The 60948-nt window shown below is 50.3% G+C and overlaps 2 protein-coding genes across 2 annotated transcripts; one reads left to right on the plus strand and one right to left on the minus strand.

Moving 5' to 3' along the window:
* Window positions 1-2884: 2884 nt before the first annotated feature.
* On the minus strand, window positions 2885-9992 carry PGAM1 (phosphoglycerate mutase 1). The gene is made up of 4 exons (XM_080823276.1): window positions 9695-9992; window positions 5861-6135; window positions 5133-5313; window positions 2885-3973 (listed from the first exon to the last, which is right to left on the minus strand). Exons 1-4 carry the CDS (start codon window positions 9831-9833, stop codon window positions 3804-3806), a joined length of 765 nt encoding a protein of 254 aa, XP_080679402.1. The 5' UTR covers window positions 9834-9992; the 3' UTR covers window positions 2885-3803.
* A 14884-nt stretch (window positions 9993-24876) lies between these two features.
* Window positions 24877-54932, plus strand: RRP12 (ribosomal RNA processing 12 homolog). Its single transcript, XM_080822417.1, has 34 exons — window positions 24877-25112; window positions 25648-25877; window positions 28884-28967; window positions 30457-30533; window positions 30966-31071; window positions 31278-31394; window positions 32499-32637; window positions 32750-32877; window positions 33763-33861; window positions 34491-34582; window positions 37102-37213; window positions 37442-37539; window positions 38743-38857; window positions 40079-40221; window positions 40439-40560; window positions 41502-41566; window positions 41662-41824; window positions 42246-42400; window positions 42640-42707; window positions 43267-43360; window positions 43919-44077; window positions 44190-44270; window positions 44495-44600; window positions 44811-44918; window positions 45454-45611; window positions 46994-47085; window positions 47288-47449; window positions 47574-47746; window positions 47964-48101; window positions 50514-50563; window positions 52031-52103; window positions 53627-53694; window positions 53959-54041; window positions 54407-54932. The coding sequence occupies exons 1-34, from the start codon at window positions 24974-24976 to the stop codon at window positions 54507-54509; spliced, it is 3900 nt and encodes a 1299-aa protein (XP_080678543.1). The 5' UTR covers window positions 24877-24973; the 3' UTR covers window positions 54510-54932.
* The last annotated feature ends 6016 nt before the right edge of the window (window positions 54933-60948 follow it).

Raw genomic sequence — 60948 nt, forward strand, 5'->3', positions numbered from 1 at the left:
CACGTTTGTTAAACCTGAACTGAAAAGAGGGACAGAGCACGGTCATGGGAGACCAGGGAAGGATGTGTGAAATAAAAGGAACTGAAGAACTTGGCTAAGTGGAATGAAAATACTCAAGGCAGACAAAGGAGCCTGAACAAAGCGCAGAAGGAATGGACATCCAAGTTTGGGGATGAGGAAGGGATAAGGGTTAAGCGTGGAGAAGCTGCCGAGGGAATGGAAGGAAAGAATTAGAGATGTCAGTTCTTGAGATGTTCTTCAAGGAGCCCGTATCTTTTAGGTGTACTGACAGTGGTTACCTGTGAACTCCGGAGTCAGCCCACCTGGGTTTATATCCTCTAGCTGCTAGCCTTGAATAGGTTAGGTTGGTTTTTTAATAGAAAACAGAATTGAGATCAGTAGCTCCCCATGCAGTTTTAAGAAATAGTAAGAGATCCAAAGATTTACACTTTGCCCATTTTTCCCCCAATGGTAACATTGTACAAATTATACTAAAATAATCAGGATGTTGAACATTGATAGTAGTGCAAGTTATTTTTGTTTAAGTCTCTTTCCTCGTCTGGCATAGTATGATCTCATGGGTTATTGTGAGGGAGAAATGCCTAAGTTCCAGTACATACCAGTATTATGTTACTGTTATTACAGATCTGGTTGCCTTCTATCAAAGATCTGTCAAATTCCAGGCCTTATGTTACAATGTAGTTTAAGTAGTCCCCTTACTGATAGAGGTTTTAAAACTTTACAGATTTTCCTTTTTTATAGGCAGTGCTACCAAGAAAACCCCTATCCTACATATCCTTGTGCATGCCTAAGTTCTGTGGCAAAACAGATTCCTAGAAGTGGAACGCTGGGTCAAAGAATGTATATTTTTTAAATTTTGGTTAGGTGTTCCCATATTGCCTTGCAGGAAGATGCTACCATTTGATTCTCTCTACAGCGTTAACCACTTTAGCCACTTTACTTACCTCTGAACTTCCCAATAGCCCTAGAATGTTCTGATCATTTCTACATTTTACAGAGAAGTAAACTAAGGCTTAGAAAAATTAGTTAACTTGCTCTAAGTCACACAGACATCAAGTGGCAGAGCATTAGAGCAATATTCAAACTTAGGTCTGTCTTATAAAGCCAAAATTCTTTCTTCTGTACCATGGTGCCTTTTTCTAAATATTGACTAGAACCTTGGGCATGAAATTAAAGGCTCTCCAAATTAGCAATGGTTCATTAATTGAGTGCTTGTTGGGACATCATTCAGTAAACATATACTGAGCAGCTAGGAGTTAAAACAGTGAACGATAGAATCCTTTCCTTGTAGAGCTTACATTCTAATAAGGAAAGACAGGTGATACGTAAACAAACATTCTAAGTAAGTGTCAGAAAGAACATTTGAAGCAGCTGGATAACAGCTCTCTGATCTGCGGAGCAGGATGGATTTTCTCCATTAACCATCCAGTATTGTATTACATGTTAAGTTTGTGCCTGTCTCCCCTAATAGCCTGAGCTTTTAGGGCAGGAATCTCTTTGAATCTTCAGTGCCTGATACTGTGACTAAACATAGCAAAAGCACAATAAAATTTTGAGTGTTCTCATAGCTGACTCAACAGCTATGCCCAAATAGTGATGTTTAGTGATGATATCTACTAATCTACAACTGGTTCTAGGGATGAGGAAGATACTGGTTTCTGTGCCTTGAAATAGTGATTCTCAGCCTGGGTGAGGTGGATTTCAAAACTGCCTACAAACTACCACCCCACCACACCCCCACACCCCCACCCACGCCATGATTATGCTTAGCTAGCTACCCTAGCTAAGCAGGGTCTTGAAAGGATGCTAGTTGTTGGCCTCCTGGTGGTGTTGGTAGATAATGCAGGCTTTCTGTTACTTTCCTGCCTGTAAGAGTTCTAGTCAATGAGTGAAGACTGCCATAAACTCAGATGATGTCAGGACACAGAGTAAGAGTAATCTAAACTGATCCAGTCTGACTTGGGTGAAGAGCCTTGATCAAAGGAAATTATCAACTTTCAGTCTAAGATTCAGTATAGGCTAAGTAAATTTAACATTCCACCAGACCGATGGGAGACTTAAATTACTAAAGCTCATCCTAGAGTTACTGTACAGATCAAGTGAAAAACTTGAGAAGATGATTAGAAGTATTTAAATTGAGAATAAGGACTTTAGTTGAACATCTTTTCTCTGGGTTCCAGTACTTAGTAGCATATATTTGGCCAGTTTCTGCATCTTTTTCAGCCTGTTTCTTCTGTAAACTGGGGATAGCAGCCCTTTCAGAGGTGGTGAAGATTAGAGACTGTATGTTCACATGCCTCAGCCAGCACAGAGGAGCTTCGTGAGAGCTTCCCAGATGGAGGGCCCTACTTCCTCCTGCTAGAAGAAAGGCATTAAGAGCTTTTGCTTGCCTTGGAGTCTCTCTTATGATCCCACAGTCTTTTCAAAGGCCTTAGAGAGAAGGTAAATGTTAGCCATGCCCCTTCCTAATTATTTATATAATGTAATCAACTTCTTTTCTCCTGCATCATTTTATAAAGTTGTGTGTAATTTCTGAGGATGAAAAGTGAATCAAGTTTACAGATTTCTAATAGAAAAATATTAGCTTTTTAAAGTAAACAAGCCTTTACCTTACTCAAAAGGCATAATGGGGTTTCAGAATTTGGTTTTCCACTCAAGTGGTACTCAGTAACCAGCACCACTGAACAAGAGCTGGAGAGGCAATAGGAATGGAGAGTTCAGCCAAGATGACCTGCCCCCCCCCCACCTCAGCTCCCCAACCTAAGATGGAAAACCTAATTAAGATATACCATATGTGAACCGGGCTGTGTAAACTGACTGGTTGTCCTAAAGCTCTAGAGGTATCACTATATCACACAGAAGATATTGCACATCACTCCTTTATTATACTGATCTGGAAAAAAGATTTAGTACAATTATGCTCAAAATGAGTACTGGGCCCATGGCGAGGCCAAGCAACTGGAACATGATCAGAAACGGATACAGTAAAAGACACACTTGGACATGATCAAGAGGCATCTCACTGCCATAAAACATTAAGGCAGGGGAGGGATTCTAAAACACACAGCAGGATGAACTCCTAGGCCTCAGAAGTCAAGGAGTTTATCCCACATTGGTGTGAGGAATGGCTTATTTTTGGATGATCACATGTGGGAATATTTCAACCGCCACTAGAAACCCCAGAAGGGTTTTCGTTTTGTATTTTATATATATATATACTTTTTTTTTTTCTTGTAAAAGTAAATGCAACATGTAAAACATTCAGATTGATCCCAATCTTCTGGAGCCAGCTCTTCTAGGGTCAGAGGGGAAATGACTATTTTCATCACCATGCAGGTTACATTTATCTTCCACTGGAATGACTAGAGCACCCCCCCTCCACCTGTACAGAATAGTACAGGACTTGCTCCTGGGAACACACATAGGCTCTCTTGCTTCTCATTGGTCACACCCAGCATGGTTCCTCCCTATCCCCATTGCAAGCAGGTCCTCAATAATACAACAGTAGCAAAAACCCCAGCATTGCTAATTCCCTACTCTTGGGTAAGAGTCTTCTCTCAGCTTGGACTAAGAACACATGCCCCAGAAGTGCCATTCTGACTAGAATATATGAAGAGAGTGGGTGCAAGAAACAAAATGGCTAAACGAAATTAGGAGCCACTGGTCCTCATCTGCAACTAAAACTTAAGATGCCTACAGATACGGTCAGTGTGACTTGTGCAGGGAAGTGCAGAGGAGTGGGATGGACAGGAGGGTAGGGAAAGTAGTCTGCCTGCTTCCCTTCACTTTTTGGCCTTGCCCTGGGCAGCCACAGCTTCCATGGCTTTGCGCACGGTTTCTTCATCCCCCAGGAACTGCATGGGCTTGATGGGCTTCAAGTTCTTGTCCAATTCATAGACCATGGGAATGCCTGTTGGAAGGTTCAGTTCCATGATAGCCTCTTCAGAAAGACCTGAAAATACACACCATGATTAGCCATGCAAGACACAAATCCATGTCACCCCCGCAGGTGACAAAGGACTTCAGTAGGAATTAAATAAAACAAGACACCCTTTCTGATATTTGTAATAACAGTAATGATCTGTATTACAGATCAGTCACCCAAAGAATGCACCCAATACTTATTTCTCAGCCACTGAAAAGCAGGAAGTATGAAAGGTGTGTACCACAGATCTCTTTCCCAAAGTAGGGTTTAAAAACCCATAGCGAGGGGCGCCTGGGTGGCTCAGTGGGTTAAAGCCTCTGCCTTCGGCTCAGGTCATGATCCCAGGGTCCTGGGATCGAGCCCCGCGTCGGGCTCTCTGCTCAGCCAGGAGTCTGCTTCTCCCTCTCTCTGCCTGCCTCTCCGCCTACTTGTGATCTCTCTCTCTCTCTGTCAAATAAATAAATAAAATCTTTAAAAAAAAAAAAAAAAAAAAAAAAAAACCCATAGCGAGGGGCACCTGGGTGGCTCAGGTTAAGCCTCTGCCTTCAGCTCAGGTCATGGTCCCAGGGTCCTGGGATCGAGCCCCACATCGGGCTCTCTGCTCAGCGGGGAGCCTGCTTCCCCCTCTCTCTCTGCCTGCCTCTCTGCCTACTTGTGATCTCTGCCTGTCAAATGAATAAATAATATCTTTAAAAAAAAAAACCCCATAGCGAAGCAGGACCATACACATCTCAAATGTCCTATGTGGTCCATCCAGCCTGCCAAAAATCAGCAAACTGCGCCTCTAGGCCTTCAGGTGAAGCAATTCAGAATGCAAATTGAGATTCATGTGTGAAGTTGTACCAGGTTGTGATTAAGGAGGATTTTATCAGTTTCAACTGGCAATCCTAGTCTAAAAGTGAGCATCTCAAATTATAAAGTGTATGTGAATAACAGATGGCAGCTTCTGCATAAGGTCTGAAGGGGGACCTGAAGTTCTGCATATACAGTAAGCACCCAATGAGTCTGTCTACGATGCTTTGAGGAAACAAGGGTAGAGGGTGACCAGGAGTCTATATAGACTATCTCCAAGGCTCTCAATATGTCTAACCTTTTCCCGAAGGTCTCCTTTGCATGAAATAAGTCCCTGATTAGTGGCAGTTTTGCTGTATGCCTCCTTGAGGGTTCCCCTGAAAAATACACATACCCTCCAGATGCTTGACAATGCCCCGAAGGCTGTTGCCGTGGGCTGCAATCAGTACTCGTTTCCCCTCCTTGATCTGGGGAACTATTTCTTCATTCCAAAAGGGCAGAGCTCTGGCAATTGTGTCCTTCAGACTCTCACAGGATGGTAGCTGATCTTCAGTGAGGTCTGCATACCTTCGATCCTAAACAACAACAAAAAAATCCAAATTCACCAATTAGTAGTAGCTGCATCTGTTCTGCCCACTCCTCATCCCCTAATTAAAGTGATGAATCAAAATCTCTCACCAGCACACAGAATGGAGCTGAGAGCTTGGCAAAGGGGCTAATTATTATCTTGCTGCTCTTCCTACCACCACTGCCCACTACTGGGAAGATTATTCAAAGAAACTTAGAAAAGAAGGGGGAAAAGGTAAGTACAAGGCTCTTCCCAATTCACTTAATCTTCCACTTGTCTTAGAAGGGCCCTACAACTATGGATAGGTTTTATGAAGTATGTCAATGAAGAAAGAAAAAAGGAGATATATTTTTAGATAAGTAACTATCAACTAAATCTTTTAACAAGTGAAGGTCATTCCTTAGAGAAGGATAATTAAAAGAATTAAGTATTTATTATAAATTATAAACTCAATGGAACTAGGCAGGCACTAATAAAAAGCTAAGAAAGAGTGAGGCCCAGAACCATAACCCATGGTCCTAAGTGGAGTTGAGCCAAACCCCGTTTTTCCATACCTTACTGATGTTGCTGTAGAAGGGATGGTCAGGTTCCATTGGAGGTGGTGGGACATCATAGGAACGCCTCCAGATCTTCACCTGGGCCTCGCCGTGCTTGGCAGCAGTTTCTGCTTTGTTCAGACCAGTCAGACCCCCATAGTGCCGCTCATTGAGGCGCCAAGTCCTCACTACTGGCAGCCACATTTGGTCAATGGCATCCAGCACTGTCCAGAGAGTCCGAATTGCTCTCTTCTGCACTGAGGTGAAGCAGATGTCAAACTCATAGCCAGCATCTGGGAATCAGAAATTCAAAGTGATAAGCTAATCAGATCCACTCTGGAACCAGAATTTTCTTACATATAAATTTAACTAGTTTGTATACTCTAGCAGGAAAGACAATCTTGCGCCTTCACAAAAGATAAAATTTATTATTTTATAGTTGACAACATGGTTCCCCAATAATTCTCTAACCCAAGACCTAAACATATTGTCAAGTAGCTACTGTGTGCCATCTGTGTGGCTTATCCTAAACCACACAGTGCTGTAATTAAGCCCATTTTAAGAACTTATTTCTCCAATTCTTTCAAGAAAAAGATGCTTAAAAACTTAGAATCTCTAAATATATAATAATAGCCAATACGTATAGAGGGCTTGCCATCTGTCAAGCACTGGACTATTCTGCATGTGTTTTGTCTTCATAACCATCCTTCTAACCCATGCTAGAGAAGTTAAGCAAATTATTCAAGGTCACAGTTTATACATGAGAGATTAAAATCCAGGCTGTGTGACTCCAAAATCCAACTCATAACCACCATCTCTAGCTCCCTCTATATTTTCCTAACTCCTAAGGATCTGGATGTTTGTATTTTAGTTAAAACAGTCACTTTTGACCAATGATTACTAATATATTTCAGTTCTAACTTCTTGTCTAGGGGAAGTGGATTTTAAACCCCCAACAATCAGGACACAGCAACAGCTCTTAGAGGATGCTCATTAAAACTTAAATTTGTTGCCTGAAATTGTATGTTCACTATGGAGTGGAAATCACATCACAATTTCTTTATCCAGTTTCTGTTACAGTCAAGTGCCAGCCTGTACCTACTTAGGTCGATGGCTAGTCCAAGGTTTAGAAGCCACTCCCTGGAGAAAGAGCAAAAAGAGCAAATGCTGTGCACTGATTCATTTATAAATGAATCTCTCCTCCACACTCGTTAGTTCTTAAGGGGTGTTAATCAAGAGTTATGCTGCCCCAACCAACAGGCTACAATTCATATTTCATGAAAGATTATTACCACTTTAATAAGGAGATGGCCCTTTCTTCATGTAGTGTTTTCCTCCATGAGGCTACAAGGCCCTCTTTGAAATTCAGCACAAACTTTCCTGGGTATTGCCTCATACGGAGGTTGCCAACAGTAATTAATGCAATGTGAAGTGAATTCTCCTGCCAGTCATTCAGCTGAGAATGAGGCCAGGAAGAACTACACTGATGGGGGAAGGGAGGATTAATCACCAGGAAACCCACCATTACACTACCCACAAGGGAAAAGATGATGAATCTCATCAGTGAGCCTCAGGACAAGTCCTAGTAGACTCCATTACCATCTCCTCCCTAACTCGCAGGGAAGGGATGGCTCCCCAATAAAAGGCTGAGTCACCAGGAAGCAACCATCCATAGTGCAAACGTAATCTCCCATGCTGCAAAGCTACTGGCTGTTTCACTGCAATTATTTCCATTCGCAATGGAGTGCCTACCGTTGGATATCCAAATAGGTCCCCAAGGAGAAAAGTAGTTCCCTTGAGGGCTCTTTAACAGAGAACTCTAGGGCCTCTTCCTTTAAAATTTCCCATTAAATAAAAGCATAGCCCAGGGGCGGGGTAAATGGCGTGGTGTGGACCTCGTCCTCCCCCAGAGGTAAGACTGCATGGGGGAACTCAGTTCTCACTGGCTTTCTCCTGAAACAATTCAAGAGTTTATAAACCTTAACAGACCCTATTTCAGTTTTTAAGCATCTTCCTTTGGCTCAGGTCATGATCCCAGGGTGCTGGGATCAAGCCCCACATCTGGCTCTGCTCAGCAGGAAGCCTGCTTCTCCCTCTCCCACTCTCCCTGCTTGTGTTCCCTCTCTCGCTGTGTCTCTGTCAAATAAATAAATAAAATCTTAAAAAGGAAGAAAGAGTTTATTAACCCTACTATGATTGAAAGCTCTGAAGAATTTAAGATTTACTCATGTATTTACTTTAGGTTTCTTACATTATTCATAATGGTCTTCACCATTCAGATTTCTGCTTTCAGTCTTTTTTAATATAATCATGAGTGATGCCCATAACAGATATTAAGATCTTAAATGAAATTTTTCTAGCTAATGCTACCAACATTTACTTACAAACTGAAATAGGGGGGTGCCTGGCTGGCTTAGTCACAAGAGCATGTGACTCTTGATCTCGGGGTCATGAGTTTCAGCCCCACATTGAGTGTAGAGATTACTAAAAATAAGTAAATTTTTTAAAAACTGAAATAGGGTCTGTTAAAGAGAAATTACAAGTTTGACCTTGGATCAGTCTTTTAGGGTACAGCTGCAATTATCTTTGTCCTGGGTTAGTCTCAGCAAACCACCACAGACCCATACAGGTCTGCATGCCAGACAGGAGAGAAAATGGCATCCTTTACCAGCACTTTCCCTTTCCCAGCCTCTCCTAATGTAAGTCACACCAGACCATCCCAAAGCATTCACACACACAGCCAGCAGGATTACATTTCCCACTTTCCAAACCTGTGCTTCATTTCAAAGAATCTACAGTGAAGGCAAGATGCTAGAGTAACCTGAGGCCAAATACCTCTTCCACATCAGGCATCAATGACCCTTTTAAATGGCTGCTTCTATGTCCAAAGGTTAGAAAGGAGCAAGGCAGGATCTGCCCTAATCATCAAAGGAAGCACCTTCTCAGAGGAGAGAGATTCTCTGAGTTGCTGACAGCTGGGAATGGTTCCTTATAAAAAGCATTCCAAAACCACGGAGAGCTATTCCCCCTCAGCGGGGCAAGCCCGGGTAGGTGAGTTTATCTCACTGCCACTTCCACCTTTGCCCACCTGTTACTCAACCCAAACTGGAGCAAGCGGGATGGACCAGGAATAGAAAGATACGACCTTGAACAAGTCGTCTATCCAATCTTCACTTTTCCCAACTATGAAAGAGGGCCAGGAAAGTATGGAAAAGAGGGGGTTAAAATCTGTCTATGGAATCTGCACAGGGTCAACTCAAATCCTTCATTCATTCATTCGCTCAATTACATTTGAAGATGGATTTTGGACACAGAATTTGTGGGATGCTGCTGAACAGCAAAGGCCTACATAAGCACGTGGGTTTCTGAGGCCCGCTGCCTACCCGCACCCCCTCCCCCGCGCCGCGTTACTCCCCCATAGCCAGGGACCCGCGTGTAGCCTGACGCTTCATTAGAATCGCAGCGACCTCCTGAAAAGGCGTGGTTACGGCTGCTGGAAGGCACCGGGCATCCCATGTAATAACCCGTTCCCGACTTACTAAATGCTCAGATTAGAAAATGGGAGAATTTCGCAAGGTGGTGTCGTGGAAAACGCAATGGGTTACGGGGCGACCGCCCTCGGCCCTTTTCCTGGCGCGGCCCCTCACTCCACTGGATGACCTTGAGCAAGTCAACCCCCCCCCAACCTGGGCCCATTTTGTCAATTGCAAAATAAAACGTTGGAAAGCTGAAGCTCAAGGTCAGCCCTCTCTGGGAGGGCACGGGGGCGAGCCAGGCGGCGGCCCTCACCGTGAGGCGCCCGCCCGGGCCTCTGCAGCCCCCACCCACAGCCCAGCCCGGCCCGCTCCGCACCTCGCAGCGCCTGCCCGCCGCGCTTCGCCTCCTCGTGCCCGGCCGGGCTCAGGTCGGCGTCGTACCAGCCGCTGAAGCGGTTCTCCAGGTTCCAAGCGCTCTCGCCGTGCCGGATCAGCACCAGCTTGTACGCAGCCATGGCGGCGGCTCCGGGTGCGACACACACTGGGACTAGCAGAGATTCCGGAGTTGCTGCCCGGCCCCAGCCGCGCCTGCGCGCTCACACCCCACCGCCGGGCTCCCGCGCACTGGGTCGCCCAAATCTTTCCACTTGCTTCGGGGCCGCCCTCCGCCCGCCGGGTGTGCGCATGCGCCCCGTGCCCGCGCAGCGGCCGTCGTGGGGGGAGGGGCTCGCTCGAGGGCGCCAGAGCGCATGCGGTCTCGGCCACCGGCCCCTTGTCTGCCGCGGCGGTCACGGAGCGCACGTAAGCGCCGAAAGGCGGCGGGACTTTCGGGCTCTGCCGGGGTGTGGGTGCCCGTGGGGGCGTTCGAGAGCCGCCTTGCTGTCCTAGCATTGCTGTTATTCATAAGCCGTTTGTTCTAATAAAGTGGCCGTTATCATTTGAACGGGGCTTAGCTGCGCCAGGTCACTTTTCCATCCGTACGCAGTTTGAGTTCACACACCTGCGTTCGAATCTTCACTCTTCTTTTTTATTGCTTTGTATCTTTGGGCCGGTTGCTTAACCTCGCCCAGCCTCGTTCGTGCATGGTCATAATAAATACTTAGCTGGTGCCAATCTATCTGGAAGGTGTTCAGTCAATAGCCCTTACGAGTGCTTTCTCATTTTAGTGGATATTCATATCCTATTTTACACGTAAGAGAACTGGCCCTGATTGCTGGTTCCAAAGCCCTGCGCTTCCCAGAAACACTGGGCCGTTTATCCCACCTCTTCGGGCGTCTCCCACTTTCTCTAGTCGGTGCCTCCTGGTCCTCCAACAGTGACGCAAACTCTGGACCCCTTCGAACATTCCAGAAAAAGGAGAGTTACTGCCTGTTCTTCCCCCTATACCCAATCAACAGTTTAATATCTGCTTGTCTGGACAGCTCTCTGCTACCCTTGCCACCGACTCCCGGTTTATTTCAAACTAGCCACTTTATTGAGCACCAAACCAGAAGTCAGTGGGCTAGGGCCAAAGATGGGTTGAATGTGTTTTCTGCCCTTCACAGCAAGTGGAGTGCAAATAAGACCCACATGTAAACAGCTAACAATGAAATTGTGCTGTTTGCTATATTTAACAGATTCTAGAGAAGTTTTTAACATGCTCTCAAAAAAAAAAGGCAAAAAAACCCCCTAGGTACCAAACAGTGTTATAAGTGCTTTACAAACATTAACTCATTTAATCCTCATATACTCATAATGGTCCTATGAGGCAGGTATTCTATTTCCTTATTTACTGAAGAGGAAAATGAGGGATGAAGTAAACTGCCTAAGGTTACAGGGCTCGGGATTCAAGCTGAGGCTGGTTCCCGAGTCCCTGTATGCCCAGACTCAGAGAACTAAGTTGTCGGAATTCACAGCTCTGCCCTGAGTGTCAGGGCTGGGAGAGGTCTTGAAAATTCTCCACTGCAACTCCTCACCTCCTGCTACCCCCGGTTCACATGTAACAGAAGAGGAAAGTGACCTGAACCATTCAAAAAGAGCAGACGAGCTGAGGACTCAGGTGATCCCACGGGGAAGGGCCCCAAAGTTGGGACTTGCAGTGTCAGAAAGGGAGGCAGCAGCCTGGAGAGATCCGGAAAGTGGGAGAGCTTGGGGGATAAAGACCTTGAAGCCTTGCTTTTGCAGCCGGAAACCAGAATTCCTAGGCAGAGATGGGGATTCACTCAGCTTCAATCACAAATCTGGGAAGAAGCTTAGAGCCTATCAAACCAAGGCGATTTCTCAAATTTCAGTCAAAAGTAAGGATAAATCAGTGGGGTTTGTCTTCAACTACTTTTTTTTTTTTTAACCTTAATTGTTATCTCTACTGAACACACAGCACAGAGACGCTTGTCAGGGTTGATTCCTGGGCCATTCTAAAGCACCGCGTAGATACGGAAGAGAATTCACACATCCTGAGACCAAAGGATGAGTGAAGGGTTGATTGCAGCTGGATTCCAGCTCTAGGAGCAACCTGAGGGACCTAATTCACAGCTCCTAACCAGGTCACTGCCCTCACTTCTTGCCCTGCAGGGGGCAACTGTGGCCCATTAAGTCCCTCTTCCTGCCTGGAGTGTGGGGTGGCGATCTAAGCTCCAGACTCTTCTCAGCTGTCAGGTCCTGGGCCAGGAGCAGTCATTAATAACAAGCCCTTATCTCCACCTGAGGCCTCCAGCCAGCCTCAAAACCCCAAACTCTTAGGGCAGATAGCTTCTCTTCCAGCAGAGTGCTTTAATTCATTCCAGACCCAGGGAAAATCTCAGGACTCTAACAGCTTTCAATCAACCAGCTTATTGGTTAAACTGTTACAAAAACTCAGATAAGGATAATCAGGAGGCGCAGCCCTATTACCCTCCACTGTTCATTAAAACAATAAAGCCCTCTCTCAGCCTTCTGTGTTTTCCACAGAAGCACAACTCCAAGCACCAAACATTCAGTGCAGCACCCGGTTTAGAATCGAAGTGAGGCAAGCCAAGTTCTCTGCAGGGTTGAAGGAGGGGCAGTTGCCGTTTGGCCCACAGGGATCCCCAGCAGGACACTCCGGGTCCGTCCTTGTGGAACATCTTGTGAATCCATAGCCTGCTGTTCGGACGTGCCAGCTGTCGGTGCTGCTGTCTGAGGAAGAAAGGATTTCTGTCTGGAAGAGAGAGTGAGCCCAAGTGATTGTAGCTAATGCCTCAGGACTCTGGGTTTGTAGAGGAAGAGTGCTTTAAGGAGGCCTGAAAGTCCCGCTCCAGACCTCTGCGGTCGCCATCTGAGGATAAACAACGGGAATGAGTGTCACTGGAAAAGAGAGAGGACAGCGCTACTGTGTACTGGTGGCTTCCTACAACTCGCCTGACAACACCCTTCCTTCTCTGTCCTCAGAACCCAGCCTCGGACTTGAGTGCCTGGCCCAGCGATAGTACAAGCCCTTCTCTCAGGATCCTGGAACTTTTCCGGTCTCTAAAAAGAAACCACCCTCTGCCTCTAGGCCGTGCATGTCATAACTACGATGATAAAACTGCTCGAAGTGGGGCAATAAGCAAACCTTTTTGACTCCTCTACTTTCCTTCACATAAAACTGTTTTCCGGGGCACCTGGGTGGCTCAGTGGGTTAAAGCCTCTGCCTTCAGCTTGGGTCATAATCCCAGGGTCCTGGGATTGAGCCCCATATCAGGCTCTCTGCTCAGCAGGGAGCCTGCTTCCCCCACCTCTCTGCCTGCCTCTCTGCCTACTTGTGATTTCTGTCTGTCAAGTAAGTAAATACAATCTTTTTTTTTTTTTTTTTTTTTTTATTTATTTATTTGACAGAGAGAGAGAGATCACAGGTAGGCAGAGAGGCAGGCAGAGAGAGTGAGAGAGGGAAGCAGGCTCCCTGCCAAGCAGAGAGCCCGATGCGGGACTCGATCCCAGGACCCTGAGATCATGACCCGAGCCGAAGGCAGCGGCTTAAACCACTGAGCCACCCAGGCGCCCCAGTAAATACAATCTTAACAAAACTGTTTTCCTATGCTATTTCTTTAGATGAAATTCTAAGTACAAAAACAGGCAGACACTTTGTTATTTGGGAACGGTTCAGGTTAAGTGTAGTGAGGGACTGAGAGATCAGTGGTATGAATTAGTACAGGATCTGAGAAGCAGTTGCCCAGCAGGATTTGCATTAAAGGTATTAGGGGAAATGCCTGAGACAGGAAATGGGAGGGTGACGGGCTGACAGAGTAGGTGTGACCCAAGTGAAAGAAGGATTAAAGGAAGGTTCAGCGGGTGGAACGTTTCTGAGGAAATTCAGGAAGGAGGTTGAGGAATCCTCAAACCAAGATCACTCTTCAGAGCAGGCCTTGCCTTCGCATCTTTGGCACAGGGATACTAAGTCAGCAGTGGGAAGCCTGTGGGCAGCACGGCCGCTGACTGAATGCTGTGAGGGATTTCAGAGTGACACAGTGGGAACCCCGGGTCAACCAGCTGTGTGAGATTTGGGGGATGGATTCTCATGGCTGTGCACATACATTTGAGAAATTTGTCAGAAATGTTTTTATGTCTGCGCTCAGTGACTACTTACTGACTGACGGAGGGAGGCTATCCAAGGTGCCTGTCAGCCAAAGGCAAGGTGGTCAACCAGGTTTCCAACAGGCCTGCTAAGGATTTTGCTGAGGGCAGAGCAGTGGAGCTGTTGGCTGTCCTATATCTGAACGCAGTGGAGGAAATGCCTGTCTCCCAGAGGTGACAACAGGAGCCCGCTCAGGGTTGTCCAGCCTAAGACATGTGGACAAGAAAGAACAACAATCAGAAACCCACATGAGTTTCTCAAATGGCTAAACGTGGAGTTACCCTGTGATGCAGTGATTTCGTTCCTGGGTGTATACGCAAGAGAAATAAAAGCAAATATCCACACCAAAACTCATACACAAATGTTTAAAAAAAAAAGCATTATTCACCAAAGCCAAGATGTGGAAACTACCGGAGTGTCAGTCGGCTGATGAATGGATAAATAATATGCAGTACAGACATACAGTGGAATATTCAACCATAAAAAGGAATGGAACACTGATACGCGCTGCCTGGATGAACCTTGAAAACAGTAGGCTGAGGAGAGACGTCAGACGCAAAAGGCCTCGTGCTGGAGGGTTTGGGGGCTTCTAAAGAAGGGACATAGAGTTTCTCTGTGAGGTGATGAAATGTTCTAAAATGGGCTGTGGTCTGGTTACACATAACGGTGAAGTGAACTAAAAACATTAAATTGTGCAATTGAAATGGGTGAAGTCGACGGTATGAGAATTATATCTCAGTAAAGCTGTTGAAAAAAATCTGTGAGAGACTCGCCACTAAGAGCCATCGCTCGAGGGCAGGGAGGGGGTGTGTGGGGAGAGCTTGGGAACGCAGACTCAGCTGCTGAGCTGCAGGAAGCAACAGTCTTCTTTTCCTGCCAGTCCTGACCCGCCTCCCGATCTCCTCAGGCAGCTCCAGGGGGTGCTCCTCAGGGTGTGGCTGGGCCAGCACCAGTGGTTCTTGCTGAACCAACTGAGAGAGTAAAGGAGGGACGAAGGCGAGGTCTTGGTGGCAATGGGGACAAAATCTTGGCGGTCTAGCCTCAGGCCCCAAACTCTGCCTCCAGGCACCGCACATCTCCTTCCAGACAGGTGACTGGAAGTCAGGTGCCTAGGTCCCATTTCTGACTTCATATGCCACCCCAGGCCAGGCCCTTCCTGGCTATGCAACCAATTTTTCTCCCAGATCCCCATCTGGGGGAACACCCAGCTCTAGGACTTTGGAGGGAGGTGACAGACACCAGACCTTCCTACCACAGCCTTGACCTCACCCCAAACAGCCTCTAAATCCTCTGGAGATCTATCCCCTTGAGCAGCCGTGGTCCACTGTTTAAGTGAAATGCCCTTGGGAGGATGAATGGTCTGACTTAGCTGTCACATGAGGAAGAGAAAGAAGTTCTCATTTTCCTGGACAAGTTTCTCATTGTCCTGTAGCCATGCCAACGAGGAACCACCACAAAGGGCTTTAAACCATTTAATCAATGACAGCTCATCTCCCTTTTACTGAACAATGACGGTTTGCCTCAGTGACCACACTTCTGTAACCCAGCCAGTCAGCACCAGCCACACTCTGCATCATCAACCAATCCCCAAACTCTGCCTCCTCTCAGTGTGTCCATCACTGAACTTCACACCTCCCAGCACCTTATAGAAGACCCTTGCTCCCCTCAAAGGGATCACACCCTGTAGGCATTGCTCTGCTCTCAAGTAATAGATCCAGCTTTTTGTTTCAGATATTGAGACGGGGTATCTTCCATAGACACACTCATATTCTGGAATATCCCCTTCCTGGGAGTAATTTATCCTCACTTCTAAAGCCATTGCTCCAGTATTGTTGGTGAATTAGAAAAAGGCCAACTCCAGGGTGTCCGGGGGGCTCAGTGGGTTAAAGCCTCTGCCTTCGGCTCAGGTCATGATCCCAGAGTCGTGGGATCGAGCCCCACATCGGACTCTCTGCTCAGCAGGGAGCCTGCTTCCCTTCCTCTCTCTCTGCCTGCCTCTCTACCTACTTGTGGTCTCTGTCTGTCAAACATATAAATAAAATCTTTAAAAAAAAAGGAAAAAGAAAAAGGCCAACTCTTCTAATTTTTTTAAGGTAAGTATAGATATTTAGTTTCTCTTGTTTTGCAAACTTCAGATGCCCTACTTAAAATAAGAGATGTATTTTATTTTTTATTTATTTTATTTTTTTTTAAAGATTTTATTTATTTATTTGACAGACGGAGATCGCAGAGAAGCAGGCAGAGAGAGGAGGAAGCAGGCTCCCTGCTGAGCAGAGAGCCCAATGCGGGGCTCGATCTCAGGACCCTGGGATCAAATGACCCGAGCCGAAGGCAGAGGCTTTAACCCACTGAGCCACCCAGGCACCCCAAGAGATGTATTTTAAGGCCAACTCTTCTAGACAAGCCCCAGTGAAGACTGGATTTCAACTCCCTCAGCTGGGAAATGAAGCAGTCCACAGTTTGCACAACTGTATACAGCAACCCTGCTCACCCCTCATACTTGGTCAGCCAGTGAGTGTTGCCCATTATACCTTCTAAACACAGTTTCCAATCACAGTCTCAGTATCAGACCTCATCGTTTCTCATCTGAACTGGTACAGTAGTAGTCTGTAACTGGCATCCACAACTCCAGTCTGGGAATCAGGAAGTGACCCTCACCGGACCCTGAATCTGCCTGCACCTTGATCCTGGGCATCTCAGCCTCCAGAACTGTGAAGAGCAAATTTCTGTTGTTTATAAACAGCCCAAACAGACCAAGACAGTCCCCTTACCCAAAGCTCTCCCTGATTCTCCTACTAGGTGTGACCACTCCCTGCCAGGCTGGGTCCTCCCACAGCACCTCCCAATCCCCCGCAGGGGCATACCTGGATGATTGCACAGCTCATCTCTCCTCTCCCCTACCTTTGCTTCCTCTCCAGCCAGCCAGTGAGCCCTGCATGGGAGAGCAAGAGCGAGGCGACTTTCATCTCTTTGTAACCAGTCGTTGTGAAGGATGGGACCTCGGGACAAAGAGTGATAATTCCGACTCCACCACTTAATGCTGTTGAAAACTAAAGCAAGTTACGTGACTTTTCCCAGCTTTGGTTTCCCGGTCTGTAAAGCCTGTAAAGCATGGAGAACAATAGCACCTGCTTGGCACCTTCCAGGAACAGGAGGGCAGGGATGGAGGCCTCACGGGTTTGGGTTCTCAGCTGAAGTAGAGGGAGAAGACAGGGGGCTGTATCCACAAAGGCCAGAATGGGGTGTAATTACCTCCAGGACTCGTTGCCCTTAATCCAGTCTGGGCTTCACGACACTCACAGAAATGGATTCCTTAATAAAAAGTAATAATATAACTTTAAAAAAAATCGCCCTGACTTTGCACGGCGTGGTTGTGAGGCCATGGCGGGATGGCTCCAGTGAAGCCCGGCTCTGGGATCACTCATCCATGGTGGGTCTCCTTGCTATGACCATGAAGAGTCCCTGGCACAGAGACGACCACTAAACGTCACCTTCCTCTCCTCCTCTCTGCCACAATGCCCGATATACTCAGCAGTAGTGTGTATCGGTTGACTAAATGGAGGACCAATACTCCTAAAGTACAAGCTCCTTCAGTTATTTTCCCAGACTGCAATGTGCAAAAACTCCCTATGAAAATCCAGACTCTTTATTCTGACCCTCAGGCCCTTCAGGATCTGCTCCCAAGATAGCCCTCTGACAGCCACCCTGACCCTCTCCTGCGCCTCCCGGTGAGCTCTGCTCATGTCCCGTATCCATTTGACAAATAGGACTACTGCACACCTACTATGTGCAGACACTGTCGAAGGCTCTGAGGACACAAGAGTGGACCAGACATGGTCCCTGTCCTCAGGGGGTCCAGCAGTCAAGGAGGAGGCAGGGAGGGGCTCCTGGGTGGCTCAGTCGGTTAAGCATCTGCCTTTGGCTTAGGTCATGATCTCAGGGTTCTGGGATCAAGCCCCGCATTGGGCTCTGTGCACTATGGGGAGTCTGCTTGTCCCTCTCCCTCTGCCCACCACCTCCACTCATGCTCTCTCTCTTGTTCTGCTCTCAAATAAATAAATTTTTTTTTTTTGAAGGAAGAGACACAGAAGCAAAAAGCGTTTCTATGAATTGAGCTTCAGTGAGCATTTGAGTTCCAAGGTCCTGGAGAGAATGAGATACATCTTCAATTTACAGATGAGAAGACTGAAAGTTTTTGTGCTTGTTTCAGCAGCAGTAACCTGTAGGTTTCTTTTGTTGTTGTTGTTGTTAAGATTTTTAAAATTTATTTATTTTCTGAGAGAGGGTACGCGCACACACACACGCACACACAAGTGGTGGGGAGGCAGTGGTGGAGAAGGGGCAGAGGGAGAGGGAAAGAATCCCAGGCAGACTCCCCGCAGAGCACAGAGCCTTACCTGGGGCCATTCCATGACCCTGAGACCATGACTTGAGTGGAAGCCAAGAGTCAGATGCTCAACGGACTGAACCACCCAGGAGCCCATAACCTGTAGGTCTCTTAAGAGCAGGAGAGCCTTCAAGCATCTTTATGTACCTCCATGTGCTAACTCAGCACTGTGTCTTGCATATAATTAGTGCTCAAGAAATAACTTTTTGGGGGGGGCCCTAGGTGGTTCAGTCAGTTAAGCGACTGCCTTTGGCTCAGGTCATGATCCCAGAGTCCTGGGACTGAGTCCCACATCAGGCTCCTTGCTCAGCAGGGAGCCTGGTTCTTCTTCTCCCTTTGTTGCTCCCTCTGTTTGTGTTTTCTCTGTTCATCTCTCTCAAATAAATAAATAAAATCTTTATTTAAAAAAAAAGAAAGAACTTTTGGGTATGTAACTGAGTTAAATTGATCAGAACCAGTCCTCTCAACACCAAAGATTCAGAGGCAGCTCACTGCCTACCCTGTATCAGTTCTTCCTTTCTACCTTAGCAATAGAACTCCCACTGGGAGGAAGGCGGTGGGCTGCAATGTTCCCGACTAAAAGGCTATAGTTCTCAGCCCCTCTGCAGTTAAGTTTGGCCAAATTACTAAATTTCAGCCAATCAGATGTGAGTAGAACTGGCTTAAAGGGAGCTGACTTGGCTGGGAGTGCCCCTTTGGCTCCATCTTACTGAGTCTGGGCCTTGGCCTAGACTGAATGTGATGGCTGGAGCTCCTGCAGCCCATCTTTGGAGCATGAGGTGACACCAAAGATGGAAGTCATATACCAGGGAGGGTAGAGCAGAAAAAAAGAATGCCTAGGACCCTGAGGACTCTATGGAGCCACCATATTAGCCCACCTACCTCCTGACTTGCCAAATGTGAAGAATTAATCCTATGTATTTGAGCTACTATCTTGAGGTCTCCATGTTAGCAGCTGTACACAACTCATTCCTGATACAGAGGCCCCTGACAAGAATGGGAGGTTGGAAATAGTAGGTGGGGAAATGCCTAATTTTGCAGTAAGAATGAATTTGGGGGCATCAGGATGCCAGGTTAGAGTGGCGATCACATGGTCTCTGCTCACCCACACTCCCTCCTGCCTGTCACGGTCACGTCCTGTCAGGTGACAGATGAGGGTGGACTCTGCTTTGGGTGCAGTCCCCTCTTTGAGTAAGAGCACACCTGCCATGCCCAGATTTCAGTCCTCTTCACAGTTTGGGGTCCTCTTTGGCACACCAGGCCATCCGTTTGTCCCCCCAGACTTAGTCTAGGGAGCAAGCTCTTCTTCAGCCAAATGGAATGTTAAGCCCCAGAGGCTGAGGGACATGCAGCCTTCTGTGACAGTGATGTGCCAGGCATGGGGCTCAGGGTTCTGAGTGCATGATCTCATTTTAGCCTCAGAACAGCAGCCCTATTTTCAGGTGAGGAAACTATGGCTCACCAAGTCCAGCTTGGGATGTGGCTCCAAACACGGGCTTGCCTGAATCCATGGCCTGGGCTTTGACACAGCTCCAGCAGTGAGGGCAACCCTTCAAGCAGCCGTAACTACACCACCTGGGTCATGATGGGCTGCCTAGAGTGACAAAGCCTGTCTCCCTCTTCCAGATCTTGAGCTCTAAGTTAAACACCCAGGCCATCTGCTTCCTCTTTGTGTGGGGCAAGAGGCTAAGCCTCAACTTCCCTTTCCTCCTGCCCAGTGTCGTAACAGACAACAGCCCCATTGGCGGAAAAATCACCTTCCTGTTGGCCTTGGGCTCAACGCTTTGGGTGCAGCAGCTCTGTTCCCTGAATGTGAGCTTCACAGACAATATTGAGAGCAGTGGTTGCAGAGGGAACTCCTAGGGTAACGATGGGATCTCTTGGCTTTTGCCATTGACCAACTGAGTGACCTTGGGGGTGTCATAGAAGCCCTTGGAATCACAGCTCCCCGTCCATGAAATGAGGACACTGTTCTGTTCTCCGCAGTTAGATACTAGGTTAGAAGGGGTTTTGGAACTTGAGAAGAGCTTTTCTTTCTTTTTTCTTTTTTTTTTAAGATTTTCTTTTTTTTTTTTTTAAAGATTTATTTATTTACTTATTTGACAGAGAGAGAGATCACAAGTAGGCAGAGAGGCAGGCAGAGAGAGGGAAGGTGAAGCAGGCTCCCCGCTGAGCAGAGAGCCTGATGATGGGGGGCTCGATCCCAGGACACTGTGATCATGACCTGAGCTGAAGGCAGACCTGACCTGAGCCACCCAGGTGCCCCAAGATTTTATCTTTTTTAAGTAATCAGAGGGCTTAAATTCACAACTCCAAGATCAAGAGTCACATGCTCTACCGACTGAGCCAACCAGGCACACTGAGAGCTTTTTGAATAAGTTCACATTTATTGCCTTCTCACTACATGCCAGGCAGTGTGCTAAGCACTTTACAGGTATTATCTTATTTAGTTCTCATAAACCCTATGGGTAGGCATTCTTATCCCCATTTTATAGCTGAGGAAAACTGAGGCCTAGAGTGTAAGGTGACTTGCTGAAGGTCAGACAGCAAGCGGTAACACTTGGATTCTACCCCAGAGGGTCTAACTACAGGACCCACCCTACAAATGTGAGTTGTCCTTATTAGCCATAAATTGTATGGATTATCATAGAGAAGGCTAATTCCTCTAGGTAGAAGACGATGCTGGAATTCAAAGACAGTGAAGTCGGTCCTTCACCAGAAAGGTGAACCCTAGTTGTGCAGAGTGGGAGAAAGTATGCTCAAGCCATCTGGATGCCTCGTGTCCCTTCTCCTGACACCAGCTTCTGGAGGAGGCTCTGCTCGGAGGGTGCTTCCAGATGGAGGGCCAGCCCACTCCCAGACAGGTGGTTCATGGAGAGGCTGTACCTGGTTGTGATTTAGCAGGCTCAGTTTGGAGGCAGGTGTCTGTGCCCAAGAAAAGGATGGGAAGACTGCCACTAGCCAGGGCCTCTTCATCTCCCATCTGATTTGCAAAAGCCCAGCCTGCTCACCCGACATTGCTGCCTCCCTCCAGGGTTTCAGCTTTAACTGGCTGTTTGCAGAGCTCCCTCTGCTGGCAGAGGTGCACCACCACACTCTTCGCAAGGTAACGGTTTTGCAGTTGTACGAATTTTGACATAGACACTTTCATGTTGAATCCTCAGGGTAGCCCAGTGGGTTCAGTATTATTATTTTTAAAGATTTTATTTATTTATTTGACAGACAGAGATCACAAGTAGGAAGAGAAGCAGGCAGAGACAGAGAGAGGGAGAAGCAGGCTCTCTGCTGAGCAGAGAGCACAATGTGCTGCTTGATCCCAGAACCCTGGGATCATGACCTCAGCCGAAGGCAGAGGCTTTAACCCACCGAGCCACCCAGGCGCCCTTGGGTTCAGTATTATTATCACCACTTTCCAGGATATGAAACGGACACTCAAGAGGGGTTAAATCCCTGCCCAGTGTCGTGCGGTAAAGTCCAGACTCTTACCAACACTTTCTAGGTCTTCTCTCAGTGACTGTTCCCACATCTAGACCTCTGAGCACCAGGTTGCTTACAACAGTTTCCAGACTCGGCTTCCTCTTCCTCCTCAGGCCACCAGTTCCCTTCTCTCAGCCTTACCGCCCAGACCGCAGTCTGTGTCCTGGGAGCGGGCTCTGCCGGCAGGTGGTGTGTTGACCCTCATGGCTGGAGGTACAGGGCCCAGAGTCAGCATTGAGTTACCTTCTCTGCAGTGACACCTTCTCACGCTAATGTCCCCATCCTCTCTCTGCTCTGCATGCCGGTAGCTCTATTTTTAGTAAATCAACAAAGAGTAACACGTATATAGAAAGCGCACAAATTATAAGCACACAGATAATGAATTATCCCGCAGTGAAGATTCCGTGTAAACTCTCTTCTGCTAAAAAATCAGGATATTACCACACACCTGGTGCCCGCTGTCAGTTACTACCAGCATGGGAAATGCTATCCTGACTTCTAATATTTCTGGACTTGGCAAAGTGAAGAGTTGGCTCAGATATTACAATGAAAAATTGGCTTACAGGTATGTTTCATTTTACACAGCAGTAAACTTGTTTTTAAAAGGAGAAGACCTAGAGCCTCTGGGTGGCTCAGTTGGTTAAGTGTCCAACTCTTGATTTTGGCTTAGGTTGTGATCTCAGGGTTGTGAGATCAAGCCCCGTGTCAGGCTCTGCACTGGGCGTGGAGCCTGCTTAAGAGTCTCTCTCTCCCTTTCCCTCTGCCCCTTCTCCTCGGTCTAAAAAATAAATAAATAACTAAAAAATAAAAGAAGACCCAACCAAAGGTTGCCAACTCCTTATTTTGGCAAATAATAATGTTTTGGGGGGAAAAAACCTTCCATTTAGTCTCACTATTGCTTTGTAAGAGAAAAGGTATTTGAGTATCAGCATCACTAGTTTGTACTTCTTTTACTACAGACCAGTACAGTACTGACCTTGACTGGCATGTGACCTGTGATCTGGATGACCCCCAGTGACTGCTTCCAGCACCAACACTACAGTTGTCTGAATTTCATCCCAGCCTTCTCTTTGTTCTCCATCTATAGCTTCTTGGTTCTCGGACCACAATTTATTTTCTGGTACTTCTTAACTCCCTCAGAAATGTATGTTTTGAGCTCTGTGTGTCTATCTGTGGAGGCAAACACCATCTCAGTTTGGCTAAGCGAAGACTAATTATAGTTATTGGTATTTACATTTATCCTTGAATTTTTATAGTTTGTGCCTATTTTAGTCCCTCTTCTTTCCACCACAACACACATATACTCATTCATTCATTCATTCATTCATTCAACAATTAATTTGTTGAGTGCCTATACTCTTTGCCAGGCACTCCTCCAGATCTTGGGAATGGAAGTGACAAAGGCAAAATTCCTGTCTTCATGGAATTTATATGGCAGATCTATGTTTTCCCCAAGTTCCCCAGAGATTAGTAGCAACCATTTATGAGAATCATCTTTGCAAAAGGATATTTAAGAACAAAGGGTGTCTTTAGTCTGTTCAGGCTGCTATACCAACATAACATAGGCTTAGTAGTTTGTAAACAACAGAAATTTATTTTTCACACTTCTGGAGGTTGGAAGTCCAAGACCAGGGTGCCAGCATGGTTGGGGTGAAGACCCACTTTTTGAGTCATAGCCAGCTCTTGAATCTTTTTTATAAGACACCAATTCCATTCATGATGGTTTCACTCTAATGACTTAAATCAAAGGACCCACCTCCTAACACCATCATCTTTGGGAGTTAGGATTTCAACATAGGGACTTTGCAGGGATATAACATTCAGACAACAGGAATGTGTGGGTGGCTCAGTCAGTTAAGCATCTGCCTTTGGCTCAGGTCATGATCCCAGTGTCCTGAGATCAAGTCCTGCATTCGGCTCCTTGCTCCGTAGGGAGCCTGCCTCTCCCTCTGCCTGTTACTCCCCCTACTTGTACTCTCTCTGGAAATAAATAAATAAAATATTAAGAAACACATTCAGACCATAGCAAGGGGAAAAATTCACACTGTATCAAGTGAAAGAAGCGGCATACAGAAATTTTGTCCATTTCTGGTTCATTTGGAAGTCTGACTTATTGAAATGTCTTGTTCAGTGGCAGCTAAAAAATGTTTGTAAAATGAATGCATTAAAGCCTAATCGGCCAAGACTCACCAGGGGGACACCTGGCTGGCTCAGTCAGCATAGCATATGACTCTTAATCTCAGGATTGTGAGTTCAAGCCCCATGTTGGGTGGGGAGCCTACTTAAAAACAAAACAACTCACCAGGATCCAGCCATAGTTTGATCAAATCAGGTTTGTTGATTTGAAGTGGAGAGGGAATTCCAGAGGAATCTTGGAATACTGCACTCCAAGACAGGGGAGGAAAGAATCTTTTTAAGGTTTGGGTTCCATCTAAACGACTTTGGGGAGGGTGGAAGTGGAAATTAATTCAGGATTGATTGCTGATTCTGATGTGGGATTAGAAGAGATAAGTGAGAGGAACTGGCGTGGGGGTGGTTTAGCAACTGGGTATCCCCAGTACTAAATGAAAATAACTAAGCAGGTTTAGAGCATCTCTGGCAGCTTTTTTCTCGTTTCGGAGCAAACTGATTTTCTACTCTTTCAAGTTTGCCCAGGTTTTGACTCTTTCAAATAAACTTGCTTCCAAGCTTTACTTTCGAAATTACATCTTTAAAAAAATTACAAATATACTTTTTTTTTAAAAGATTTTATTTACTTGTCAGAGAGCGAGCGAGCGCACAAGCAGGCAGAGGGGCAGGCAGGCAGAGGCGGAGACAGAAGCAGGCTCCCCGCCGAGGAAGAAGCTCCATGCGGGACTCGATTCCAGGACCCTGGGATCATTACCTGAGCCGAAGGTAGCGGCTTAACCGACTGAGCCACCCAGGTATCCCACGTTTGGTTGTTTTTTAACCTGCAAAGTAATTCTAGTCTTATAAGGCCCACTCCTGTAGCCAAGAACCGATACCCTGGAAGATAAGCCCGAGAAACTCCTCCGCAACCAACCTCATCTGCGTTGCTCCCGGACCCAGAGCACGGAGGAAACGTAAAACCGGATGTTGACTATTTTGCCATAGAAACAGACGCGAATCCGGAAGTTACGTCAGAGAAAGCGGAAGTGAAGCAGTCTACTTATCCACGTGGGTTCTGCGCGTGTTTCCCGGTACCTGGTAGCCGGAGCTTTAAGCTCTGTCCCGGCATAGTCGACATGGGTCGCTCGGGGAAGTTGCCTTCCGGTGTCTCGGCCAAGTTGAAACGCTGGAAGAAAGGCCATAGTAGCGACAGCAACCCTGCCATCTGCCGCCACCGCCAGGCCGCCCGCAGCCGCTTCTTCAGCCGGCCCTCAGGTAGCGGGGTCGAGACTCCCACGAGCTGGCGGCGGGCTTCTGGCCGGTCTGGGTCTCATGGTCTGGGCTTCTCTGGAGGCCCTCGGGCCCGGGCGCTGAACGTTTCTTCTCCTAGAATGTCGCACGTGGAGCTTGCTGTAAAGACCCACCCTCCTCATTTGACAGATGGGGAAATGGAGTCCGCAGTAGGGAAATGACTAGCCCTGGGTACCACGGGTGTCAGAGTTGAGACTTGCCTATAAATAACTTTGGGAGAGTCTTACCAAAGTGTTTTCACTTGCATTTATTTCCTAAGCCCCTGCGTGCAGCCCCCGCGCCGTCTCCCACCGGCACTTAATCCGTCGGGACACAGAAGCAGAAACTTTAACCCGGCGGGTTTGATAAGTTCTAGGGGGCCGATGAGGCAGGCCATGTTCAGAATTCAGCCTCTCGAGCTGGGGGCCTGATCTCTGCTAGTTTTTGTCGTATGGGTGGATCCCAGCCAAAAGGAGGTTCGGGTAGAAGTGAGGGCCTCACCTGTGCCTCCGGTTTTCAGGAAAAAGCGACTTGACTGTTGATGCGGTGAAGTTGCATAATGAGCTGCAGTCCGGGTCCCTGCGTGTGGGCAAAAGCGAAGCCCCTGAGACGGCCATGGAAGAGGAGGGGGGCCCCGCTCTCACGGAGAAGTCCTCCGGCACCTTCCTGAGCGGCCTATCGGACTGCACAAATGTCACCTTCAGCAAAGTGCAACGCTTCTGGGAGTCCAACTCAGCTGCGCACAAGGAGGTAGGGGGGAGGGTCTGGAGGACTTGGGGTGGTGAGGAGGAGCCAGACTCGGGCTTCTTTTTCTTTTCTCCCAGTGATGGCTCACTGCTGCGGGAGACAGCTGGTATTTTTGGATGATGTGTCACCTCTCCTACCTTTTGTGTTCCCTACTCACTAGCTCTCCTCGGGTGGGTTCCACTTTCTGCTTTTTTTTTTTTTTTTTAAGATTTATTTATTTATTTATTTGACAGCGAGAGAGAAAGAGAGAGAGAGAGAGAACGATCACAAGTAGGCAGAGAGGCAGGCAGAGATAGAAAGGAGGAGGAAGCAGGCTCCCCTCCCCGAGCAGAGAGCCCGATGTGGGGCTCAATCCCAGGACCCTGGGATCATGACCTGAGGCGAAGGCAGAGGCCCTAACCCACCGAGCCACCCAGGCGCCCCTCTGCTTTTTTCTAACAGCATCTCCCCTAGTCAAGTGTAAAGTCCCTCGGGTTAGAAATATTTTCCAGGGGAACCTGGGTGGCTCAGTGGGTTAAAGCCTCTGCTTTCGGCTCAGGTCATGATCCCAGGGTCCTGGGATCGAGTCCCGCATCGGGCTCTCTGCTCAACGGGGAGCCTGTTTCTCCTCTCTCTCTGCCTGCCTCTCTGCCTACTTGTGATCTCTGTCTGTCAAATAAATAAATAAAATCTTAGAAAAAAAAAAAGAAAAAAAATATTTTCCAAATACTTACCTCTTGTAATGCAGGACTTTTTACATAGAATATTTTCAAGACACGTTTGTTGAGTAAATTAAAGCTGAGTAACAATAGATAGAAAATGTTTTATCTAACAAGAAACAGATTTTATTTGTATTTTTTTAGTTAATACTTTTAAATTATACATATTTATATTCATTGTTTAAATGAAAAATGTCAGAATTATGAATGGTACCAAAGTGATGGGGGTAGAATAAAACGTCAAAGTTGTTCTCCCAACTTAACTTCTTTGTGGCAGTTACTGTTGATGGCTTATCATGTGTCTACCTAGCCCAGCACTGTCCAACACGTGCAAGCCACACAGGTAATTGTAAAGTTTTAGTAGCCATATTTTAAAAAAGTAAAAAGTAAATGAAATTAATCTTATTTTTTAAAAGATTTTATTTATTTATTTGACAGAGAGAGAGAGATCACAAGTAGGCAGAGAGGCAGGCAGAGGTGAGGGAAGCAGGCTGCTCGCTGAGCAGAGAGCCCAATGCGGGGCTTGATCCCAGGACCCTGGGATTATGACCCAAGCTGAAGGCAGAGGCTTTAACCCACTGAGCCACCCAGGTGCCACCTGAAATTAATCTTAATAATAAACTTACTGTAGTTAATTATTGTCATTTCAACCTATAATGGATACAAAATGAGATGATTTGTGTTATTTTTATCATATTAAGTCTTCAGAATCTGGAGTGTATGTTAGCTTTACATTTCTATTTGGATGCTAACTCTTCTTTGAAAGGACTTGATTTGGTCATAAAATTTACAATGGCAAAAGGTTCATATTTACAAGTTCTAAATCTGTTTTCTTAAAACTTACAGTCATATATCTAAGCTGTTTTAAATCTGTGTTTTCGGGGCGCCTGGTGGCTCAGTCAGTTAAGCCTCCCACTCTTGATTTTAGCTCAGGTCATGATCTCAGGGTGGTGGGATCCAGCCCCGAGTTGGACTCTGCTTGGGAGTCTGCTTGGGATTTTCTCTCTCTCCCTTTTCCCTCTGTCCCTCCCCACACTTGCATACATGCAAGTGCTCTGTCTCAAATAAATAAATCTTAAAAATATGCATATTTGTTTTCTCATAACTAGATCAAGTATTCATTTTTTGAAAAGTATTTATTTGAGAGAGAGCATGTATGCTTGTGTGCACAGGAAGGGCGGGAGGGGCAGAGGGAGAAGGAGAAGCAGGCTCCCCAGGCAGGGCTTGATCCTAGGACCCCAGGATTATGACCTGAGCAGAAAGCAGACGTTTAACCAACTGAGCCACCCAGGTGCCCAAGTGTTCATTTTTAAATTTAAAATTTACAAATTAAAGATTCAGTTCTTCAGTCATACTAGCCATGTTCCATGTGCTCAGAAGCCTCTTTTGAACATTATTGTTTTAGATTTTGTGATTTTTTAATTTACGTTTATACATTATATTTTATATGTAATGTTCTGCAATTTTGCCCCACTGAAGAGTAGTTCTAAATTCATACAGTATTTTTTCCATTATTTTCAATAGTCCTGTAGTATTTGAATCCATCATTACTTATTATGTAGTAATAATACTTTATTGGGGCGCCTGGGTGGCTCGGTTAAAGTGTTGGTTAAGCATCTGCCTTTGACCCAGGTCATGATCCCAGGGTCCTGGGATTGAGCCCTACATCCAGCTCCCTACTCAGTGGAAAGCCTTCTTTTCTCCCTCTGCCTGCTGCTCTGCCTGCTTGTGCTCTCTCCTTCTCTGTCAAATAAATAAGTAAAATCTTGAAAAATAATAATAGTAATACTTCATTAATCCTCTATTGATGGCTGCTGTGTTGTTCCAGTTTGTTGCTGCAGTGAACACACTTGTACCTAAATGTTTGCAGTTTCGTGTGGGTCTTCCTGTAAGAGATGGGTCTTAGAGGTGGAGTCTCAGCAAACGTGTCTGCCCACTCGCTGGGTCTTATGGTGTGTACGCCTGGCTCTGAGTGCAGTGCATCTTATCTATCTCTAGGCCTTGTCAGGAGAATAATTTGTGAAAGAGTAAGGAAAAGAAGCAGCCCAGGGACGGGATTTGATATAAAATAAATGTCCTATGGGGCGCCTGGGTGGCTCAGTGGGTTAAAGCCTCTGCCTTCGGCTCAGGTCATGATCCCAGGGTCCTGGGATCGAGCCCCACATCAGGCTCTCTGCTCAGCAGGGAGCCTGCTTCCTCCTCTCTCTCTCTGCCTGCCTCTCTGCCTACTTGTGATCTCTGTCTGTCAAATTAAAAATAAATAAATAAATAAATGAATGAATGTCCTAGGTGCCTTCTCCTTTACGTGCAGATCTGTGCTGTTCTGGCTGCTGTCACTGAGGTGATTCGCTCCCAGGGAGGGAAGGAGACAGAGACTGAGTACTTTGCTGCACTGGTGAGTAGGTGTGACTTGGGAGTGGGTGTCCAGAACAGCAGGTTATTCCCGTTGGAGAGAGAAGATGGGTGCCCCTGGCATGAGGAGATAGAGCAGGATATTCCTGGGTAGGGGAGAGTGCTTCAGGGGCGCCTGGCTGGCCCAGTCGGAAGAGCATATGACTCTTGATATCTTGGGACTGTGAGTTCAAGCCCCATGTTGGGTGTAGAGATTACTAAAAAAGAAAAAAAAAGAGTGCTTTAGTCATTCTCAGGTGGTAGCTTCGTAAAGCTGGTGGTATTTTGCTACATTATCCTTACAGAACAAAAACCCACCACTCTGGTTGTTGCTGTTGTGTTTTCTTCCCTGATCCATGAAGCTGAGTTAGGCCCAGGGAATCCTCTAGAAAAATGGTTGGCAGAGTGTAGCCAGGGGTGGGGCAGGTGGAAGGCTGGTCCTGAGACCCTTTTCTGGGGTTCGTGGGCTATCAAAATTATTTTTATAATAATACTACAACATCATTTGCCCTTTCACTCTCATTCGCTCATGAGTGTACTATGAAGTTTTCCAGAAGTTATCTCATGTCTGCTGACGTTATTTCAACAGCTAATTGTACTTGTGTGTGCTTATATTTAATTTTTTTTTTTTTAAGATTTTATTTGTTTGACAGAGGGTAGGCTGAGCAGCAGGCAGAGAGAGGGGGAAGCAGGCTCCCCGCTGAGCAGAGAGCCCGATGCGGGGCTCGATCCCAGGACCCAGAGATCATGACCTGGGCTGAAGGCAGGGGCTTAACCCACTGAGCCACCCAGGCGCCCTGTGTATGCTTGTATTTTAAAAATTTCTCAGTTTTAATTTTTAATGTGGTAAGTGTCAGTAGATATCACCTATGTAAATAAAACCTCTCTCGGGGACTCTGCAAGAAATTCTATGGTGTAAAAGTCTGAGAACCACTGCTCTGGAATAGGGTTTGGCAGACTACGGCCCATGGGAATAATCTGATCCAAGGCCTGTTTTTGTACAGCCTGAGAGCTAAGAATGGTTTTTATATTTTTAAAGGATTGTCCAAAACACTCAAAAGAATATGCAACTGAGACCATCTATGGCCTGCAAACCCTAAAATATTTATGATCCAGCCCTTTACGGAAGAAGCCCTCTGTATAATGAATAAGTTAGCCAGGAATACATAGTTTTTATTTATTAATAAATACATAGTATTTATTATTTTTATTGTTATACATATTTTTATTATCATGGGCTGGGCAGTATTGGGATTGACACATACGAATTTGGTGAAACGTTAGAACAACTTATCTTTGTTTTACAAGTGAGGAAGCTGAATAATAGAAAGGTTCATTGCTAGCCCAAAGTCACACAGCGGCAGAGCCAGGATTTGAACCTCTGACACCAGTGTTCTTGTTCATCACCATCCTGCTGGGCACAGGGTGGCCCTAGCACCCCACCTGCCTAGCTTACACAACTTCCCACTCACCCCCTGTGGTCTGGCCCTCAGATGACAACAGTGGAGGCAGTGGAGTCCCCCGAGTCTCTGGCTGCTGTCGCCTACCTGCTGAACCTTGTCCTGAAGCGGTGAGTCCTGCCCCTGGTCTGAGCCCAGAGTCTCTTGGGGCAAAGGGAACTGTATCAGCTGGCCTGATATCATCATGGCCTTATCAGTGTGAGGCTCCCGGGGCGGCTTGGGGTGTTGTACAGGGTGTGAGCCCTGGGTCTTGCAGGTGGGGGAGGTAGGGAGAGGACTGAGGAGAGCAGTGGGGGCCCATCTCGTGGGAATGGAATGGGTAGTGGAGAAGGGAAGAGGCGTGGAGCTCAGGTGCCACAGAAAGCACACGGAGGTGGTGTCCGGAAGGGTGGGCTCCTGTCCTGACTCCCGCCCGCTTGCTGAGTGACTGGGCTAGCGCTGCCTCCCTCTGTGTAGCTCCCGCCTTCAGACCAGGGCTAAGCTTGCTCCTGCTGCTGTAGGATGCCCCTCGGGGTTCCGCCGTCTCTCTTCTTCCCCCACAGTGTGCCCAGTCCTGTACTCGTTAAGAAGTTTTCCGACACCTCCAAGGCCTTCATGGACATCATGGCAGCCCAGACCAACAGTGGCTCCACCTCTGCCCTCCGATGGGTTAGTGTCTGGATCTGCTTCCCCTCTGCCATCTTCCAGAGCCCCACAGATCTGGCTGGAGCTCAGATACTCCCCAGGAGGGGTACAGGCACCACGTGGGCTTCCGACGGATCCCTGTGTGATTTTCTGGAGTTGGTGAGAACCTGGGATCTTCTCCCAGCTGGCTGAAGCAGGTGAAGCTGAGAGACCCTGAATCTTTCTTGAAGGTCCTCTCCTGCCTGGCCACCCTTCTGCGGAAGCAGGACCTGGAGGCCTGGAGCTACCCTGTGACCCTGCAAGTATACCAGGGGCTGCTGAGCTTCACAGTGCACCCGAAGCCCAAGGTGAGGCTGCTGGGCCTCCAGAATATGGGGGTGGGGGGCAGCCATTCTAGTAAGTGGACTCGTCTGTCTGAGTAGGGGGAGTAGGGGAGGTTGCCCTGAGGGTTGGGCTCTTGCCCTGAATTTCTCCTTTTTGCCCCTGACGCTGTCTTTGTTTAGTCCTAGAAGGTGAGAGGCAGCTCCTCATCCTACAGAAGGGGTATTCACTGTCAGGCTGTCCTGAGTCCCTGCTGCCTCACTGGTCAGTGACAGGTTTAGCTACAGTGGCAGGAAGGGGCAGCGTGGGGCTTTGGAGTCTCACGCTCCTCACTTGGCTGCTGGGTTCACTGCTCGTGTGTGACCTTGGGTGAGTTACTTAAGCTCTCTGAGCCTCGGCTTCCTAGCGGGAAGGTAGGGCCGGTAATACCGAGCTCGCTGCAAGGGTATGGGGCGACTCCAGTGTCTCTCACAGTTCCTGGCTCAGAGCAGGCGCTTGGCAGTGGTGGCCAGCCGCCGCATTTCCTTCTGAAATTGAGGGCAGGGCGCTCGTCCTAGCATAGCAGCAGCGGTCCACAGTCATTTGGGGGCTCCGCACACTTCCCCAGGTCGGGTCATGCCTCCTTCCCTGTGTATTCTCGAGGCCGCTCTGCGCTTTCTTCAGGTCTCTGCTGCAGTGTCACGTCACTGGAGTGACAGTTGCCTGACCACTGTGTAAAAAGTAACAACCCTTGCCGTATTGTCTGCAAAGTACTTTTACCTCCTGGTGTACGCGTATGTATGTTCTGCCTGCCAAAGAGAGAGTGAGTTTTTGGCTCTGGTCACTGCCAGACCATCAGTCCTGAGAACAGTGCCAGGCTTGGTCACACTTGGTATTGTGGGGTGACTGATGGAACCCCTGGAGAAAAGATGAGGATGCTGCAGCTCAGAGATGAGGTCGTTAGCTCGTTCAGGGCCGTTTGGGGAGCTAGTGGGAGAGTGGGGACTGGAGCCGAGCTTCGTCTCACTGCCCCGCTCAGGAGTCTGCACACAGGCGGGGCTGGATATAGCGTCGGTTGTGGAGGAGGCATGCCATCTGCGCTGCTGGGTGTATGCTAACCTGGGCCTGGTCCCGCTCTCCTTGACTTGCAGATCCGGAAGGCTGCCCAGCACGGTGTGTGCTCGGTCCTCAAGGGCAGTGAGTTCATGTTCGGTGAAAAAGCCCCGGCCCATCATCCTGCTGCCGTTTCCACCGCCAAATTCTGCATCCAGGAGATTGAGAAGTCCGGAGGTGGGGAACCGGGTCGCCGGCAGGGCGGGTGGGGGTCGAGGCCAGCCTGGGAGGAGTGGGCTGAGGCCGCCCTGAGAGGGTGGACTGGAGGCTCAGCTCCCTCGCCTGCCAGGCTCTAAGGAGGCCACTACCACACTGCACATGCTGACGCTGCTGAAGGACGTGCTGCCCTGCTTCCCGGAAGGCCTGGTCAAGAGCTGCAGTGAGACGCTCCTCAGGGTCATGACCTTGAGCCATGTGGTGAGCTCAGCCGGGGAGCCAGAGGAGTGTGCTGGGGCGTGGGGCTAAACTTCAGACCCCAGGCCCACGATGCTGATGCCTGAGAACTTGACAGTCAGGCCAGAAACAGGAGCTGGGGCCTCCCCACCCAGACCCTGCTCTTGTCCATGACCAAGGACGCCAGCCATTCTTGGTGTCGGATAGACCTGGCTGTCTTCAGGGTCCCGGTCCGTTTGGGAGCTGGTCTCAGGGATCGGGTCAGGGGAAGGGGGGAGCCAAGGCGGGACTGGTAAGGCAGCAGCCCTCTCCCTGCTTGAGCTCTGTTTCAGCCATAGTTTAGATCTGTTTTCTTTTCTTTTCTTTTTTTCTTTTTGCTTATTTACTAACAAATTGGTACAGAAGCTTTAATACATAAAATGATCTACATTTCTGTCATGCTAGCACAGTTCTGTTAATCTTTGTATATCCTCTTATAGGAGAATACATTCTTCGTAAAGTATCTATTATGTAAATAACACAATCATTATTTAGAAGGAAGAACCCATTCAGAACAACTTGCTATATATCCTTTCAGATTTTTTTTTGGATAAACAAACATAGATAAAAACCTGTGAAAATATAGCCATAATCCTAGCCTGCCCACCACTTATAGCCTGCTTCTATAACCCATTCTGTTAGAAACGATTTGGTCATGTTCCTCTGTTATCTTTGTTTAAATCTCTTAAAAATTTCTCAGTAGCTGCCAAGCCTTTGTAAAGTGACAATCCTCTGAGTGTCTAGGTGTGGGGGCCATGCTTGAGGTCAGGGGCCTGGGTCTCCCAGCCCACTGGCTGGAGTCAGAGGTTGAGGAGCCCAGGGCAGCCATGGGCTTTGCAGTCCCCCACTAAGTGTACGTGTCCTCTCCAGCTGGTGACAGCCTGTGCCATGCAGGCCTTCCATAGCCTCTTCCTTGCCAAGCCCAGCCTGGGCACCCTGTCAGCGGAGCTCAACGCCCAGATCATCACGGTGAGGCCTGATATGGAGAAGTGTGGTGGTAGAGGGGTGAGGGGGGCCTGTTACTTGTCTATAGAGTGAGCTTGAGTGGGCTGACTGGACTAGCCCAGCGGAGGAGGCCAGTAATCAAGCAGAGAGGAAGCAGGCAGCTTGGAGACTGGCCACTGAAGCCACATCAGTGTTCACAGGACATGCGGACTCCGACTCTTAGTTAACTTAATAAACTATTTTAGCATGGTCTCATGCTGTAACCCATACCTTGAGCAGAGGCTCTCAAATTTAGGGATCCCTGGATGGATTTGGGGAAGGGAGCATAAACATCCCCTTCTTGTTTGCAAAGTGTGCATATGTGTGCCTGTGTACATTTCTCCTGACAGAGGCTCTGTGGCTTTAATGAGATCCAAAGGGTTGTGTGACCCAGGTTTTACTCAGCTGATTCTAGAGACACTGACCTCATAAGAGCAGAACTGGGAGGGTTTCATGGAATAGGGAAAGACAGGACCTGGAAAGACTAAGGGGCCTGGGAGCTCTGGGGCCACATGTGCAGGCCTGTCACTAGGACATGCTGGGAAGGGGTCATTTTCATTAGGCCACAGCAGACACTCACTCAGTCCCCTGCTTATTCCCTGTCCCACCTCTAGGCCTTATATGATTATGTTCCCAGCGAGAATGACTTACAACCCCTGCTGGCCTGGCTTAAGGTCATGGAGAAAGCCCACATCAACCTGGTCAGGTAGGTGTGGTAGAGGGGTGTCCCAAGGCCTCCAGCCAGGCTACTGCTCCGCAATGCCGATGAGAGGGATGGAAGCCGGAAGCTGGAGAGGGAGGGCAGTGTTTCCTTGTCAAGTGTGCTGTAGACCAGCTCTGGTTCTGAGGTGCAGGGCAGGATGGTGTGGCCTGTGGGGCTGGTGCTGTCCTGCCAGAGCAGTTACCAGTGAGCTCTAAGGAGCAGCAGGGTTGGCTAAGCACACCGCCCCAGAGGTAGGGCCCCAGTTCCATCCTCAGTCTTGTCATCCCCTGACTGAATCTTCTGCAGTTGGTTTCCTTCTTAGACGACCTCGTGCATTTTCTGTGGCTTCACCCCTCCCCCCGACCTGAGTTAACAGTTCCCTCCTCTGCAGTTCGTAGTCCTACACACCCAGTGTCTGCTCTGTATCTGTCAGAACACGCACATGTGAGCTTGGCCACTTCACAGTAGCCACCTTATAATTTTGCTTTTCCAGAATACGGCTGAGAAGAAAATAAGTGTATCAGTTGGCAACTTGGGTTTCGCCTGGAGTGAGGATCTCTGAGGACCCTGGGGCCCCACCATGCTGTATCTTCCCTCCCCTGTGCTGAAGGGCTCCCATCGGCCTGCTCTCTCAGGCGCCGCACTGAGTGCTTTCCCTCATTGTCCACCTCACTCGTCACAGACACCCGGGAGGAACATGCTAGCCTTTTCTTTCTTTTTTTTTTTAAGAGTTTATTTTTTTGACAGAGATCACAAGTAGGCAGAGAGGCAGGCAGAGAGAGAGGGGTAAGCAGGCTCCCTGCTGAGCAGAAAGCCTGATTCAGGGCTCGATCCCAGGACTCTGGGATCATGACCTGAGCTGAAGGCAGAGGCTTTAACCCACTGAGCCACCCAGGTGCCCCTCCTAGCCTTTTTCTTGAGCTGGAAATGGAAGCAGTGCGAGGTAGCTGGTCATGCCGCTGCAAAGGAGCGAAGACAGGTCTCCAGCCCGCATCTGTTGGGCCCACATCCTCTATCCCCACCACCAGCTTTTACCTGGAGACGCCAGAAAATGGCAAAATAGCCTTATTCTCCACTTCTCAGGAATTTTTTTTTTAAGATTTTTTTTCTTTGAGAGAGAGCGAAGTGGGGAGGACCAGAGGGAGAGGGAGAAGCAGACTCCCTGCTGAGTGCAGAGCTGGACTCGAGATTCCATCCTGGGACCCTGAGAACATGACCTGAGCTGAGGTCAGACACTCAACTGACAGAGCCACCCAGGTGTCCCGTCCACTTCTCAGGATTAGTCCTGAGATTGCAAGCCTCCCACAATTGTGCCACAACATACGTCCTAGGCTGTTTGTTGTAATGCTGTAGCTAATAGCAGAAAAACCTAGAAACCAAACACAACCATACACGAATGTATCCGAGGAGAGGACTGGTCAGTATTCTCTCACAGAGGTGAGATACTCTGTAGCCATTAGAAGTTACTGAAGTTACTGAAGTAGGGCACCTGGGTGGCTCAGTGGGTTCAAGCCTCTGCCTTTGGCTCAGGTCATGATCCCAGGGTCCTGGGATTGAGCCCTGCATCGGGCTCTCTGCTCTGCAGAGAGCCTGCTTCCTCCTCTCTCTCTGCCTGCCTCTCTGCCTACTTGTGATCTCTGTAAAATAAATAAATAAAATCTTAAAAAAATATAAATAAATAAATAAAATCTTAAAAAAAAAAAAAAGTTGCTGAAGTAGAGAGGTACATGCTTACCCGGAAAGATCCCCAAAATGTATTGAGAAGACTCACAGCATACTCTGGAGCAAAACTGTCAGGGTGTGATCCTGACTCCTGCCTCCTACTCGCGATGTGACCTTGGGCAAGTAATTTGACTTTTCTGTGTCTCAGGTTCCCCACTTATAATAAATTATGAAGTCATAGGACTTAATCTCAGTTGTTGCAAGGTTTAAGTGAACGAGTGTATGTTATAACAGTGCTTGGGGAATGAAAAGTGTTAAGTAGATGTTAGCATATATTACTTCCTATGTTTGTTCATGTGTAAGACCTGGAAGAGTATTTGAGAAACGTAACCTTGATTTTCCTCTGGAAAGTTCATCTGAAGGTCAGTCTGGGAGAAAAGTGTGATAAAGAAAGTATAGTCTTTATTTTATATTCTGAAGACCTACTTGAATTTTTTTTACCACATGTGGCTATTAACTTGAATGACAGTACTTTTTAAAATTGCACACTAGAGGGGCACCTGGGTGGCTCAGGGGGTTAAAGCCTCTGCTTTCAGCTCAGGTCATGATCCCAGGGTCCTGGGATTGAGCCCCACATCAGGCTCTCTGCTCGGCAGGGAGCCTGCTTCCCTTCCCCCTCTCTGCCTGCCTCTCTGCCCACTTGTGATCTCTGTCAAATAAATAAATAAAATCTTTGAAAAAAAATTGCGCACTAGAAGGGCCCTGTAGAAACCTCCAAATCAGTGACTGTCATTGGACCTGGGCCATGTGGGTCCCTGAGGCCCAGGACCAGGCCCCACAGAAGCCTTTTGTCTTCACAGACTGCAGCGGGACCTGGGGCTGGGCCACCTCCCTCGCTTTTTTGGAACCGCGACCACTTGCCTCCTCTCCCCACACTCGCAGGTGGTGACAGCTGCCACTCAGAGCCTTCAGGTACCCCAGCCGTAGCTTTAGGGGGGGAAGCAGAGAGTACAGAGGGTTCTACTGGCTGCCCTGTCTCTCCTGGAACTCGCCCTAGACCTCCAGCTGGATCTGGGGAGGAGGTTCTTGGGGTGGGGATTGGCTTCCTGGAAGTGTCCAAAAGCAATCACTTTTGCTAGGAGGGTTGAGTGGTGCTGGGAGGCTGCTTTAGGCCCAGACAGCTGGGGCTTCTTTTTGCAGGAGATCCTGAAGGAATGTGTCGCTCCCCACATGGCCAGCATTGGCTCCGTGACCTCTTCAGCCTCTGGCCCTGCCCAGCATGTCTTCAAGATGTTCAGGTGAGAACACAGCATCTGTGTTAGGAAGGAATAGGTGTACCTTCTAGAAAGTTCCTTGTAATGACAGGTGTTCCACTTGTCACTTACTGGGGACACGTGCTCAGTGCCAGAGCTGCTGCTGTTGATGGAGTACTGGCCACATTCCAGGTGCCATCATGTGCTCATGAGTGTGGATTCTGAGCTGGTCATCTGGGGCAAGTTCCCCTGTGTCCTCCACATCTAAATACCTCAGGGTCCTCATCAGTTGAAGGTTACTGACAGATGTGAGGGTGCAATGTGTGTGTATGTGTAAAGTTCTCAGAACTGTATCCGGCACTCAGTTAAGCACTCAGCGAATAAAAGCCACTAGTGGTCTTTGTGGTTCTAGGAGATATGTACTGACCCCCACTTTACAGACGGACAGGCCGAGGTCACCCAATTAGGAGGGGGCCGCCTGACAGCAGAGCCCACTCTTGTTCACATGCTGTGCTGCCCTCCACGCCTGCAAGAGGAGCCATTCCCAGGCATGGCCACTGACCATCCTCGTCCTTTCTGCAGTCGGCGAGGGGCCTCTGAGCACTGCAGACACTGGAGAGGCCCTGGGGAAGGAGCGAGGATCCTTGGTGTCTGCCCTGGGTCTGTGTGCTCACCTCTAGGCTGTGGTTCTTTGGGTCCTGCTCCTTGTGAGGAAATGGGCCTGTTGCCTCTGGATGCACCTGTGATGGAGTTTCAAGAAAACTCAGAGCCACACACACCACTAGCTCTCCCGTTTTCTGACTGTTGGCCATTCTCGCCTCGGATCTCCAGGAGGCTGGGAGGCAGAGCCAGCCTCATGTCACTCTCCCCGCTCGGCCCAGACCACCTGCTCTACCGTGGCAGCCCATCCTGGGTCGGACCAGGAGAGCATGAGACAGTGACAGCATGGACTTTGGAGGCTCAGGGTGGCCACTAGCAGAGTGACCCTGGCAGGTTATTTCCTCTCTCTGAGCCTCAGTTTCCCAATCTGAAGATGGAAGAAACCACACATCTCAGTTTTCTTTAAGCAGTAGGATTTCAGATGAAACTCAGCACAGGGGCTATATCAGAAATGCTAGTTCTCCCCCTTGGCCTTTCCCGAGGCTCCACGCTTACTGGCTAGCTGGTGGTCTGTAGCTCATGGGCCAGCCATTGACTTCCTGATTGGGGCCCAGAGCAGGAACTTGACCCTGACTGTTCCCCTGGCAGGGCAGTGGAGGAAGGCCTGACATACAGATTCCATGCAGCGTGGAGCTCCGTGTTGCAGCTGCTGTGTGTCTTCTTTCAGGCCTGCGGGAGGCAGGCCCATCCTGTGATGAAGAAGGTGAGCTGGGGAGCTGCCAGGGCCAAGGCAGGAGGTGGGCGATTGGGCTGTCGGACTGTGGGCTCCTAGAGTGGTCATGTGTCTGCTACTTGTGCACTCTACCCCATGTCATACCCCTAATGGCACCCACAGCAGGTGCCCAGCACGTTGTCTCCAGGAAAGTGTCTGAGCCAACACGTGAGAAACAAAAAGAGGGGTAGGACCTCCCCTGTCCCCTCGGCCAGTAACTGCTCAGTATTCCGGGCTGGGGTTGATGGCTTTGAACAGGGAACCATCGTGACTCTCCCTCACCCCTACTCTGAACTTCCTACAACAAGGGATTATGGTGTTTTAAGCAGCTTTAGGTCCCAGACAGATTACTGCAGCCCAGAGTAAACTATCTAAGAATCAGGGATCCCTTGGGGCGCCTGGGTGGCTCGGTTGTTAAGCGTCAGCCTTTGGCTCGGGTCATGATCCCAGAGTCCTGGGATCAAGCCCTGTATCAGGCTTCCTGCTCAGTGGGAAGCCCGCTTCTCCCTTTTGCACTCACCCTGCTTGTGTTCCCTCTATCACTGTCTCTCTCTCTGTCAAATATATAAATAAAAAATCTTTTAAAAAAAAGGGGGCGGATCAGGGATCCCCTCAGGATCCTCCACAGCTAGGGAGGCAGGCCCCAGACCCCTCATCAGCTCCTGGCCTCTTGGGGCCTTCACTGACTCTCACCATTGCTGGTTGGAAGAAAGGAGCCACCCTGGGACAGCAAGGGCTTCCTCAAGGAGCCTGGCCCCTAATAGGTTAGATTGATGAACTTGGCTTTCTATAGGCGGGGCCCTGGTGGCTTCTGTAGGGCTGTGGTGGGCCAAAGGTCACAGCCTTGCCTTGAGGGACATCCACTCCTCAGCGTCTGCTAATTTGCTAATTGTCACACGTGGGTGTGTCTTTTTCCTTGGCCAGAGTTTCCCGTTTTTTTCAAGACAAACTGGGAATGTATGTTTGTACGTGAACTTTGATTTTTACGTTACAGAATACAGAATCTTTTTAATTCTTGGGGCATTGGGGAGAGGTGAGACTCTTCAACGGGTTAAATGTGGTTATCGGTTTGTGATCTCTGACCTAGAGCTTAACATGGGCATGTGTTCCTGAGCTCTCATCCTCTTCTTCGAGAATTTGGCCCTGACTCAGCCGTGGGCTCCCGCTCTGTGAGTAGGCCTTGGTGTATCCTCTCATGTCTTTTTGCTCCAGTGCCTCCAGTCCCTGTGTGACCTGCGTCTCTCCCCGCACTTCCCTCACACGGCAGCTCTGGATCAGGCCGTGGGGGCGGCGGTGGCCAGCATGGGACCCGAGGTGGTTTTAGAGGCTGTGCCTTTGGAAATTGACGGCTCTGAGTAAGTGCGATTCTGGCTGGCTTCCTTATGAGCCCTGGGGCAGTCGGCGGCTTGTTCTCCTTCAGTAGGGTGTTCACTTTTTTGGGGTGAGGTCTCTGTGTGTCACGTGGGGGTCAGTGGGAGAGGCCACAGCAGGGCTCAAGCTGTTCCTCGGCTCGGTGGGCCGTGGCTGCTGGGTCTGTTGCCCTCTCACTGGGCCTTTCCTGCCTCCTCCCAGAGAGACTCTGGATTTCCCACGGAGCTGGCTGCTGCCTGTCATCCGGGACCACGTCCGGGAAACACGACTTGGTTTCTTCACCACCTATTTCTTACCGCTGGCTACCACCCTGAAGAACAAAGGTATGGGCCCCACCTTAGTCCTGGAGCCTTGGTGGAAGGGGTCAGGAAGGGCTCCTAGGACACTAGGCAGTGTCCCTCTGCTAGGCAGGTGGCCAGCCAGTGCTTGAGGGCCTTCCTCCTCCTTCCACTTAGAGGCACAGCCAGGCAGCTCCCCCTCACAGGACCCTGCCCTGTGGCAGGCAATAGCGGCCTCCTGTCCTACTGAAGTAATTAGACAAGAACACACCAGTTTGTATATATGCAGAGCCGTTCCTCGTAAAAATCTGACACAACCTCCACATTCCTCAGTGGGGTTCTGGTGAACTTAGTTACGGTAAGTCCCGCTGTGGCCACGGTGTGGTCTTTGTGAAGAGAGGGAAACCTCACGCGGGAATGGGCATGTTTAGGAGACGGTGAGTTGAGCAGGTCACATTCAGATCTCAGTGGAGCCGCACCGCAGTGGGGTGACTGTGGGTAGTTGATTCAGCTCCTCCAGGTCTGCTCTTCAGTAGACTCTGGGTGATAGTTGCTGTGTGAGCGGGAAGCGCAGTCGTCACGGACGTGGCCAGCACACAGCCTCCCACTCAGAAACCTTACAGTCAAGTAAAACCAGGTTTCGGAACAGTATGTGCATCGTACAGGCCTGTTTATATTTTTCTAAAAGTGTGTGTGTAAAGAAACGTGAAGGAGTCAGTAGAGGTCGTGGCTACCCCTGGAAGGCTAAGATGTTGAGGAGACACCAGTGGGTCTCTGTTTTATGTAGATCTTTTAAATTTTTTTTTTATGTTTTATGTAGGTCTTTTAAATTTTTTTCGAATGAACAAGTATCATGTTTCAGTTTGTGGGGAGAGAGGAATCACCCACATTCCTGTTCTCATTACTGGGCTTTTGGTTTTGGTAAAAATGAGGCTCCTGGCCTGACGGGTACCCAGGGTCCCACTCTCTCCTTGTGTCACATACAGCAACGGATCTGGCCCAGGCGGGCAGGACAGTGGAGTCCAAGATCTACGATACGCTCCAGTGGCAGGTAAGGGATCAGCTGGGGGGGACATGAGTTGAATGGTGCGGGGGCCTGAGTGGCGGGACATCACTCTCCTTGACCGTCCCTCCTCAACCCCCCAGATCTGGACCCTCCTGCCTGGGTTCTGCACGAAGCCCACGGACGTGGCCGCCTCCTTCAAAGGCCTGGCGCGGACACTGGGCACGGCCATCAGTGAGCGCCCAGACCTGAGGATCACTGTGTGCCAAGCCCTGCGCACCCTCGTCACCAAGGGCTGTGAGGCGGGTATGTATGGGGAGGAGGGCAGTAGCAGTGGCCCGGGTCTCCAGGCCTGCTGTGCCTCACTGCCAGAGCCATAGCTAAGACTTTGCAAGGACCTGGGGCTTCTGTTGGGGACCCAAGGAGTTAGCAGGACACTGAAAGCTGCCCCTTTACTCTTTATTCCCACTGTGCTGACAGCTGCTGGGTGTTTTCCAGTTGGTGTAAGGGCTTTATCTTGTGTCTGGCTCTTGGCTGACCCACAGTACAGAGCCACGGAGGAGTGTAGAGTATGGGGGCACCTCTTGTCCCAGAGAAGCCCCAAATTTGTGGGCTCCAGGTCCTGTCATGAGCCCTCCAAAAGGTTGCCTCTGGGCCGCAGCCCTAACAGACTGTGAGGCGGGGCTGACTCCTGCCCCTCTTACACAAACTCTGGTCCTCCTGCCAGAGGCCGACCGTGTGGAGGTGAGCCGTTTTGCCAAGAACTTTCTGCCAATCCTCTTCAACCTATATGGACAACCTGTTGCAGCCGGGGACACCCCAGCCCCCCGCCGGGCTGTGCTGGAAACAGTCAAAACTTACCTGACCATTACAGACCCTCAGGTGAGCGCACTGGTGGAGGGGAGGGAGGAACGCTGTCAGGTGGGTGACTGTTGGGTTGGGTGTGTGAGAAAGGGCTCACCCACCAGGGTTCGCCTGGGCTCCACCACCTGGGGGACAGGGCACTGGATACCAGCGGCACCTGGGTCGAGGCTGTGTGGGGTGAAGTATGGGGAGGGGTGCAGTTCTCTGTGTTTCTCTCTTCACCAACTCCCTCTTTTTCATCCCCTTGCGGCTGCCAGTTGGTAAACAGCTTCCTGGAAAAGGCCAGCGAGAAGGTGCTGGACTCTGCTAGTTCTGACTTCACCAGGTAAAACACTTCACTTGACCTGGGACAGCCCAGGCGGCTAGAGCGTGTGTCGAGCAGAAGCCCTGTGGCTTCTCTCTGCTGTTATTTGGGAAGGTTTTGAGATACTGAATATCCCAGCTCGGCGATGAAGCCTGACTGGCTTCTCCTTCCCAGAGAAGCATTACAGCCTGTTGGGGAAGGATGTGGACCCTGGTGATACATGGCCCAGGTTCAAATCCCAGCTCCACTAATGACAAGCTCTGTGACCTTGGATAGGTTACTTGCCTGCTCTGTGCGCTCTTTGTCTTTATCTATGAAGATGGGCTTGATAATAGACCTGCACCAGGGTTATTGTGAGGACTGAAGGCTTAAATGCACATGAAGACCTTGGAACCACAGCTGGTTCCTTACGGCTAAACTGGCTTCGAGCTGTGATTGTTGTTCCCAGGCTCCTCTGTGGCCCCTGGTCCTCCTCACCCCGACTTCTCCCACCTCTGTGCCCAGTAGATAGAAGGCACTGATAGTCTGTGCCCTCCTCCAGCCTACCTTAAGCGCGTCCTTGGTCTTCTGCCCTGAGCAGATTGTCTGTGTTGGACCTGGTTGTGGCCTTGGCTCCCCACGCGGATGAAGCTGCCATCGGCAAGCTGTACTCCACCATCCGGCCCTACCTGGAGGTGAGCCGTGTGGGCTGGACTCCCACGGGACCACCCCTGGGGGAAGAGGGGCCTCCTTGGAAAAGTGGGACCTGACTTCTTGTCTGGACCATTCGGGCAGGCACAGAAGGCCAGGGCAGGGCCACCTAACTTCTGGAGAGTTGTTTTAGCGGGAGTGACAGAGCTCCTTTGTGATGCCAAAGAGTTAGGCAAAGAAGGGGAGAGTGGAGTGCTCCAGCCAGAAAGGGGAGCAGGCACACAGGCCTCAGTGCATGCTAGGCACTGCAGGGTCCTGCTGCTGGGTGAGCGTCACTGTGAGGCTTGTGAGTGGAGTGGAGTAGAGGCTGGTGGGCCTTCTCCCCCCGCAGCATCCCCCCCTGCCTGGCGTAGAGTTAGCCTCTCCTGCTTTGCCAGCCCTCCAGAGGCAGGCCTTGGTCCCGAATCCCCCCAGTGCTGGTCATAGTTAATGGTGGCTGTACTGTGACTGTCCTTGAACAGTGCAGGTGGGGGTGGATGGATGGATGGGGGACCCCAGAGTCCCCTCCCTCACCTATCCCTGTCCACCATATCCCTGCCCAGAGCAAGGCCCACGGAGTACAGAAGAAGGCCTACCGGGTGCTGGAGGAGGTGTGCGCCAGTTCCCAGGGCCCTGGGGCCCGCTTCGTGCAGAGCCACCTGGATGACCTGAAGGCGACCCTGCTGGACTCGCTGCGGGGCACCTCCTCACCTGCCAAGAGGGTGAGGCTTCCGAGGCACCCAGGCTCTGCCCACGGGAGGAGGGATGAGGCAGGGGACTTGGGGGGCATAGGTGGCATTGAGGGATCCTAACTCCTCTCACCCTGCCCTGCAGCCCCGTTTGAAGTGCCTCATACATATTGTGAAGAAGCTGTCCGCTGAACACGAGGAGTTCATCACTGCCCTCGTCCCAGAGGTGAGGGGTGCAGGCGGGGGGTGTACATGTGTTCTGAGGGACTCCTTGGAGTGTGGCTTCTGAGGACCTGTCAGGATTGGGGGAGAGCAGTACGGGGGTGAGGGGTGCCTCAGTTCTCTGCCTGGGAGCTTCGGCACCCCTGCCTGCCCCCTTCTGCCTCAGGCCACCAACTGGTCCCTTGGCGGGCAGCTCCGGAGCTCGTGTTTAAGGGATTGTCTGGGCAGGTGATCTTGTGCACCAAGGAGGTGTCGGTGGGGGCTCGGAAGAACGCTTTTGCCCTGCTGCTGGAGATGGGCCGTGCTTTCCTTCGGTTTGGCCCTAACCAAGAAGGTGAGGGGCTGGGGTATGTGCTCCACTCGCAAATCTTGGGGAGGTACCCCTCCAAACCACTAGCTAAAGACAAAAGGTGGGGAGAGCTGCCTGGCTCTGGAGCAGGCAGGCTGCTCCTCTCTGGGCGGAGTCCCATTCCTTGGGGGGCCCAAGGTGCAGCATGCGGAGTGGCTCTGCCTTTGTGTGACTGCCCTTGTCTCACCCTCCCAGAAGCCCTGCAGCGCTACCTCGTCCTGATCTACCCTGGCCTCGTGGGCGCTGTGACCATGGTCAGCTGCAGCATCCTGGCCCTGACCCACCTCCTGTTTGAGTTTAAAGGTGAATGCTGCTTCCTTGAAAGCCTGGGGTGCCCTCAGGATAGGAAAATGCCCAGAAGGTCAGGGCAAGGTCATTATCAGAATAAGGTAGCTATCACCTTCCTTCTTCGAGGGAGGAGAAAGAACCAAAGCCAAGCCTAGCTGCCTCTTGTCCCTGCTGCTGCCCGTGTCATCTTTCCTGTGTACCTGCAGTTGCCCTGTGTCCCGCTGTCAGAGGGGATCAGAGGCGGTCAGGCCCCTGGCCGGGTGTTGGTCCCAGTTCTGCCTCTTACCAACTATGGGAGACCTTGAGCAAGTTTATGGACCTCGTAGGACCTCAATTTCTTACCTCTAACGTGGGAGAGAAAAACATGACTTGATCACAGGTTGGCTGTATTCTATGCGGAGTGACTAGGACCGTGCCGGGTACGGGGACAGAAGTCCCCCAAATGTTAGTTCCAACTCATGTGACCTGACAGGGATCTTGGGTCTGGATGGGGTCCTGGGCGTCTCTGACGGTGGCCCTCTGGAACCCCCCACCCCCGCGGCCCCGCCAGGTCTCATGGGGACCAGCACGATCGAGCAGCTGCTGGAGAACGTGTGCTTGCTCTTGGCTTCCCGCACCCGTGATGTAGTCAAGTCGGCACTGGGCTTCATCAAGGTGGCAGTAGCGGTCATGAGTGTGGCGTGCCTGGCCAAACACGTGCCGCTGGTGGTAAGCGCCCCCTTCCCCTCAGTGGGTGGTAGCCTGGCCTCTGGCCTGCTGGCATGGACCGAGCAAGCCTTGAGGCCAGCAAGTTCCAGACGTGTGTTTAGCTATGAACCATCTCATGGAACAGGTCATGCAGGAGCCCTGGAAAGGACCAGTAGGGTAACGCATACCCGGTGGAAGTGAAGGAGGTGCATGGTGCCTGGCCGCCTCCTATGGCCCACCCCCTCCCCCTTCATAGAAACAAGGGCTCTGCAGGCTGCAGGCCAGGAGGCATGGCCACCCTTTGTTTTACAGATGGAGAGACTGAGGCCAGAGATTTCCCCAGGTCACATTGCTACTGAGAGTGGCCCTGGGACCAGAACACAAAGCTCAGAACTGACCCTCAGGGCTCTCCCCACTGTGGGGGGGCCCCTTATCTTGCTTTCTTTTTTGTGTGTTTGCATTCTGACCTTTTGGGTTCGAGGAAGCTCCTCTGGACAGTCAGGCTGACTGCAGAAGGGCCTGCAGAGCCCCCCGGGGTTGGGTCTCAGCCCCTCAGCTGGGCCCAGGGTGTGCCACCGGCTGGATCTCTCTGGCCCCTACGTCCACCGCCTCAGTGTTTCCCTTCCAGCTGGGTGGGGTCGCACCTCCGGGTCTCTCTTGCCTCTCTTCTTCGTATCTGGCCTTGGGTAAAGGAAAGAAAGGGAAGGTGGGGGTCAAGGTAACCTGTCCCTGCCCTCCCGAGCCTGCCGCCTTACTGGGGAGCAGAGATGAGAAGGGCAAGAGCAGTGATCTGTCATGGGGTGCCGACAGTTTATAAAAGCCTTTCAAAGGGTCATTGGGGCTCTGTGTCCCCAGCTCTGGGGACACTGCAGAGATCTGCCACCCATTCGTGGGTCCCAGCCAAGCCCGGCGAAGGTATGCGAATTGTCTCCTCGAGATGAACACGGGGTGGTGGAAGGGTTGTGTGGAACCTGGAGAAGCCTGGAGGTGTTGGGGCCCAGTGTGGGCCATGGCATCAGAGAGGCCTGGGTTGACTGCTGTCCCTGGCCACGGAGCAGCCACTTAACTCTCTGTGCCTCAGTTTCCTCGTCTATAAACTGGGGGTCATGATCGATCTGCCTCATGGGTTTCTAAGGATTCAGTGAGGTAATAAAGGAGAGATGCCAGACTCTTTGGAAGACTCGGAAGCTATAATCTCAGAAGGGTAGTCGTGGATTGTTACAGAGGAGGCTTAGGGGGAAGGTGGACGGCTGCCAGGTTGCGGAAATGCAGTTGGGTCAAGGGGTGGGCCAGGAACGGGGTTGCTGCGACCCTCACCCCTTTGTTGTGTGCCTGGTCTGTACCACAGTGAGAGGGCAGACAGGGTGGAGGGTGCCCCTGACCCTCGCCGCTCTGCCTGGCAGATGGAGGCTATCGGGAAGCTTTCAGACGACATGCGGCGGCACTTCCGCATGAAGCTTCGGAACCTGTTCACCAAGTTCATCCGCAAGTTTGGGTCTGTGTGCGGGACCCACGGGGGAGGGCCAGGGAGGAGTTGAGGGGTTTCCAGTCCCCGCAGGGAGCCTGCAGAGAGTGGACTGGGCGGGAGGGCTTGGGTCTGAGTCCCGCCCCTGTGGCCGCAGGGCTGGCGGAGCCCTCCTACTTTCAGAGAGCGCTCTGTGGCCCTTGCGCCTCGCCAGCCTCTCGCTGCCCTGCAGGTTTGAGCTGGTGAAGGGGCTGCTGCCCGAGGAGTACCACAAGGTCCTGGTGAACATTCGGAAGGCAGAGGCCCGCGCCAAGAGGCACCGTGCTCTGAGCCAGACTGCTGTGGAAGGGGAGCAGGAGGAGGAAGAGGAGTCTGCCCAGGGCAAAGGCGACAGGTAAGAAGACCCGTAGTGGGGTCCTGCGGACTGGGTCTTCCTCAGCCCACAGCCTGCCCAGCCCATGCTCAGCTGCCCCCGCCTCTCCTAGGAACACCCTGACTTGCCACTTCTCTGTCCTTAGCATCGAGGAGATTCTGGCCGACTCGGAGGAGGAGGAGGAGGAAGAAGAGGAAAGGAGCCAGGCCAAGGAGTGCCGGAGGCTGGCCCGACAGAGGAGCCGGGCGTGGCTGAAGGAGGGTGGTGGGGATGAGCCCCTCAACTTCCTGGACCCTAAGGTCGCCCAGCGAGTCCTCGGTAAGCAAGAAGTGACTGCATATGAGTCCAGAAAAGAGGCTCGCCTTGGTGCCCCATTCAGGGGTTAGGGGTGACATCCGCAGAAGCCGGTGGGCACCCCTCGCCACCACAGGCACACACCGTGTGCTGCAGGCACCCGTGTCGTTGGTTTGGAGGGGGCTGTGGGTGGCTTAGTACTGACCTGCCACCTCTTCACTGTCCAACTCTGCCACGCCAGCCACACAGCCTGGGCCTGGCCGGGCCAAGAAGAAGGACCACGGCTTCAAGGTGAGCGCCGATGGCCGCCTCATCATCCGGGAGGAGGACGAGGATGATGCTGCCACAGCCAGGATGGAGGAGGACGAAGGCACGAAAGGTGGGACCGTCGTCCATTCCGGGGACACAGTGCTGGCCTGGGCAGGGCTGCACTCTCTTGTTCATTCATTCCCTGCTTGTTCGTTCACTCACTCGTTCAGCGCCCACTTGCTGGGGGAGTGTAGGTAGCAGCAGAGACAAGGAGCTTGGAGCTAAGGCAACTTCCTCAAACTTTTTGAGTTTCTCAAACTTTTTTGACCACATTAAGAAATCTTTCTATTGCAAGCCAGCCGTTTATACGACACATACGTCATCCAGGCAGAACTTTCAAAACACCATACTTCCTCTTAAGCATGCGTGACGCACTGTTTTGGCTTCTATTTATTTTGTTCTGCTGCTTTCCTTCTCCTCTTCTCCCATTTTTTTCCTTTTCTCCTTCTTTTTTTTTTTAAGTTTTTTTTTTGTTGTTTTTGTTTTTGCCAGAGAGAGAGAGAGTACACACAAGCAGGCAGAGAGGCAGGCAGAGGCAGCGAGAGAAGCAGGCTCCCTGCCGAGCAAGGAACCCGATGCGGGACTCGATCCCAGGACCCTGGGATCATGACCTGAGCCGAAGGCAGCGGCTCAACCAACCAAGCCACCCAGGCGTCCCCTTCTTTTTTTTTTTTAAATGTGAATTTGGCTGAGGTCCGGAAGCTCATTGAGAGGTGGAGGACCCAGGCTCAGAGGCTGCTTCCTTCCCTACTGCATGGTCTCCTGCTGTCTGGGAGTGGCCCCGGTGAGAAGTCTCCATCCTGTGGAGTCTTTCCTGCTCCCCCTCCCCCGTGTCATCCGTTGGATCAGAAAGCCTGTCTTCGGACATTTATCTGCCTTCCTCTTTTTTTTTTTTTTTGTTTCCACTGTCCTGATCCCTGGGCGCTTGACTCACTGCAGCCTCCGAACCAGCGGTCTCATGGCACCCCCTACACCCGGCTTACCTGCTGTGTGACCGGGGACAATCACTAATTTCTCTGTGCTTTAATATCCTTATCCCAAAAGGGGCATCATACCAGTACCTACTTCAGATGGTTGTAGATAAAGTGGGTAGCCAGAACAGCCATGTCTGCATTTGGTGGACGGGTGACCACACTGGTTCTTGATCCGGTCCCGCTGCTGCCCCCTCTCACCGCTCTTAGGTTCCAGTCTCCTGGCTCCCTTCTTGCCCAGATGTCCTTGGTGCTGAGAACACCCTTCCCTTCTTCTCCTGTCTCCTCGCTCTTTAAGATCCAATCCGAGTGCTTTTCTGTGGCCCGTCCATGGTCCTCAGCCTTCAGCCTCGTCCCCCAGTGCTCCCGGCAAGCCCGGGTACCGCCCAGCATGGGGCATGTCGTCTGGCTTGTCTTGTGGTGTTATTTGCTTGTTGATTGACTTTGCTTGAGTGTGTCTCCCCCAGCGCCAGCTGGTCAAAATTTCATAGGGGAAAGTACAGGTAATATGAAACTTACCCCATGAACCATTTTTGAGCATGTAGACTGGTGCTTAGTACAGTCACGTTGTCTGGCAACCATCTCCACGACCCCTTTCAGCTACAAAACTGACACTCTTTGCCCATTAAACAGCCCCTGCTCCTGGCCCCCACCCCAGCCCCTGACAGTCCCCAATCCAGAAGCTGTCTGTAGTCATTTGAGTTGGAATCTAGGTGCCTCATGTAAGTGGAACGATGCACTGTCTGTCTGTGACCCTCATCTTTCTCTCATCCTGGTGTCTACAAGGCTCATTAGGCTGCAGCGTGTGCCCGAATTCCCTTTGTGCAAACCCTTGGCTCATTTTAATTGAGATGTTCGTTTTGTGTTGTTGAGTTGTGGGAGGCCTTCACACAGTGTGCACGTTAACCCTTTGTCACGTGTGTGATTTGAAAATACATTCTCCCCTTCACTCTGTAGAGTGCTTTTTCAGTCTTTTGTGTCCCCTGAGACACAGAAGTTCTAAAATTTTGTGATAGTCCATTTTATCTATTTTTACTTTGGTTGCCTGTGTATTTTCTTGGTTCATACTTCTTTGGCTCATTCCCTCACAGCGCTCAGCTCATAGAGAGCAAAAAAAAGAAAAAAAAAGAAAGGTTTCTCAAGTAGGAGAACGAGGCTGTTCTCCAGGCAGAGCGGGACATCTGTGGGGCTGGGGCGTGCCTGACTCCCCAGGAAAACCCTTAATGGCTAAGGGTTTTCTTAGGGTCTCAGAACAAGATGTGTTTTTCTTGGAAGTGGGATCACCACTTCCCTGAGGGGCTGTCGTCCCTGGGGCCTAGGATGGGAAAGATAAAGGGGCAGTCGGTGTTCAGGGGTCTTGTCTCACCCAGAAGGACGTGGGTTTTCTGGGGCTGGAGTTGCCAGCTCCGTCAGCCTGATGAGACGGGAGAAGGCAGGACGAGATGTGTGTGGGCTTTGGGCAAACGGGTGCTCCCTGCATGCTCAAAGGCCTTTCTTCCTTTTGGTTCCAGGGGAGGACGAAGAGATGGCTGACGTGATGGAAGACATGGGTGTCAGGAGTGTGAGTACTTCTGGTGGGCAGCTGTGCCCTCAGGGCAAAGCCTTGGGCTGACAGGTCCTCTGCCCGTCTTTCCCTAACTCCCCTCCCCCTCAGCTGCACACACACCCACCTGCCCTTTTTCCTGAATGCACAGCAGAGCCTTGCACGGTGCGTAGGGGGCAGTCCAGAGGGTGTGATGTGTGTTACAGGGCGCAGTGTAGTGGGTGACTGCTCTGGGGGGCGTGGGACGGGGCTCTGAAGGACCTGATGCTTCTGTGTGAGCTGAGCCGTCCAGCTGAAGGAAGACAGGTAGAGCCCTTTTTCTCTCCCCCGAGGGCACCGGCTGTGCAAGCCGCAAAGGCAACAGCTGGCCTGTGTGTTCCAAGGGACAGGTTCCTGCGTGGGACGGGGCAGCCACCACTGGGGAGTACACAGGGCCCCATGTCACCTCAACTAATCCTCACAGGTGACGGGGACCCTTATCATCCCCGTTTGCAGAGGGGGCTTGCAGAAAGTAAGTAGGTTACAGGGGTTGTTAGGTGCAGAGCAGGGATTCGAACCCTGGCCTTCCCATCTGAGCCCCAGAATTTAACCCCCTTGGTAACTCCCAGGGTGGAGTGCAGCCTTTCACCTGCCCCACCCAAACCAGGAAGGGTGATGTGGGCCCAACCCCTCACTGTCCTTCCCAAGCCCAGCAAACAGTACTTCTGGGGGTACTTTGAAGCAGTGTCTTTCTCTCTGTCCTCTCACATTGTGGCCAGCCCATCCAGCCTTCCTGGGTATCCCCCCTTGGGACAGGGGAGAGCCAGGGGATACAGTGTTAGTAGTGAAGATGCAGGTCCTGGGGTCCCGTTCCGGCTGTAGCCTGACCTTTCACACTCAGTTCGTCACCTGTAGATCTTGAAGAATGATCAGACTGGCTTGATGAGATTGGACGTGTCGAGCACATGAGTATAGCATCTGGTCATCTTCTCCCCAAATTACTGCTTTCGTTAATATCATTCACCACTGCCCTGTCTCTGGCCAGATGTCCGTCTTCCCACCAGGGCCCGACGAGCTGCCTTGTTACCAGAGCTTTGCACCCATGCAGAATTCTGTTTGGAGACCTGGGTGAAAACCAGACATAAAAGATCAGAGTTAGAGGGTCAGAGGGTAGCTGAGGGTTTGAGAGAGACCCCTGATGCAGGAGGCCCCCTCTGAACAGGAGCGTAAGCTTAGGTTAGGATATCCAGATGGGCACTTGGAGCCCTGGGACAGGAGTTCTGTGTGAAGCAGTCAGGGCCTGGGCTGGAACCTTGCTTCTGTGCTGTCTAGCTGTGTGATCTTAGTCCCTTACCCTCTCTGAGCCTCGGTGTGCTCGTCTGTAAGTGGAGGGTGGAGTGCTTGGCAGGGAACCTTTTCTGCTAACACAGGTTGCTTGCTCTTACTGGGAACGTTAATGAGGTGATCATATATCCTTGTTAATGAACGTCGCTCACCACTTTATAGAAGAAACACCAGAAGCTCAAGCATCAGAAGGAGGCTGATGATGAGGAGCTGGAGATGCCCCCTCAGTACCAAGGTGAGGCCTCCATGCTTCCCTCTTGGGACGCTGTGTTTCCTGTCCCCGGCATTAGATGGGGAGTTGCAGGCAGAGCTATGAGTTTGCATGGCCCCGTTGCAGTCAGTCAGCTCCGACAAAGATTGGCCAATATGTCACCCAGGACTCGGCTAGGGCCTGAGAGTGTCAGAGCTTGGGGGTCAGGAGGTCTATGCGTGGAACCCCCAGCCCTTCTGGGAGCCCCTGAGCCCCATCTCTGTCCCACCCATCTAGGCCTTCCGTGAGGCTTGCAGCACATCCCTTTTCCTGGGGGGTGTCTGCATCTCTTATCCAGCCCTGAGTTGGGCTGGGTTTGGGGAGACCACCTTAGCCTGGAAGGATGGAAGGTGGCAGCTGGGAGGGTCAGTATTGGGCCTGCCCAGGGGGTTCCTCTACTCATTTGTCTTTGGTCCCCTGAGCTGTTCGTTTCCCTGGAGCAGCTGCTAGAGATAACTTCGTGGCTGCCCACGGCCTGGGGCGGTCTCTGTTACTCACCTCTGCCCCCCTCCCCTGCGGGCAGCCCCTGGCCTTGAGTGCCCCCAGCAGAGTCCCTGCAGTGAATCTGGAGGGACAGGGGCTTCTGTGGCAAGTTCCCAGCCGCAGGAGTATGTTTGTCTTCAGAGTCTTCGGCATTCTGACCCAGCTAGAGAAGCCTCCTGGCTTCTTCCTCCTTGGCCTCCCAGGCCAGTGCCCAGTTTGTCGCCTCTGCTCTGAGATGCTGTGGTGTGGAACCGGCCCGTGTGGCACAGGCCCGGGGGCGGGACGGACAGCTGGTGCTCTGCTGTGAGGCTGACTTGGCCCAGTCCTGCTGCCTCTCTGAGCTTCCAGTTTCTCACCTGTGAAAGAAAAAGTGGGGTTCATTTGGATCATCTCAGAGAGTCCTCCTGAGTCGTCGTTGTAGGATTCTGCTCATGAGTGTGTTCAGATCCGGACTGGAAATGCCAGGTGACCTTGGAAGCACCTGGGTTTCTGTACCTGCAGTTCGCAAGTCTGTACAGCGGGACGAGAGCTGCCTTTCTCTGTCAGTGTCGGTGTGTAGCCCGAACGAGCTGAAGCCCGAAGTGCCTCGTTCTACAGATGAGGTTAAAAGCTCCAGAAACTCAGAGACTTGCTGAGATTTCAGCCGGTCGTGGTTCAACAGGGAGCTGGGTCTGGGTCTGACTTCAGAGCCTGTGTTCTTTCTCTAGAGCAGACAGAGCGGATTTGGCTTTGGAGACTGTGGGGTGGCTTATGTTAGCGGCGAAGGTGTGTGTTCTCAGACGTCGCTGGTCGGTCTCTGCAGCTTCAGGGCCACTGACGAGCCCACTGGTCTAAACCGTCAAGCCGCTGGACAATCTCTTCTCGAGGAAGGTCTTTGTCCTTGCTGGGTCGGGGACAGAGCCGACTGCTAGCCTTGATTTGTCTGCTCCCCGGCAGCTCTACAGAGAGAAGGTGCCCATTCCCTTTTCGTGGGAGGATGCTGCCCTGGTTTTGCCTGATTCATGGCCTCTGTGTTCTCCCTTTAGCTGGAGGCTCTGGCATCCACCGCCCTGTGGCCAAGAAGGCTATGCCTGGGGCCGAGTACAAGGCCAAGGTAAGAGCCATGGGTAGAGACAGAACCCCGGGGAAAGGGCGAGGGCAGCTGTGTGGGCCAGACTCAGGCCACGGCGACGGGCGCACTGAGGACCTGTAAGCATCTCAAGTCCGTGCCCTTGTTGGACACCACTGCAGGGATGTGAGAGCCCTTGGTGCCACCAAGGCACAGAGTGAAGGGGAGGACATGGGCCCTGTTAAGTCAGGAGCAGGGAGGAAGGGCAACCTTACGCTCCTGGCTGATTCTGTGTCTATGGCTGAGCAGAAAGCAAAGGGTGATGTGAAGAAGAAAGGTCGGCTCGACCCCTACGCCTACATCCCCCTCAACAAGACCAAGCTCAACCGCAGGTACGTGTTGGGTGGTGCAGGGTCGGCTGGGATGGTGGCTGCAGGGCTGGGAGCTCCGAGCTCCAAAGAGGGGAGGGCCTCATTCTCAGTAAACTCTTCAACTTAATGGCTAAGTGTTTCCCAGTTTTTTAATTTGGACTTTCTAACGTGTACCTTCACACCATTGGCACACACGTGTGTTGCTGACTTGAACTGCTCTTTCAAGCAGGGGAGCGCCCGTCTATCCAGACCACGTGCTGTCCACTGCCAGGCAGCACCCTTTCCCCCTGTTCCTCTTAATGCTGGGGGAGCCACCTTTCAGCATTACGGTGAGGGAGACCGCCTGTTTTCAGGGAGACGTGACCTTTCTGTTCCTTTCCCTGCAGGAAGAAGGTGAAGCTGCAGGGGCAGTTCAAAGGCCTGGTGAGAGCTGCCCAGCGGGGATCCCAGGTGGGACACAAACTCCGCAGGAAGGATCGTCGGCCCTGAAGCCCCGGGGCCCCCAGAGCTGCTCTGTGACCCCGCCTAAGGTCCCTCTGCAGCTCTTGAGCTGCTTTGACATCAGCTCCAGATGCTCGAGGTTCTGGCACAGCCTGGACTCAGAATGACTTATTAGATGGGGCTTGGCTTCCAGAGAGGCACCCAGGATTTTGGAAGCTCCAAAGTGGAGTCGCCCTTCAGAGATGTCCCTAAGGCCTAGGGATGGGAATGTGGCCTAGGGAAACTGGCCTCTTTGGAGGCAGTGAGGCCGCTGTGCTTCCTGCGCAGAGTGACCATGTGCGCCAGAGCAGAGCTTCCGTTTCTTCCAGCCGCTTGTAGCCATGTAGCGCTTATCCTGGCTGTGGTCTGGGCGTGTAAGATTTGCTGTGACCAGGTGTAGAATAAACGGGCACCACCATGTGTTATCCTTGGAAGCACTGTGCTTTATCACTTGCGCCTCCGGGGCCAAGAACCATGTCCAGCTGTTGGCAACAGTAGCTTGACCGCTTCTTGGCCGGTCCTGGCATCCGGTCTCAGGCACTGCAGGTAGCCCTGGGTCAGGCCTTAGGACTTGCCCAGGGACACTCACCTGTGTCAGGAGGTCTCCCCGGCTTCACTGTACAGCTCCAGTCAGAAGGTGACATTTGGAGGTGCGGGAGGCACGGGAGTGCTCTAGAGCCAGTCTGTGGAGCGGCCAAGAGTTGCTTAGAGCCATGGCACTGGCTGCTCCAGGCCACCCCGCACACAGCTTTCTCCCGGCAGCTTTGTTCCCTGATTCACTGAAGTGTTTACCGAGCCCCTCCGAGTGCCGAGCACAGCAGGATCTCCTGCCTCCCTGATCATCATGTCCTGGTTTCCCCGGCAGGTAGACAAGTTGTGCAAAGAGCAGCATGCTTTGTTGGTCTGGAGTCGAGGGAATAGTAGTGCTGACCTCCCATTGCCCCTGAAGTCACTTTATCAGCCAGGGGACCCCTGTGTGTGTTTTCCTAACGGGCATCAAGAAGCAAGGAACCCTGGGGCTTTTCCCAACAGGAGGAATGTTCCCCTAGCATTTGATCCATAGCTTTACTCCTCTCAAATTCTCTCTGTTTGCGATGAGACAACCCCCCCCCCCCGCCACACACACACATACTCAATAGTTTCCATTCTAGTTTCATGCCCTTGGCTCAGATAATGCTCCTAGGAGGCCCTGTGCGCAGGAGCTCCAGTCTTGATTTGATCCATCCACCCCCAAATGAGGGCATCTCCTCCTAGTGATTTGGGGGCTTAGGAAGTGGAGAGGAACCACACTTCACCCAGAGGTGGCACTCTTTCCATGCCTTATTCACAGAAAGTCTGGGCTTGGAGAGCCAGGATGGTGGTCACAAGAGATGGCTGTTAGAGATTTGCCAGTGTGATCTAACTGTGACCCCTGTGGTTACACTTCGGTACAAACTAGGCCTATCGCAGCCCTCTGCTGTTTCCTTTGTCAGGTAATGAGCCACATGCCGAAGGACACTCAGTGATTGTAGGAATGGGGATAAGCCAGTTGCCCAATGTTGATATTTTTAACAAAAAGTCTGAAGGCAACTTGCTAACTATAGTGTGCTTTCCAGGGACCTTCATTTTCTTTCAAATGGGCTGGAGCAAGTGTCTAGAAAGGCTGGTGTTGGGGCACCTGGGTGGCTTAGGTGGTTAAGTGCCTTCAGCTCAGGTCATGATCCCAGCATCCTGGGATCGAGTCCCACATTGGGCTCCTGGCTCAGTGGGGAGTCTGCTTCTACCTCTCCTGCTTATGCTCTTTCTGTGTATCTCTCTGTCTCAAATAAATAAAATCCTTTAAAAAACTGTTTAGGGGGGTGCCTAGGTGGCTCAGTGGGTTAAAGCCTCTGCCTTCGGCTCAGGTCATGATCCCAGGGTCCTGAGATCAAGCCCTGCATCGGGCTCTCTGCTCTGGGAGGAGCCTGCTTCCTCCTCTCTCTCTGCCTGCCCCTCTGCCTACTTGTGATCACTGTCAAATAAATAAAATATTTTTTAAAAAATAATAATAATAAATTGTTTAGGGACACCTGGGTGGCTCAGTTGGTTGGGTGCCTGCCTATGGCTTGGGTCATGGTCACAGGGTCCTGGGATGGAGCCCCACATCGGGCTCTTTGCTCAGTAGGGAGCCTGCTTCTCTCTCTGTCTCGGTTCCTGCTGCTTGTGCCGTGTGTGTGTGTGTGTGTGTGTGTGTGTGTGTGTGTGTGTGTGTGTCTCTTTCTGGCAAATAAATGGATAAAATCCTTTTAAAAAAAAAACTTCTTTATGAAAAAAATGGTTAAAAAAGAAGGTTGGTATTGCTGATGCGCTGAATTCCATATTCTTGTGGAAGTAGACTTCAAATGCAAATTATCTTAAAGCAGAGGCAAGAATTAATCTGCCCAGAAACTTAAGGTGCTTGAAACACTTGTTATGAAAATCAGTGCTGCTTTTGTTCCAGCAGTGGGGGTGAAGGGGAATTGGGAATATTTATCAACACAAGGCTCATTCAGTTTCTGGACAACTAGAAAAGCTGAGGGCCTCCACCAAGATCCAGATCTACTACTTTTAATTTTGTTATACTTTTGGTGAAATCCGAGTCAGACTTCCTCTGGCTTTTCTGGGGTTCATCCTCTATTCCTTCTCAGAAATGGAAGACAGAACACCGCCTGCCTGACAGCACGGAAACGGCACCCCTTGTATCGGCCGAGGCGGCATGCAGCATCGGGGGTTTACAAAGGCGGTCCGTTCGCGTCCCCCCATCCTGACGCCTGTGGACACCAGCGGGTCTGGTTAAACCAACCTCACCTCTTTCTGGGAAATGCAGCTTCTCGTGACTGTGGCTGCAGATCTGGCGGCGATGGCTCCTGACATGAACCTGTGCCAGGGGCTGCCACCTTAGGTCCGCTGTGTCTCTGCATCCCTGCCTCAGTCCATGTGCTTCATCGTGTTTCCTGCACTGTGTGCAACACATGAGAAAATAACGTACGATATTCAAGTGGTCTCTGTTCTCATTCTTCTTTGTGCTTATGTTTCATCACGAGGTAACTTAGGAACTTAGGTAACTTAGGTAACTTAGTATGTATTTTCTGTTTTGCTATAAGAGTAATAAAGATTCACAGAACATTTGGAAAAAACAAAAGTAAAAGCAGGAGCTGGAATCCTTCCACCAAATTCTGACTGTGAATCTTAGAATAGATGACCCTGGAGCAACACGGATTTGAAATGCACAGGTCCACTTACTCATGCTTTTTTTTTTTTAAGATTTTATTTATTCATTTGACAGAGGGATCACAAGTAGGCAGAGAGGCAGGCAGAGGGAGAGAGAGAAGCAGCCTTCCCGCTGAGCAGAGAGCCCGATGTGGGGCTCAATCCCTGGACCCTGAGATCATGACGAGCCGAAGGCAGAGGCCCAACTCCCTGAGCCACCCAGGCGCCCCACACGTGGATTTTTTAAAAAAATATTTATTTATTTATTTATTTATTTGAAAGAGAGAGAGAGAGAACCTGGGGAGAGGGAGGGGCAGAGGGAGACAAAATCTTCACACCGACTCCCTGCCGAGTGCAGAGCTCAATCTCACAACCCATGAGATCATGACCAGAGTCGAAACCAAGAGTCAGATGCTTAACTGACTGCCACCCAGGTGTCCGAATTGTTTTGATAAATACCACACAGAACTGTATCTGTGCTATCTCTTCATTATAATGTTTTTCTTTTTTTAAGATTTTATTTATTTATTTGACAGAGAGATCATAAGTAGACAGAGAGGCAGGCAGAGAGGAGGGGGAAGCAGGCTCCCACTGAGCAGAGAGCCCGATGCTGGTCTCAATCCCAGGATCCTGGGATCACGACCTGAGCCAAAGGCAGAGGCTTTAACCCACTGAGCCACCCAAGCGCCCCCATTATTATGTTCTTAATAGCGTTTTCTCTAGCTTGCTTTGTAAAAGAATACAGTATATAATATATACTCAACTATGTTATCAGTAAGGGTCCTAGTCAATGGTAGGCTATTAGCACTTGAGTTTTGAGCGAGTCAAAAATTGTGTGTGGATTTTGGACTGAACAGGGGTTAGTACCCCTAACCCTCACATCGTTCAAGGGGTCAGCTGTATCAACTGTATATTTCATTCCTGTTTTATAATACATGAGGGGGTTTTGATACAAAAATAGAGGTGGTTTTTTTTTTTTTTTTTTTAAAGATTTTATTTATTTATTAGACACACAGAGAGAGATCACAAGTAGGCAGAGAGGAAGGCAGAGAGAGGAGGAAGCAGACTCCCTGCTGAGCAGAAAGCCCGATGCGGGGCTCGATCCCAGGACCCTGGGATCATGACCTGAGCCGAAAGCAGAGGCTTTAACCCACTGAGCTACCCAGGTGCCCCCAAAAATAGAGTTTTAAAATACAAGTTATATTCTAAGTTTGCGCTTGGCTATCCCAAACTTTTTACTCTACCAATATAAACATCTGATAAACATTGTTTTCAATGGCCCGGTTTAAATGACGGTCCACATTCCCAGGGGACGTAGGTCAGTTTATTTACAAAGAATCTTTGAGCCCAGAAGTGTGTTGCTCCTTGAGGTACACAGGAGTGTAAGGCCATTGCTCGATGCTGAATCATGTGCAAAGCAATACTTAGAAAGCGACACGATGACTGTTCTTTGTTCTATTCTTGCTGTACATTATTATGAATAGATAGATGAACATACTCCAGAAAATAACCCTGATTTGGGGCATTCTAAGCTGGCTTGCCATTTCCTGAAATCATGCTTACTGTAATTTCTGCCATGAGAACCATTTACCACGCTGTCAAAGACGCTGGCCAAGTTGTCCTGGGCCAGGGCTGCAGGAGTGAAAGGTGTTCTTCCATTCCTGGTCCCACCAATCGGTCATGGAAGTGCCTAGGACAGGATTTTGAGGCTGTGGTCAATAATGGGCAAGTACTGATTAAGAATGTGGGAGGGGCGCCTGGGTGGCTCAGTGGGTTAAAGCCTCTGCCTTCGGCTCAGGTCATGATCCCAGGGTCCTGGGATCGAGCCCCGCGTCGGGCTCTCTGCTCAGTAAGGAGCCCGCTCCCCCACCCCCGCCACTCTCTGCCTGCCTTTCTGCCCACTTGTGATCTCTGTCTATCAAGTAAATAAAGTCTTTAAAAAAAAAAAAGAATGTGGGAGTGTGGAGGGCTCTCAGTTAAACCTGTGACTCGATTTTTTTTTTTTTTTTAAGATTTCATTTATTTATTTGACAGACGGAGATCGCAGAGAAGCAGGCAGAGAGAGGAAGAAGCAGGCTCCCTGCTGAGCAGAGAGCCCGATGCGGGGCTCGATCCCAGGACCCTGGGATCACGATCTGAGCCGAAGGCAGAGGCTTTAACCCACTGAGCTACCCAGGCGCCCCTGTGACTCGATTTTTGGCTAAAGTCGCAATGTCAGTGTGGTGAGATTGCATCTCAGGCTGCCCTGAGCATGGAGCCTGCTTAAGATTCCCCCTCTCCCTCTGCCCGCCCCCCACGCCTCCCCCCTCACACGTGTGCATATACTCTCAAAAAAAAAAAAAAAAAAACTTAAAATGTGAGTGGGGAGTATGGTGGCACACTCAGGCTGGGCTGAGGTCTGGATATCAGCTGTACAAGTCTAAAATCAGAGTTGATCACGTTCAGAGAAGAATAAAGGGACTCTCAAGAGGCTTATCAAAATGATGATTTATTAATTTATAATGAGAAATAAAATTGCCAAGGGGCCTGAGACCGGTGTCATGGCGACCTCTCAGCAACACTCCCCTGCACAGGAAATCAGAATCAGAGGCTTCAGTGAGCACAGACCTGGGCACGGGGAGTCATGCGTGTGATACATGGGTCTTGTCGCTGAGGTAGGACAGTGTGCTCTCTGTGGGATATACCTGCCCACCAGGTCCCCCTCTACCCTTCAGAGCCCCTCACCTGCTGTTCAGAAGCTTTTCTGAGCTTTTGTTGGGCCCCTGCTTCCTTCACATGCAGGCATGCCTGGATTGAATTTCCAAGGCCAACTCTTCCGGCTTTCACCAGGGAGACATCCTGTTCTCTCTAGGGCCTGGTGCAAGTTAACTAACCCTTTCTGTCGTGTGGGGACTTGAAGGGTTTAACTTCTAGAGGGCAGCTTGATTTCCAGATTCCAGGGATGTTACCCTGTAGACCCAAAGGTAGCAATTACAGAGCTGATGGGATTTTAGGGCAGGATTTCAGAGGGCCCGAGGCACTGATGACAGGCGGATGGATTTGTGAATGGTGCCAGGAGTAGCTGGCATCCTTATGGCTCCTCTGTTGGTTTTACAAGCTCTTGAAGAGTCTTGCTTTGAACCAGAACTGTTGTTTTGCCCTAGATCTTGGACTTGAGCCTGAAATACATACACAGCCGATAACTTGGGACCAGCCCTCTGTTGTAAATGAGCTCATAAAAATGATAAGGGGCAGCATTACC

Source organism: Martes martes (genome assembly GCF_963455335.1).
Source record: "Martes martes genome assembly, chromosome: 14".
NCBI classification, from domain to species: domain Eukaryota; kingdom Metazoa; phylum Chordata; class Mammalia; order Carnivora; family Mustelidae; genus Martes; species Martes martes.

Excerpts from the sequence above, each read along its gene's own strand:
- PGAM1 (XM_080823276.1), bottom strand. The coding sequence starts at position 9,833 with ATGGCTGCGTACAAGCTGGTGCTGATCCGGCACGGCGAGAGCGCTTGG. Across the intron at positions 6,136-9,694 it reads CGGCGGGCAGGCGCTGCGAG|ATGCTGGCTATGAGTTTGAC; the intron begins GTGCGGAGCGGG and ends TCTGATTCCCAG. Across the intron at positions 3,974-5,132 it reads CATTGTCAAGCATCTGGAGG|GTCTTTCTGAAGAGGCTATC; the intron begins GTATGTGTATTT and ends GTGTATTTTCAG.
- RRP12 (XM_080822417.1), top strand. The coding sequence starts at position 24,974 with ATGGGTCGCTCGGGGAAGTTGCCTTCCGGTGTCTCGGCCAAGTTGAAA. Across the intron at positions 30,534-30,965 it reads CTGAACCTTGTCCTGAAGCG|TGTGCCCAGTCCTGTACTCG; the intron begins GTGAGTCCTGCC and ends CTTCCCCCACAG. Across the intron at positions 40,222-40,438 it reads TTGGAAATTGACGGCTCTGA|AGAGACTCTGGATTTCCCAC; the intron begins GTAAGTGCGATT and ends GCCTCCTCCCAG.